Source organism: Ambystoma mexicanum, chromosome 7p, assembly GCF_040938575.1.
Source record: "Ambystoma mexicanum isolate Mex_15411 chromosome 7p, UKY_AmexF1_1, whole genome shotgun sequence".
Taxonomy (NCBI): domain Eukaryota; kingdom Metazoa; phylum Chordata; class Amphibia; order Caudata; family Ambystomatidae; genus Ambystoma; species Ambystoma mexicanum.
Window position 1 is genome coordinate 913,926,727 of NC_090939.1, and position 72,089 is coordinate 913,998,815.

Consider the following 72,089-nt stretch of genomic DNA (forward strand, 5'->3'; position numbering starts at 1 on the left):
ATCTTGATTTTTGTGCTACATACAATTGACCTTAAATCAGTAAAGGGTCCAGATGGTTTGCCGAAAGTTTGTCGACATTTGTTTGAGGCATTGTTTTGGTTTTCTGCTGCATTTAGGTATGCAGCAAACATTGGGACCTAAGTGGTGGGCTAATAGATGAGCCTGATGGGTAGAGAGATAGATTTGATTGCTTTTCCCCCTGGTCCAATACTATTGTGAGTACTACTGAGTGAGGGGAGACAGCAAGCTAGCTTTAATTATTTTTAACAATATGTTCATCTGTTTGTTTTTAGAAATTGTTAATGTTCATCCCTTCCTGATGAAGACTTATATACTTTGCCAAGTCAAAACTATTTACCAACTGGGAAGCCTGTGCTTTAAAGAAGATCCACACTTATGGGCACCAATAGTCGATAATTTGTCTGGAATGAACTATTAGTAATTGTATAGGTGAAATGAATTGTATAGGTGAAATGAATTGGAAATGAATTGTATATTCCTCTTCAATATCTTAAAATTATTGAATGTTTTAGGAATTGATTTAGATTGAATGAATGTATGGATGCGTGTTATATAGGATGCTTTTTTAACATAACTGATTAAAATGTTTAATGATTTTTTACATATTCAAATCAAAATAAAATGAAATAATGATTTGATTTTTCTAGCTTTCTGCCTTCCTTCTTCAGAATAGTCTCCTTCTCCTGGCACCACCTTATGTTTCATTGTATGTTCTCACCTCAAGGTGCCAGTGATTGTTGAGGTTCCCACCTTGGGTTTTGTATATTCGGTGTATATAACAAGCCACATCCAAATGCCAAACATAAGACAAATGTGAAATGCACCATATACATTAGGGAGACATGTCCAAGTAATTGTGTACAACACTTGAGGACCACATCAATATGGTCCCTGCACAGCAGATGCCAGGGGTGGAGGCCAGGGTAAGACATGCACAAGCATCGTACCCAAAATGCATAGACACACACATGGGCTCATGAGTACTGTTAATGTGTGCAAAGGGATAACATGACAATTAGCCCATCCACAATGTACACACCAATACAAATGAGGGTGTGTGGCACTCACAGAGTCACTAACACACCCCCTGCAGGCCGCCCTGGAATGTTTGGGATCCCCCTCCAGTGCAACCACCCCACCAAGCTCCCAACAGGGCAGACCAAGGCGCCACTCCAAACAGCTTTCAGATCCACCTGCGCATGCCAAGGCCTGTGACACAAAGAAGCACAGAAAATTACAATGATGCACAGCATTCTTGACAATTTGTTTTTGGGGGTCTATGGGGAACAGGAGGGGTGTGTGTGGGAACGGGGTGTGTGGGGAGGTGAAGGGGGTGTGTGGGGAGTGTGTCTGTGGGGAGGGAGAGGGATGTGTGTTGGGAGGGGTGTGTGTGTGTGGAGGTGGAGTGTGGGTAGGGGGAGTGTGGGGAGGTGGATGTGGAGAAGGTGAGGGATTGTGTGGGGAGGGAGGTACAGGGTGTTGGATGTAGATGGTACTTTTGAAACAATACATCGTGTTAAACACTTGCATCAATGAGTGGACTTTCCTTATTAATGTGGCAGGATTTATTGAGTGTACGCATCACATGTAGTGAGGGGCATGGGAAGTGTATTATGGAGGGGGAGTCATAAGAAGTTTTCAATGAGTTCTAGACAGGCAATATGCCCATCCCTGGCATCCGTGTGCACGTGCCTGTGCCTGGCTAGTGCTGCCTGCCCATCTACATCATCTTCTCCTTATGGTGGTGGCATGTCCAAATCCGGGGGCAGAGGTATGTTGCCGCTTACGCAGATGTTATGCAACATTGCACCGACCAGAACTATATGCCCTACCTTCTCTGGCATGTACACATGTGCTTCCACTGACCGGTGTAGGCATCGGAAATGTGCCTTCAATAGCCTGAAGTTCCGCTCAATGGTTGTCCTGGATCGCATATGTGTACGATTGTACGTCACCTCCTCCTGTGTCTGGGAATCTCTAAGAGGGGTCATCAGCCACGGAAGCAGCGGATATCCAGAATCAGATGCAAGGAGGGAGGACGCAAAGTGAGCCATATCATGCATGTTGCAGGACAGTGTATTTCACATAGCCTGTCTGTGGTCTACATCATGCATCTGGTACTGTGGCTGGCCATGCCTCATGCACCCTGCTGCACCCTGGAACAGCGACTGTGTGACATACAGTCTGTGCTGGGTTCTGGTCTCTGGAATCGATTGCTGGGGGTAGGACATGACGACATTAATTTGCCGTAGTGGGAATCACCAGTATGCATACGTGCCCCCATAGTCTGGTGTGGACATCGCTGTGCCCCTACCACAGCTGTGACTGCACACAATGCATGACACTGGCAATGCAGACTGGACATTATTTGACATGCATACATGCAATGCGATGGCTCATATGCACAAGAGGCCCGTAAGACCAATAACCGGTTTGGACACACTAAAGTTGGCAATGGCACAGCATGGACGTGATGCCTCTCTTCTTTCCAATTCCACTGACTTTCCACCCCTAAACTGCTCACAATGCAGAACAACCTGAGTGCAAATTGTCTACACCAGTGGAAACAGTGCGCTATATGAGGATCATTTACGTTCACATTGACAATGACATTTGGCATATGTGATTGATGGTGCATGACAGTGGTGTTGCCTGCGACTGCAGATTCCACACAGTCAGTGTGGGCTTGCATGCACCATGACTCACCAGGACATGTGATTCATGGGCATAGCTGGGACAGTGTACTGGTACACTTGAATAAGTGGAGTGGCTGTGTTGCATTCTGGTTCCTCTACTGCATTGCATGTTTATGTCCTAATAGGTTAGGAATGGATTGATCATTGAATGATACTACTCCAGTCTCATGTTACTCATGTGAGTTGTGGGCAGGCAATTGGGCATGCACTTGTTGGTCCTGCATTCCTGCATGTGAGGGTGGCTGTGGGACATGCATTTGTGCCATGACCCCCCCCCTAGCCTGTGGCCCATGCAGCAATGTGTGTGTAGTTGAAAATGTACTCAGCTAACATCCAGGTCCTTTGTCCGCCATAACACACCATGTACGCCTGCAGGGTGCTGTTCCACTGGTCCATGGAGTTGTGGGTTGCTCCTGGGAAGCGTGCACAGAAGTTCATGATGGTAAAGTCAGCATCACAGGTCACCTGTCCACTGAGTGAATGGTACCCCTCCTCTGAGGCGTGGGAGGCCACCAGCTCTACATGTGTGCAGTCCAATGCTGCCAACACCTTGGCCATGCCTGTAATTGCATGGAAGCAGGCCTTGTTAGTGTTTCCCTGTGACTGGGTGGTTGGGAGGGACATGTGCTGGCCCACATGGTGTAGGGGGCCTCCAATACCTTCATCAGCACTCTGAAGAAAACAGGTTATGATACGTAATGCAGCTGGCTCACAGAGTGCTGGAACGTGCCTGTGGCAAGAAAGTGCAGGACCGACAACAGGGGTGATATGGCTGCACATATGCCAATCCTGCTCCCAATGTCACCCTGGATGAGGTCCACTAGTTCAAGTATTTTCACCATGTTTAGGCGGTACAAGGTGTGTATCTGGCCGCCTGTCAGGGCCCAGGGTGTAGCCCTTTTGCGGGGAATCACAGCATGCCTCTGCCTCACCACTTTCATCACAATCATCCTCATCCACTTCCTTCTCCTCTTCCTCCTCCTTCCACTCCTTCAATCCCTGTCCTCCTGTTTCCAATGATGCAGCTCCAGCTCAATCAGCTGCACCCCAGCATGCAGTGCCTCCATGTCCATGGCTACAACAATGAGTGGCAGCATGTGTTTGGTAGTGTTCTTGGGGTGGGTGTGGCCCGTTTGTGCATTCCTGTGTGGATTGTGTGTACCTGGATGGATTGGGTCCACCTGGGCCCTTTTTCCGGCTGCTCCACAGTGCCGGTGTTATGGAATTTTTCTGCCTGTTTTACCAGCAAGTCCATACTCGTAATGTGACTGTGTATCTTTGATGCCGGTGTTACCGGCAAGTACCCAGGGAGGTAGCGCTGCAACTGCTGCCTGTGCTACCGGCACCAGTGTTACTATCAATAAAACACAGGATATTCCGGTCCAGTAATAGTGCTGGTATGCAGTGTTACCGGCACTTTATTACCGGACCGGCACACTTGTAATGACCCTCAATGACTTATTCATGACAGGGCCTGGTGTCTATTAAGCTTCTGGGATTTCAGAGAACCACCATGTTGGATCCAGCCCAGGAAGTAAATCCTCTCTTTGATCCCCCTGATAAGGGTAGCCTCTAAGGAACTGTTACACTCCCTGGGAGGTCCCCTGGGACCCAATGCTTCATAAACTTTTCTTGCCATTGCAATGCAACCTCACACCATCAGTACTGATCGCTGGCCACCTTTTGAAACAGGAAAGAGGTGGAGTTAGTCTAGCCTAGGAAAGAGCTTTTGAACACAAAGGTGCCTCACCATCTTGGATTTTGCTATGGCTCCCAACATTCCTGGCTCTTCCTCACCTCCTGCAGACAAGGAACTACAAAAGATACTTGTGAAAGCAGCCAGGATTGGACCCTTAATAACCGGCTTTCTGTGGACAAATCCACAGTAGACATTTACCTGTATAAAGAGGCCAGACTCTGTCCTTTGTTGATACGACTTTGGGCACTGCTTGAAGAAGGATTCATTGGAAAATGTATTAGGAGTACAGTCTAGTCCAAAGTCCTCTCTCAGAGAGGTGACGATCATGAGATCGAAGGAAGAGGAAAGTTATTTTCCCTAACCATCCCATGGGTCTATTTGGGATGAACAACTGGCTGGACAAGGCCTTCTGCAACAGAGAAACTTGTGCCCAGGACCCTGATCAATGAAGGTGACAGAATCATGTCAGTTCTCTCTACAGACCATACTTGTTGGGAAGGGGAGTCGTTCACATTGCTACAGTACCACAACACCATATTGAGACAGTCAAGTCCACTCTCCACTCCAGCAAAGGGCTATACAGTCTTTATAATGAAAATGTTTTATCGAATGAATATATAATGTAAGATATATAATGAAAAACAACGAAAATGTGTGTGGGGGTGGGATAAAGGGTTACATCTTGAGGGGAAATGGTTGGGGTGGGTTTTTAGGGGTGGGAAACAGGGGCTTGAAGATTTTTTTTTTTTTTTTTAGATCTGTTATGTTTTGTTGTTATATAATTTTCGTTATATGAGCATTTGTTATAAAATGATTTGTTATTAAGACATGTAGCCCAGCAAAGGCAAGCCTCCACTTCTCAGCATCTTAGGGTGCTGAGTATTCCGGCACCATCGACCCAACATCACCTGCTGTCCCTGCCATCTTTGACCCATGAGCTGTCAGAGCTGCCGAGCAGCACTGTATTGTTGGGACCCATCACCGTCGATCCCCGACTCAAAGCTCAAACCTGCAGATTCCTGGATCAATGATAAAAGCCTAGCTTGACAGTGTTCAGATCTGAACGACAGGAACTAAAGCTATTTTTAGTGGCCCTGTCCCACCCAAAGGATCATAGTGCCTTTAAGCCCTTTCTCTACATTATTCAGACACATGAATAACTGTGACATTTTGCTGCTAAGATTTTTGACTGAGCACTCCTATCTACAAACTCATAATGTCCCTTTGTTTCAAAGCCTGCTTTCTCAATGTTTCCCTTACATGGGTGGGGCAACATTGTTTTTTTAGTTGTGTGCATTTATGGTCAGTGTATTAAATTAACCTAGTTGTATAGAGCCCTGGTGGGCATTCTTTTCCTTTGATACCACAGAACTATTTTTGTTTGGATTACATCTATCAGCTTCCACCCATGCTGAAGAGTATAGCCTGCCCTTGGCGTGCACTGCCCTAAAAAGCCTAGGAGGTATTGCTGTCAAGCTAAACTTTGCTTTTGAGATTGGGATTATTTCTGGTTAAGTAAAAATAGGGGGTTGAGTAGGCCCTTAGCTATTATTCATTAGCATAGTTCATTATATTGGCTTATGTGCCATGAAAGCATCGATCAAACAAATAAAATATTACAAATACGTCCATTAAAAAGTGAAATGTATTAACATCATATTTAAATCTGAAATTCTGATGACAGCAATTTGTTCATAAAATCAATATACTAAAATGCCTCTAAATGTAAAAAAAGGAGGAGAATATCAGTTAAACTTAAGTATCAAACTCATCTAAGTCGATCATTATGTTTAAAATTACAAACTACTTATGTCTCTTCTATACCGCTAACGTACAATATTATGAAATCTATAATGTATGAATGAATCCTTTTCACAATAGACCCCACTTCCCCCAGTCCTAAGATCGAATACAAATGTATTCTTTTCAAATAAGATTATTAACATGAAGCGATCACAAGTACATACATGTTGTTAAGTTTCATCATAATCTACTTTGCAATTTTTAAAATCTCTCTCTCCTGTGCCACGCATGTATATAAAATCACACACTTGCAATTGTCTCATCTGGGAAAATATTACTCTTACATAATTCCTTTGCACTAATCAGGTTACTGGTTCCATGATTTTTCAATCAGATCTTTACATTCCTTTTGTCTAATATGTGAATAGACATGCCACACGAATAAAAAGTGTTGTAGGGAGTCAGAGCTGGTTATACAGAAAGGACATTTGTCTCTAATTCCATTCATCCACCATGATGCAATACTGGCAATTGGCAGTATCCCTGGTCTCAGCTTCAAGAATAAAAATTGAGTGTATGGTTTTTCAATAACTGGTGAATAACTTTCCATCCTATATTCCTGTTTGATGACCAAATAGGCCACCCCTGTTGATAGTTTTAAACTATTATCTCTCTTCTTATTCAAAACACACTCTTGGTATGCCACAATTACCTGTTTTTACTTTCCACCATGATATTGGAAGAGTTAAACCATACATTTTCCATATTTAAACAACTTACCTGATTTAACCCTCTCCAAGTTTAGCAAAGACATCCAAGGTAGCAGCTTTAGGTAGAACGGAGAGTGGAAGGCTATGGAGCGCCACTCCCTAGCCTTCCACTCTCCGTTCGCCTAACATGAATTTGTCTCTCTGCTCCCTGATGCCTGTGGGCTACTGACGTCTTAAAAACAAATAAATAAAAATAAAAATAAATAAATAAATTGTTGAACTTGCATAAGCTGGGGTTAGACCAAATGTCGCACCCAATAAAATAATGATTTTAAAGCACTGTGGTCTTCTATGGTGAACCAGCCTGGTTGTAAATGGGGCAATGCATTGGGAGTGCTAAGCTGAAATAACAATAGTTGTTTCAAGGCTATATTTTTGGTGGTGACTAGTCTATTCATTTTACAGTGACCTCAGATCTCAGCCACATACAGTTGTCCAGCTACTGCCTGAGCTCTGTATATTTTTTATTTAATTTATTTATAGTATCATACAGTGGCAAAAGACAACTTTTAATACTAAATGATCAAACATTCCTAAAATGTAATAAAAATAAAACACAAATACATCACAGAAGATAAAATATAACAGCAAATTCATCAAACATTAAAATCACCAAACCCAATGCCCAAAACGAATAATTATCAAAACATCAATAACTCACGCAAGTAATTGAAGTATAATCGCAATTTTCCTCCACACAATGGTAAAAATAGATTATGAAAGCCTCATGGTTTCCGCTCAGGAACAGGGACCACAATTCAACATCAAAGTGATAACCCATGAGCCCAGCAGTTAACATTGCATGCACCGGTAGCGTCCCCGCGGAATCACAGGAGAACAAAAGATGATTAGCGGTCTTCAATTTCAGTTCCCCACACAGCCGACAGAGCCTGTTAACTATTTTGCTGATATTTGGAGTGATTTGACGGACATGCATGTCCCACAAGGGTTGTTGGATTTGAATGTCCTTGCCCACTCAAGGGACACTGTGGTGAATGAATGAGAGCATGAAGCGAAGGTATTTGAGTTTAAAAGAGAGCTAGATCAGTTACAGAAAGATGAGATGGATGAAAATGGACGGCAGGCTTCATATGTGCAGTAGCGTTTTTTCCCTCCATTGAAACCAATGAGTGAAGAAATGCGCATTTGCACAAGAGACGCTCTTAAATGCGATTTCAGATGTTTCAATTTCTCCCATTGTAGTGCATGACACGTTTAGTCAGTATGCTCCGGCAATGCAAAGGATTTTTTACAGGTGATGGTTGAGTATTTACAAGATGAATTTATGAAGAAAAAGGTATGTTGTCCTGCAGATTTGATGGTTATTTATAAGAGAGCATTTTCACCTGATACTGCATTGACTACTTTGTCACTCAATTTGGCTTTACTGCTTAATACACAGATTTGCCTTCTTTACAATTGCAGACGAGGGAGGTTCCTCTGACATTTGTTCCAAAAGTAGAGATCCCTGCTGAAGCCGTAGCAAGAACACCTGCCACTACTGTTGAAGCGCATTATATGTCACAGATTGCCCATGTCCAGTTTTCTAGACAGGAAGTGAATACCATTAAACAATCAATTCCAGATATTAAGAAGAATCCAACAGGATTTTATAAAGAAATAGAATCTGTTTTGCATTTGTCAATTTTCACGATGGGTGATATAGATTTGTCATTTCCTGTGATCCTTCCTGCTGATTTGTGGAAGCAGATTAGAACTGTAGACGATCAGGCAGGGATGGGTGATACATGGGATGCCTTAGTACAAGCAGATAGGGAAAGGAAAGCCGGCGAGAAACCGCCACAGGTGATACTGATGTTGACAGATAGAATAGTGACTAAGTTAAAAACTCTGGTTCCTGAAAAAAGGAATGATATGGGATAAGCTTACAGCTTGCATGCAAGGTAAGTGGGAAGGTGCAACTGAGTATTTTAACAGATTTGAGCACGTATTTTGGGATTTTAGTGGTCAGGATTTAAGTACAGAGCCAGGAAAGGGGTTGCTTGTTGATAAGTTTGTGCGTGGATTGTTGCCTGAAATCCAATCACAGATTATGACTACTGAGAGTGCATGGCAAGCGAAATCACAATCTGAAGTGTTACACATGGCCCAGTATTATGAAAACAGGGTTAATACGGAGAAGGAGAAGGTGGAAAAGAAGAAGGGAGACCTGAAAACTAGAGTGTTATTGCAGCAAATAGCTAGAGGAGCCAGAGGTGGGAATACACAGTTCAGAAGCCAATTTACACCACGGGGGGGGCACAACCGGGTCCCGTACACATAAACCAGTGTGCATATTGTAGATAGGAGGGTCATTGTCGAGCACAATGCCCGATCCTTCAGCAGAGATCAAATAGCACGTATGGCACCATGGGTAGACGATCCAGAAGCCATCCTGGGATAGGGGGTCCCGGTACACAGAACCAACAGACACCATTACAAGACAATCAGCAACAGAATGTTAATAGTGGGAATATTTTTGATAATCCTTCGAATGTCTATTTTTCTGAAGATTTTACATCTGACGATATACTGTTCCGTTAGGACAGCCCAAAGAAGGGTTTGGAACCTATTCCTGTCAATCAGAAAGGGCCCTACATTGAAAGGAAGGTGAGGAATAGGGAACATCTCTTTTTGATAGATTCAAGGGCACAGTAGTGTTCTATTGATCATCCACGGGTTCCAGATATTCCACTGTCAGGGCAGAGCAACATTTCTGTAGGGTTCTCTGGTATGCCAGTGGTTAGTCCGGTCTCTCGGCTGGTATCAATTTCACTGGGACCATTCATTGATTCTTGTCCATTTCTATTGACAACAAATTGTGGTGAAAATTTGTTGGGATTGAATTTATTGAAGAAATTCAATGCAGTAATTTACTGTTCTCCAGATGGAGGGTACTTAACAATTTCGGCCCAACAATCTTCCGTTCCAAAATGTTTGTCCATGCCTTTACCAACTGAATTAAATAAGGTTGCCACATGTTTATGGGCAGTCATTGACAATGACGTTGGGATTTTACAGGTTGAGCCAGTTAAAATTGTTCCGAAACCAGGTGTTAGATTGCTGCATATTCCGCAGTATAGGATTTCGGTCGAAGGTGGACATGGCTTGAAGAATATTGTTTCTGATTTCATACATTGAAGTGTGATTGAAGAAATTGCGGGGAGCATGTGTAATATCCCAATTTTACTAGTCTACAAGAAAGGGGATAATGTAATTCCTTTCTGTTTTATTATTGATTTGCGCGCAATTAATAAGGTGGTTGCTCCACAGTTTCCGATTGTGCCCGATGTCACCACAATTCTGACTATGATTCCAGCCACGGCTACGCATTTTAGTGTTGTCGATTTGAAAAATGCTTTCTTTAGTAATCCTGTGCATGTTGACAGCAGATATTATTTTGCATTCACCCTAGGGGTACTCTCGCTCACATTCACTTGTGTGCCGCAAGGGTACACTGAGAATCCAAGTATCTACAGTAGAGCGTTGAAATAATAGTTTGATATGCTTGAGTTACCTTCCATGTGCACTTTGTTGCAATATGTAGATGACCTACTACTAGCTTCTGATTCTGAAGATGCTTGCAAAGAGGGCACTGTGTTACTGCTCATTCATTTAGCAGAACATGGCGATACGGCTTCATTGAAGAAATGTCAGTATTGTCGACAGAAGGTCGTCTATTTGGGCTATCTGTCGAAGGAGGGAAGAAGGCTGACACCTGAACAGATACAAAGCATCTCTGATATGTATGTTCCAAATACACAGAAGGAGATAAGAGCTTTGATTGGCATGGCTTCATATTGTAGAAAGTGGATCCCAATTTTTTCATTATTGATCAAACCTATGTTGGCACTGACAAAGAAGGACATTTCTTTGCCTTTACTGTGGAACATGGATTGCCAGAAACCTTTTGATTTGCTTAAAGCTGTGTTGTGTTCAGCACCAGTCTTGGGTGGGCACACCAAATTACGAAAAGGGCTGTGTATGAACGCGATGGATGTGCTTTGGCTGTTTTGACAAAGGAACAAGGGGCAAGAAAAGGCCGTGTGGCTATTTTTCCTCCATGTTAGACACTGTTCTGTATGCTTTGCCAAGATGCTTGAGAGCTGTAGCTGTTGCTGCTGCATATGTGAAACAAAGTGAGGGTATTGTTTTAGGTCACTCTTTAACCGTGATGATACCCCACTCCGTAGACGTTCTATTAAACAGAATGCAGACTCAGCATCTCACATCAGCTCAATTAACAAGGTACAGGCTGATTCTATTTGCCTGCATATGCAAATCAAGAGATGTTGTTTATTGAATCCGGCTGAACTATTGCCTTCTCCACAAGAGACAGACTGCAGTGACAAGATGTCACATGATTGCCTCTTTATTACAGAACAGGAAACCAAGGGCAGAATCGATTTAACTGTTACACCTTTAAAGAATCCACAAGGGGAGCTATTTTGTGATGGCTCCTGTTTTATACTACTGTATGGTACATCCACCGCTGCTTATGCAATCACCACATTAAACACTGTTGTGGAGAGCAAACAAATTCCGCATAATTCTGCGCGAGCTGCAGAGATTATTGCAGTAACTAGAGCTTGTGACATTTCTGAAGGGCTTAGTGTAAACATATATACAGATAGCCAGTATGCATTTGGTGTGGTTCATAATTTTGGCTGACTATGGGCTGAGAGAGGATACTTGACATCACATGGAACAAAAATTCAACATGGCATTCTAATAGTCTGGTTTCTGTCAGCACTTGCGCTTCCTACACAACTAGCAATAATGAAGTGCGCCGCACACCAGAAAGTGACGGACGATATAGGAAAAGGAAATGCTTTTACTGACAGAACAGCCAAACAGATTGCTACTGATCTGCACGTGAAAATGTATGTGCTCGATTCAGCAAGATGGGTTATTGATACTTGTATGATGGAGGAAGGGATTAGCAGTATAAAAGAAATTCAGGCTGAAGCTTCCCCAGTAGAAATCAAACAATGGGTTGAGGGTCTAGTGGGTCTAGATGATGAGGGTTGTTGGGTGGATAATGAGTAACAAAAATGGATGCTACCCAATGCCTATGTCACTGCTATGGTCACCATGGCTCATGGCCCAACACACAAATGTGCAAAAAAGATTAGTCAACAATTAGATCCCGTCTGGTATAACCCTAATATCCAGAAAACCTCTGAATGTTTGTTCCAGAGTTGCATGATTTGATTGCAACATAACATTGGGAAGGGAACATCGACGCTGAAGGGCAGTTTTGTTCCCCCCTCCATGCCTTTCGAAGTGATTCATTTTGATTTCATTGAGATGGAACATTGCCAAAATTATAAATATGTCTTGGTTTTGATCTGTGCCTTTAGCAAATGGGTTGAGGCTATCCCGCTAAAAGACGCCACAGCAATGTCAACAGCAAAGACCATGTTTAAGGAATATTTTCCTTGGTTTGGCTTGCTGAGAGTAATTTGGTCCAACAATTGCCCACATTTTATCGCTGCTGTCATCCTGCAAGTATGTGCAGGATTACATATCGATAAACATTTCCACTCAACCAGACTTGATCAGAGTGCCGGCCTGGTGGAACACCACAATGGTATTTTAAAGAATAAAATTGCTAAATTGTGTGCACACAGCAATCTGAAATGGCCTGACGCTTTGCAAATAGCCTTACTATCGATGCGGACAACCGCACAGTCAAAGTAATGGCTCTCTCCCTATGAGATTGTCATGGGGAGACCAGCCAATGTTTGGAATGCACTTAGACCAAAGAAATTGAGGGATATCGAATATCCGTTTTTGTCTGATTATTGCGAGCAGTTGACTCAAAACTTGCATTCGATTCACCAACAGGTCCGAGCAGCCCTCCCTGTAAAATACGAGGGTCCAGGTCATCAACTTGGTGAGTGGGCCCTGTTGAAAAATTTCGAGAAGGGCACCTGTCTTGCACCTCGTTGGAATGGGCCCCACCAGATCCTTTTGGCCATGCAAACTGCAGTACGAGTGACCGGCAAAAGACACTGGATCCACGTGACAAAAGTGAAGAGGATTGCTTTACCTCTGCCCTATGAAAAAGGGGAGGAGAAGGAAATTGATGATCTTGACGCTCACAATAAGCCTGCTTTGATCGACAACAAGTGTGCCACGAAAATCCTGCCTGAGCCTGTGGGGCCTCGGGGGATTGCTGCTTCTTCTTCATTTTCTTCTTAACCATCCATCAATCTTGTTTCTTCATCTTCTTCAGGAAACAACAACACTCTGTACACTGATCCTTCTGCACCTGGAGTTTCAAGGTACAATCTGCGACCACAGAACAGGATTTAGATTTAGGGCCTGACATTACGTTAATGTAATAGAATAGGAAAGTGCAGCTAGGATTCTGCTTCCACAAGAAAGCCACAAGAAACCAATGTTGAGCCATCCCTTGTCATTTCTCTGCTGCGTACGATAAGAGCCAGGGACCGGCAAAGTTACCTTCAACCAAGATAGGCCACGTGGTCAAGTGCCATCTACGGATGAACTAAAAAAGCCTAACAGTGAGGCTTCTTAACGGACATTGAGAAACTATGCCTGTGTTTGGGGCCACTCGTACTAATGAGGATACTGACCGTTTTTCTGATGATGGGCCTATCTATTAAGGGCCATGGTCCCCTAGGACCAAATGGATACTGATCACAATAACAGCTTGTTTTGCAATCACGTTGATACTGGTTTTATGGCACTTAGAAATTGTGCATCCACTTGATACTCTATTGCAAACTGCAAGTGTCTCTGCGGTGTCTCCACCATATGTACATTCGCATACTGTTCGTCCTTGAGACCTTAGACATAGAGGGGGTTATCATAACAACACCCTCTTGATGATTATGAACGCCACATATGCCATCCTAAAAAAAAGAATCTGCTGGGTCTGCTAACATCTGCCACAACATGGGAAAAAGGGATTGGGCTGGTAAATACATCCACTCCCTTTTACTACTGCTTGTTATGCTTCACTCAGGGCATTATTCTTTGGCAGATGGAATTATAGTGTCACTGGAAATTTTGATGGTCCTAATTTCAATGAGTTTGAAAAATGGTTTTTAGCACCTCTAGGATGTTCTTTGTTTGCAAATAGGAGGAAGCTAAACATTGATTCTACTAGGATTTCTGATAGACTCTCCAGACCGTTCCAATCTATGATTAACTTTAAAATGGCTCCCGTAGGTAATAGGGATGCCATGCTTCCTTCCTATGCTATTAACCATAGTACGCACTCTGTTCCATTTTGTATACAAAGAGAGGGTTCCCAGCCAATGGGTACATTTGAGGGATGTATGAATACTGCTGTACTAACCAGTGAGGATAGACCTCTGTACGTAGGAGATCCTGTTTATTTTGTTTGCGGTAACGAAGCATATCCTTGGTTGCCAAGAGACTGGAAGGCTACTTGTTATTTAGGGAAACTATTACCAGGTGTATATGTCGCCACCACTGACTAAGTTTCTAGAACTTGTCCCAGGTGGGATGAGGATGGTGAAACTCCCTCACAGATTCTGGCAATTGGCGAGAGTTTTAGAGAAAACCATCAATGAAACTACTGACATCCTATATTACATGACACTAGAGCAAAAGGGTATTAGATCAGTGGCTCTTCAAAATAGGATAGTGCTAGACATCATTCTAGCTGAGCGGGTGGCATGTTCAAAATGGTGGGATCCGCGTGTTGCGTTTTTGCACCCGATTCCTCCCCCACCATATTTAAGGCAATAAATAAATTGCACACCTTGAGCACTGAAGTAAACGTTCCAGAGAGAAACTGGGATATTGGCAGATGGTTCTGGGACTTGTTACGAACTTGGGGCTGGAAAATATTTTCAGTTCTGATGGTGATCCTTGGCATTGTACTGTTTTGCTGTTGTTGCATACAGTGTCTTCCTGTCATTTGATCCATGATAGGGGGAAGTTGTGCACAAGCGGTTGGTAAAGTAGAACCTAAGACACATATGACGGGAAAAATTACTAATGCCTTGGTAATGCAGGATATCACCATAAAGGAATTAATGGCGATCAATGTTTATGAAGATAGCGATTCAGGATTTTCTTATGATGATACATGGTTTTTGGATGATGCAAATGTTTGAGTAATGCTCTTGGCTTAGGCCAAAAGGAGGGTTTGTGAAACTATATTTTACATAATACCGCCTGATGGTAAATGTTGTCCTGAGCACATTTGCATCACACTCTAATATCACATTGAATGAACCTGAAACAGGCTGACTATGCCGCCATCTTGAGTTATCCGCCATTTTGATCAACTTCTGCTTTCTGTCGCATGTTCAGAATTTCATTATGTCAACTTAGATAAGAATGTTGAAGCTGCTAAGGTGGATTGTTTATCCTACACTGAAGAACCTTGGAGCTAAACAAAAGCTGCACTAATCAGTAATTTAGACACCTTCTGTCCCAACAGTGCCTTCCCCATTCAAACAGCAAAGTTGAATGATGAATGGCTGAATGTGCACTTTTGCAGAATTCCTTGTTTTCTCTTCTTGAAACTAACTGACGTTAAGCTCAATAACAAATGGTAGATACAAATAAGCAAGTAAAATGAGGAATGTTACCTTTGTGTCTTATATTTGGAAAACGTTAATTGTTTGATGAAAAACAGCGAACTATGCAAAGATGTTTAAGCATGAATTTGTTATGTAGTTAGGTCACAAACCCTCGGTTATGTATTACACGAAGAGGGGCTGGACGATGTGTCCAAGATTGTGAAGAATTTGTATAAATATGCCTGCTTTTCGAATGTTCAGCACTCTGTCATCTCACAGTATCTGCTTGCACACATTGCGGGGTGTTGAGAGCCAAGACGCTGTTCATTAATAAAAGTACAATTGTAACTTTGACCTCGTGACTGGTGTATTTCTATTATGTGAGAGTAAGCCTTGACATTCTTTAATCTTTCAGTCTTAATTGGTTATGATTACTAGTTTCTGAAGCTGGTAATTTATGGCAATAAGGACAGTTTGGTATATTGCCATCAGTTTGGCTACTTGATAACTTTACAAGCTAAACGTATAACCGGCTAAACGTATAACCGGCTGCAGGTTCAGGGCTGTCATTCACCCAGGCATTCCAAATGCCAGCTACTAACTTTTTCTCATAATTTAATTTTAATGTGATAGGAACATCCATCCACATAAACTATAGGCATTCCTTAACAGGTGTTCTAATTATATACTTTATGAGGAGAAGCTAGACAAGGCTCCCATATTATTGGTGGTTTTTAACTCTTCATCTACCACACAATTGTCTTGAACATAATTATATAGACCAGCTAATCCTTCTGCCTTGGGACTCTTCTTGTTTTGACCCTATCTGATATCTACAGGGTGACCCTGCATTGAAAGCATACAGGAAGTAATCCTTGAGTTAGAAACATTCCTGTTCCGATCCGGTCACTCAAATATTGTACAGGCTGGTGGGAAGTCTCAAATATGATCTGTTCCAAATAGATCGACAGAGTTAGTTTTATCAAAACCCATACCATTGCCAGGATTGTTTTGCATGACTTCCATGAGTGATAGAGATTTGCTAATGTAAGAGATCAATGTATTAACTGAGTTATGCTTCTAATACAAAACCATGCATAGGAAAATCCTGTTTTCAGGGAAAATTCCTTCATTTTGAGGGGATAAGCCAAGCATGAACCATTCCCACTTGATACCCCCCCTTTTAAAAGATGGACCACGGGTTGGGTGATTTTCACATAATCCTCAATGAATTAACAACTATAGTAAGCCAATCCTCAGAAGCTTCTTAATTCCAATAGATGTGTGGGGTTCCTCGATTTCAGTAGAGTTTCAACCTTCGTTCACTGAGGATTAAGACACTAGGCTGTGATTTCATGCCCAAGAAAGTTTACTTTTTAGTTTTGCGCCAATGAGCTTTCTGAGATCATTACTTTGCACCTGTATTTCTTAGCTGAGCTAACACATGGCAGATTCCCTCCAGGTGTTAATCAACAGTTTGACTTTTGATTAATAGATCATCCACTTAAGCCAAATTCCCTCCTTCGACCGCATCAGGCATGGCCTTATGCAAAAATCTATTGATCTAATTTCTGCTATTAATGTACCCAAATGGAGTTCTGGTCCATGCGTACTGCTGCCCTCCAAAATTAAAGGCAAGTCTATACTGGTATTCCTAGACCTGGATTATTAAAGTGCTGTGGATTGGTTGAATAATCCCACGTGATTCCAAGTTCTTGATAATCTCTGTGAGTGATTCCATGGATGCTAGAGGAAAAAAGGCATTCTTCTAGAAAAACTGTTGCCATTTTGTGGACTGTGGGTAGGGTTGTATAATGAAGAGATATGTTTCCGCAATCGTATAAATCTACAGAGAACACTTTCTGAAGATCCATAAATATTGTTCTCAACTTCTTTTTCTATTCTTCTATCTCACAGGCATCAGCCATAGTCATCTGTTCTTCTTCCATCTTGCCGAAGGCTGGAAATATTTCTGGGACAGCTATTTCTGAAATATCTTCTAGTTGGGCAGATAGATCTTTATTTATGGCGTCTTCCTGGGAAGAGGAATCCTTAGTGTTGAGATGATTATTTGTGACATTGAAAACTATCTCATCTTTTAGCATCTCCCAGGTAACATCCCCCTTTCCATAGGGGCAAAAGAGAAAAGCCTAAAATTCCACACTGGTCGGGTATGAATTCTGGCCTGTTAACATCAATTTTGCAATAATAATCTTCATGTATGGGAACAATTACAGTTTTTGGTAAATCTATGGAAAATATTTAGAATCACTAGCTATTCCAATGGTGGCATCTGGGAATGAAAAGACACTTTGGGGGTTATTACTATCCATCAAAAATCTTATTGTGTCATCCTGAAGATCCACTAATGAGGTTGGACACAGAGACAGGCTTTGTTGCTTAAGAGTATTATATAAGTTAATAAAAGATCCTTCATTAAGCAGGTTCTGTCTTTTTCTAGATTTTACTGGTAACGTGTATTGTCACATATTTTCAGGAATAGTAATTTCTTCTTTGATTTGAACTTCAGCCACATATGCAGCAATTGTGCTGATGGAAATATCTTTTTCTAGGTCGTTGAAGTCCAACGGGTTTCCACATATTCGAGACCAGACTTTTTTTATTAATCAGATCTAAATTGATTGTGAATCCATCTAGTATGGCATTGCCAGTATAAAGATCAGACATGACATCTCTCACAGGCCAACATTATTGTTTAGTTTTTTTTTATTTCCACTTTGGTTTAGAGCCTGCAACTCCTGGTAACCATATGTTTTGAATCTATCGCATCAAATCCAGACTAAGATTAAATATGGGAATCTTCTGATCCTTTTGTAGTTTCCTGAGCAATATTGCACTAATGAAGCTTCTTCTGTTTCGTTGCCTTCAATGTGTTTCATAGGGAAGTATATGCGTTTCCCTTTTCTTTGTAGTGGAGCTAGTCTACTAATTCAGTTTTCTGAGTTATCCTACAGTTGACTGAGGTCTGTATTGGAGGTCTGTAAAGGATAGCATTTCAGGGTATTTCCCTCTAGAATGGAGAACCACTCATTATTTGGAAGTAGATTCATTCTCAAGGGTTCAGTATAACTCCATCTTGTTCTTTCAAAGAGATATGATGGTGATGTCTGGGACCTTAATCTCTACCCAAACAGGATGCATTTCAATCAAATGACATGTGTCATTCAAACTCTTATAGTTGGCACTTCTTTTTAGTTTTATCAAGCAGCAACTCTGAGTCCATAGGACTTGGTTCATGTAAACCTTTATTAGCAAAAGTCTCTGAATCAAATCGGTTCCTAGTAAAATGGGTGCATTCCCGGGAGCCATAACTTTCATCCGATGGGTGAGTCTATGTAGGAATTTTGATTTCGTAATCTAATCTACTGGGATATGGTTCTCACTGAAACTGTGAAGTTCTGAAAGGAGGGGTTTGATAAAAATGTGGTGACTTCCCCTCTTTCTTGTTTGATAGTCTCAAGTTCTTCTCTAGATATAAAGGTTGCTTATAAGCCGGTATCCATGAGAGCCGGTAAGTCACAGTGTCCCAGGATTCCGACAGTCATAAAAAACCTTTAATTTTTCATCTTCAAACTATAGACAAAGTATGAGTTAGCAGATAATTCAGATTCCATTTGATGAATATTCTGGGTTTCATATGCCTGGCTTGAACATTCCCCTCAGTGGCATTCTCTTCAGGGTCAAGTTTATGTGGGTTAGATAAAGATTCTGAAGGAATAACAAAATCATGTTGATATTGCCTAAGGAATGGCGACTTCCCTGTCCCCCTTTCATTGAATTACAGGTCACTGTTATTCTTTTGGGGTTTCTGTTAAAATGATTGTGTTTATTTCTTTCATCGTAGGTCTAGGGCTTCATTGTTAATCTTTTTCTAATCATTCAGGTTCTTTGCAAGACTTATTTTCTCTTGGATTCTCTGTTCTTTTGGATGAGGTACTACATCTGGTAAAGAAGCAATGCTCCGGTTTATCTCCTCAGAAGTCTCTTATTTTTCAAATGTAATGGTTAAATTTGTCTCCTAACTGAACTTCACTTTATTGTTTTTCTTAGGTTTTATTTAAAGAATTAAGGAGGGTTTACTGACAGCCTCTGCAAATGTTTCAGCAAACTCAGAGGTATATATTCAGAAGGTAAAATAAGCTTCTTCTAAAGCTTGGCATATCTTTCCTGTCACCTCCCCCTTTCCTCTTCTCGTGTATTTTGAACTTGAACACATTCCGCTTGTCATTGGCCAACCTGACCTAGAACTAGAAGGGTAACTGTCTCTACTAGGGGAGTAGGTTTGATAATTCTGGGAACTTGTGTTGTATTTATTGTTGGATCTCCACTGACCCGAGTGCTCTTATATTAGAACATAGGGGGAGGTGGAGGTTAACTTTCTTGGTAATTACTCCTAGAAGGCGGTGATTGGCTTCTCTCCCTGGTAATAAATCTGATTTGAATTTCCTTGTGAATATGTCTCAGTATTTCCTTCCATGGGAGGAAAGTGCATATAGCCTAGGCTTGGCGTTGTGTGAGTCCAAAGTCACATGGTCATCTTTAGGTTCTTGCCTCAACTTAGCATTATGATCACTTTCAGTTATGATTTGTGGTTTGCTTCATATTAGCTGTTCGCTAGATTCATTCAAACTAGTCTGGATAGTATCAAAAGCCCTAGTTTTGGAAGCCCAACTTTTGTTCATATTTTGTCATTCCTTCTGTAGCAAATCTCTTTGTTACTGGTAAACCTGTATTTCCTCAGCTGACTCTTGACTGATAGTGTTTCAGCTGTTTAATTATTTCTTCATTTGTTCAATCTCTTATAGATACATTTGCTTCTATTCTATGCACTCATTCTTGCACCGCAAAGTTAGCCTGATCATGTTGCGTTTGCACATTTGTCCGTTGCAAGGTAAGCTGGTGTACTTGCTGTGCAGCAGTCTCTTTTTCCTTAGCTGAGCTATTTTCCTCTTAATTCATTTAATATCATTGTGCAGCTAATCAAATTCTGTCTGTGGGTTAATCTGGTTTGTCATAAGCTTATTATCCTCATCCTGACTCTGTCTCAACGATTTTTTTATATTCACACTATATTCTATTAATCTTTCAGTACAATTTGCTTGCTCAGTTATTCTTAGTTATTCTGGCCCCTAATTCTTCATGTGCTAGTACCCACTGCTTATGAATGGCATAAAGACCTGTGAGCTTGGCCTCTAAGCACTGTTTGGTTTCTTGCACTAATGCTAATTCTGCCGAGGCCTGTTGTGTATTATGTGTCAAACACTGTAACTAATGTGAGCTTTCCACAAATCTAGTTTCCACCATTAGAAGGTAATAAAAGGTGGTTAGCATATAGTGTCGCAAGGTTCTGTTTTTCAACAGCTTTTGTGGAGGTCATAGACAAATTTTGGAGGACCTCATCAAACGGCCATCTTGCGTCCAAATACCTGGGTCCTTGCCTTCAGTCATCTATCACATATCTGACCTCCATGATTCAGAATACTGCAATTGGCCATGCAAGAAATATATGTGTATTGCGTGGTCAACAGCTATATCCAAATCTGCATGGCTACATATCTCACTATGAGTCCACAAATGCATCCACTTTCATTCTTATCATTTCCATATAAATATAGTATACTCTGAAATACACTTTATCTACTGATATTACTGCTTAGTATTGATCTCTTTTCTGAACATCACTATAGTCTCACTAAAATATCCTCTACAATGCAAATATGGTTAAACTTTTTATTTTCTCCAGCATCATGACAAGTATGGCACAGGAGAAAATTACATCAATAGATAAACTATAGATATACACCAACTTCCCTGTGCAGGTGTAAGATAGTGGATATATTAAACATGTAGGGGCAGCTTGACATATAGGCAATGAACGGCTAACACAGGACTATGTGTTAAGCCATTTACATGAAAAAGTAACTAGTTTGCATAGGCTCATGTAAAATTGCATTCAAAAATACTGTAATCGGGAATTTATATGTTCTATTCTGAACCCACACATATCCTATGTTTGCTGAAAGTGTGGGTGCAGTTATCTAAATGTGTGTGGGTATGGCTTTCCTTGCACATGAATGGATTCCTTTCTATCCCAAAACATCAAAACATGCATGGTTCCAAAAGGGCTCTGCATGTAAGGCTTTCAACCGCTTCATATTTCAGGGCTGGAGATGTACTATTTTCCAGTAACAAATGTTTAGTTAAACTCCCCTACACTACATATCACCCTGCCTACACATTGGCAAATGTTGAAATGCAGAGGATTTGCACTTTGTTCAGTTTGAGGAATAGAATTAATTCTTTCTGCATTCATTTTGGTGTGCAATCATCCAGTCTACACTGTGGGCTCCGTTGGCTACATCAAAGCATGATATCATCCCAGACAATAGTACTAGCTTGGCACTATGACCCACTGTCCATTGTGCTCCCCTTCCATCACTTCCTCACTGAATATTCCATCTTCAAGAATTATCTCCTTCTGTCTCTTCCTATGTGTATGCCATTCTTATAGGCCATCACTCTGCCAATACTCTTTGCAAAGAGTTGGGGATTCCCAGCTTCTTGACCAAAAAGGAAGGACCTGCTGCTCCTTTTAAAGAAACCTCTCGTTTAATGTTTTATGTTCGAACGTCTGACTCATCAGTGCAACCATGATAAAACCTCATATTTTTAGATTCTACACATCGAGGGGGATATTTTGCGATCCTGTATTGTTGAATTCTGATATTTTTTCACAATTTTATGTGGGTTAGTCCTGTTGTAATATCCTGTTGTAATATCATGCAAAATCCACGCTTTTATACCTTTTATTGGACTAACAAAATATTGTGCTCATATGGTGGTTCCATAAGAATTTGAAGTTCCAGAGACCTCATAATCATATGGTAGTTACAAGACAAATGGGAATCAAAATAAAACCCACACAGAGCTGGACATCACCTAACATGGGGAAAAAGCAAGGGATTCCACCACTTTAAACTCGATTGGCTGCAGGCACAAATTATACCAGGAATTCAGACCTGCAAGGCCCCTTTATCCGAAGGGCAATACTTTGGAAACAATAAACAGGCATATGCTCAAACACTGAGAGGGAGTTTTCCCTTGCTGAGAAGTTACATTTCAAGCAAACGTTTTGCAGTTTGTAATGTGTCCAAACGTTAAAACGCATAGTAGTGGAAGCCAGCATAAAAAAAGTAATGCTATTGTAGACAGAGGTTGTAGGACAAATGATGGAATCTAAATGGTTGACAAGACAAATGGTCGACACCAAAAGGTCTACAGGTCAAATGATCGAATTTTTTTTTTGTTTGTTTGTTCACATTTTTTTTTTTTTTTGGGGGGAGGGTTTCCCCCCAACCCCCTTCTTTTTGCTTAAACGAAAACTTAAAAAAAATATATAACTAATAAAAAAATTGGATCATTTGACCTGTCGACCAAATTGTGTCGACCTTTTGACTGTCGACCCTTTGTCTGTCGACCATTTGACTAGACACCGTAAACAGATTCCAAAATGTTAGTTTCAAACACACACAGGTTGAGAAGGAAAAGAATATGCTTTTTCACACCTTCCCTGCGCTGCAAGGTTTTTCACATGTAGAGTGGTATGCATTTTCCAATGCTAGAAGCAGACTCAAGTATTCCCAATTACAATGTGAATAAGCATCTTCCTGGCAGTCACAGCTGAAGTATTGCTTGCAGTGATTGTAATGCCCCACCAGACTTAGAAAAGCACTGTGCACCAGTGTGTGGTATCAGAGGTGGCTGGCTGTTTATGAAGCCTTAATGCTATGGTACGGTGGTAGATAGGTTGACCTGAGGTGCTTAGGACACTTGAATGCATATGGTCTAACTAATACAAAAAGGTTCCCTAAGCTTCCAAGCTGTTATGTCCAAATGTATCATAGTTGTGCCTCATATTTAACAGTATCTTAATTAATCGCTTACAAAGTGGCAAATACAATAATACTTTACTACTGTTCCAATGGTAAGGTTTCCACTGTTAGCTGGGCATGCCTCTTCTTTAACAATGATTACCAATCACTTATGCTCAGACATCCAAAATTGCCACACATGGTGCCTGTGTCATTGCCCATTCAGGGATCTAAACATTGTATCTAAAAGTTGTATGTGGGAGGTAGCAGTGGCAGGTCAAATTCGGTTGCTGTCAATGTGGTTGCCTTGAAGTTCCCAGGCACAAAGTAGGCCATAGCGTGACATACATCCTGTGTCTATGTTCAGACCAGCATTTTTCAGGTTGAGAATCTTTAAGTACTTGAGCCCCCATGTTCTTCGTTGTATGCTAATCAAGAGCTCACCTTTCTGCACCATCACCTAGAGGTCATGCAGCATGTGCACATTGTGTGTGAAGTGTTGGCCAACAGGTGTTTCTGTTTCACGGTTGAAGATGATTTATCTATGCAGGTTCATTCTTTGACGTAGTTCCTTGCAAGTCTGACCAACATACATTCCTTCTGGACATTTCTTACATTGGATCAGGTATACCACATCGTATGATTTGCAATTGTATGTTTCTTGTGTAGGGTAACTCCACAACCACCAGAAACAGAAAAAACAATGCACTAGGGAAAAAGGCTCGGTGCACCCTTTTTCAAAAAGAACAAGAGCTTTACTTTGTATATAAAAAGGAAACAGTGACAGGGTATTATAAGTCCACTGCCCGCAGAGCTCTCCCTCAGTATCAAAGTGAGGTTTGTCTTATAAACATACACATTGGGCCTCATTCCGAGTTTTGCGGTAAGTATGGGTTTTTACCGGCATGGCGGAAAGACCGTGTCCGGTCTGGTACGACTCCGCAATTTACAAGCCATTCCGATTTCGCGGGCACGAGCTTTCCGCCATGCCGGTAAATCCCCTAGCGGCATACCGCTAAAGGGCCCGTAAAACCCCTTAGCGGCATGAAGCGAGACGGTCATTACAACACCGCCACCGAAGCTTCGCTGTCCGTTATTAGCGGTGACTGTAATTTACGGTATCCGTAAATTACGGTCACCGCTAATTAACGGATACGGAAATTACGTCATCGCACAGGAACGGGAAGGAGCGCGGTGGCCATCTTTAAAAACACAATCCACTGCCATCCTCTTAATACAGTACCCAGAGGTATATTTCGACCCTCAAAAAAGCCATCAGTGACCAGTATCATGCCGAAAGCACTGAAGAAAGGTGCCGCCCGCATCAGGAAGGAGCGTTTCACGCAGGACGAGCTCCAGGTCCTGGTGGAAAACCTGCACGCAAATACTGAGACAGTATTCAGCAGTGACATGCGTAGGCCGACCATTGCCAGGAAGAAGGAGATCTGGGACTTGGTGGCACAGAGGGTGAGCGCCGTAGGGAACACCCCCCGTACGACGAGGGACTGCAGGAAACGGTGGGATGACCTCCGTCTCAGGGTGCGGGCCATCCTATCCGCCAACCGAACACAGGCCCTGGAGACAGGAAGAGGCCCAGCTTCTCCCATCAAGATGATGCCCTGGGAGCAAACGTGTGCGGACATGATGGGCACTGAAGCCATAGAGGGGGTCGGCGAGATGGAGTGCGGTGCCCCGTCATCCGCAGATGGAGGTGAGTGTCATGAGTGAAGATAGTAAATGCATTCCCAATGGAAGGCACCGCCAAGGGCTGGGCAAGCAGTCACATCACGTATGGGAACCCCCCCCCCCCATCAAATCATGCCGTCACAAGTAAGACCCAGGCTGATGCCAGGTGCAAGGCTCCAACCCATATTGGCCAGAGCACACAACGAGGCAGTCAATGTGAGTCAGCACAGTACTCCACCAACATGAGTGACCCAGACACCGGCATGCATTTACCGTCCAAGCCCAGATCACTGTCCCACTCCCAACCCAAATGTCAACAAAACGCTGCAATCCCATTGTCATACCATAGGCTTGAAGAAATGCTGACCCCCAAATCATAGCTCATGCCATCTCTCTCTTCCCCCCCCCACAGGCAGCGGCCATGAAAGTGAGGGCCAGGAAGCCACACAGCCCTGTACCTCCAGGGGCACAGCCAGGGGACAGCGTAAACCTGCAGGAAGGAAGAAGGCACAGGTAACACCACCTGCACCAGCAACCCCCATGGAGGCTGCACAACCCACACCCACACCCCTACCCAGGCCTGCACTGCCGACGGAGACATGCCCTATGGTGCACTCAGAGGAGTCCAGTTTGGCAGGGGAGAATGCTGCCATGTGCCTCCCCGAGGAACCAGATAGCCCAACATCTGTTCCCGTATCCGACGTGGAGGAGCCCCATGACATTGTGCACAGCCCAGACACCCCATCCTACAGTCAAGTTGCACACAGCGACTCCGGGGATGAGTGACACCCCAGGCCTCACAGGCCAAGGAGCACCACCTGCCAGTCCTGGATCCACCTCCCCTGCAGAAAGCCCCGAAAGGGCTGCAGGCTCAACACCACGGCTGCCTAACACATCTGCCACACCGGCCATGGATGAATTGCACTCCCAGCGCCTCACGGGCCTGATTGAGGACTTTATCCGGGACAACCGTGAATCCAGGTCGAAGAAGCACAATGACCTGCAGGCCCTGGGCGAAGTCATCACTGCCAATACAAACCGGCTCTGTGAGGTGCTGTGCCGGATCGCTGATGCCCTGGAGGCAGCACCCCCCAGACCACAGCCCCAGTGGGAGTGCCCACCCTCACAGTGCTCCTCCACGCATTCCAGCCCTGTCCGTCGGTCAATGCGCACACTCCGCCGCCAGAACATGGATACCCCTGGCTCTGGAAGCACACAATGACCATACTGCCACACACAAGTGGCCTATGTTGCACTGATGGGACTATTGTGGGGTTGTTGTGGGGGGAGGGTGAGGGGGGTGAGGGTGTGTGTGGGAGTTGGGGGGGAGGGGGAGGGGGGTGAGGGTGTGTGTGGGACTTGGGGGGGAGGGTGTGAGGGTGTGTGTGGGAGTTGGGTGGGAGGGGGAGGGGGGTGAGGGTGGTGGTTTTGTTGTACACGTTCCTACATAAATGTTGAATACACTGGTTGTTCATTCATTTTGCTTGTGTCTTTTGATGTCGCACATTGCATGGTGTACATGTATCCCCACACCCAGTGCCCAATGTCCTCTCACCCTCACACCCTCAGCTGACTTGTGAGTCAGAAATATTGTCCAATCAATGATTGACGCACTGAACGTCCCTCCTGTGCATCGGCACAGTGCTGCTGTCCTGCCATTCCTTCCTCCTCCCCCTCATCATCATCTGGTGATAGCAGTTCCACGTCAGGGGGCAGTGGCACGTTCCGACGGATGCACATGTTGTGTAGCATTACACATGCCATGGTGATCTTGGACACCTTCTCGTGGCTGTAGATGAGTGCCACACCAGACCGGCTGAGGCAACAAAATCGTGCCTTCAACAGGCCGAAGGTCTGCTCTATCACCACCCGTGTACGGGTATGGGATCTATTGTAGTCCTCCTCGTGCCTGTTCTGTGGGTTGCGGACCGGAGTCATGAGCCACGGCTTTAGAGGGTAGCCAGCATCACCTGCATGGAAGTGGAAAGGAGGTAATTGTGTGTGCATTCATGGTGGAGAATTGTACTAGTCTTACATGGCCGCAGATGATTACTGGGATGAGTGTGCATCCCCCCCCCCTTTCCCACCCAGGTGGAGTATGCATCCCCCCCTTTCCCACCCAGGTGGAGTATGTATCCCCCCTCCCCTTTCCCACCCAGGTGGAGTATGCATCCCCCCATTATGCAGGCGACCTACTCACAGCCCCAATGCACTGCCATGGGCCATTCAGGTTACTCACCAAGCAGCCAGGCACGTCGTCCGGCATGTCGCTCCATGTAGCGTGGTACTGTTGAGTTCCGCAGGACCAAGGAGTCATGAGTTGATCCGGGGTATCGGGCATTGCAATGTGTGATGGCTTTACTGGCATTACACACCATCTGGACGTTGATGGAGTGGTATTGCTTGCGGTTGCGATACGGCACCTCCATGGCATGCGGGACCACTAATTCCACGTGGGTGCAGTCGATGGCACCTATGCAATTTGGCATGCCTGCCAGTGCATGGAAGGCAGCTTTGGTGTCATATATCTCCTGGGGAGTATGGGGTAGGGATATGTATTCCCTTGTGTGGGTGAGGAGGGCATCCAGCACTTGTTTGAGTATCCGTGAAAATATGGGCAGTGAAATGCCATGCATGTGCCCCACTGTATGCTGGTAGCTGCCTGTGGCAAGGAAGTGGAGCACAGACATTACCTTCAGTAGAGGGGGGATGGCAGTGCAGATTTCTATGCGGCTCACTGTATCATCATGTATCATGTCCACTATGCTGGTAATGGTGTCCCAGTCAAGCCGGTACAGGGTGTGGATCTGCTCTGGTGTGAGGTTGAAGGGGGTGGCTCTGATGCGGGGGATTGGAGGCTGCCGGCGTGGTAATGGTGGCTGCACCGGTAGGGCATGCTGGGCCTGTCTCACCCTCCTTCTCCTCCTGCGTATCCTCTGTGGTGGGGGTTGTGGTTGTTGTAGTTGCTGTTGTTGTAGTTGCTGCCTTGCAAGCAGGGCCTCCAGCTCCAGGAATGCTGCTACAATTGGTATCATCTTGGTGTGGGAGGGGGTGTGGTGTGTGGGTTTGCTCCTTTTGTGCTGTGCCAGACTTCATTGCCTCCACCTGTGCTGATTGAGTGCACCTGTTCCTCTTGGAAACACTGCTCAGGGTCCTTAACACCTTCTCAGCGATGCCGGTATTTACTCCATGGCGGTAAGGTACTTTGCGGTCTTGTGGAGGCCGTTCTTTCCATGTCCGCTTTACTTGGGGTCAGCTCCGGTTTACGCCATGCCACTAATTATGGCATGGCGTGTCGGGCGCGCGCCACTAAACCACTATTTACGGCATCGTACTTTACGATGCCATAAATAACGGTCTGGTGGGTCAGAATGGGCCGTAACGGGAAACGATGCCGGTAGTCCTTTACCGGCATCATTTTTCCCTTACCACCCAACTGGAATTACCTCCATTGTCATTCATGACAGAGTAGATTAACAGTATTCATCCCCCTTCTGCATTGGCTGCTGCCTATTTACATGCTATTAGTCACACATGGACCCTTCTCCAATTGGTCGCATCGTCTTCTCCTCCATCTTCTCCACACGTGGGCAACAGCCTCTTCACCCCAAAGAACTGCAAGGTAATTGGTTAAAGTTAAAAAGTCACCACCCTTGTCTTTGCTCCTAACCACATTATGTACACTTGTCGTCAATATGACCTTGGCAGATAACTTCGAGGTCACTCAGGTCCTTACTAACAGAGCAACTCTCTTCTCATCACAGTCACGTAGACGCCCCCATCATTCCTCCATGCTGCAATCTTATGACTTTGGCATCATCCTTTGCTTTTCCTGGTACAAATCAAGGACCTTGTTACTCTCAACTCCCCCTCAACCCCTCCCAAGAGGTAGACCTGGTGTCCCACTAATCCATCCTATTCATGAAAGATTTAAGAGTATTCTGCCTGCTCATCTGGTAGTTCAAATAAAATGGCCACTATCCTGAGGGGTGCTAGTGTCCTAAATATTAGTTTGTGTTTTGGCAGCTCAAGACCTCTGCCCCCACTCCCACAATTGTGGCCTTCATACTGGGCTGCAGCCCTTCTCCCATTTGGCTGCTCACCTTCCTACCTAATTGGTGAAAGGACTGACTAGATACATTTATATGTGGGTGTATGTGTCTGTTCCCTACTATGCCTGGAAATTAGAAAGTGGAGCTGAAATAAGAAATGGGACCTTGTTGTTCTGTGTCTCCAACACAGCCTGCGAGGATTCGAGCCTACTCTTAAATACAGTGCTAATTCATGTCATAGACATCATGCACATGCAATGTAGTCTACGTGACACTGTCACAAAGCAATGGTTAGTTTTCCCCAATATAGCGTTCCAAAATACATGTATGTCTCGCCATCTGCTTCCACCCATAAGGCTCCCGCCTTCCCCTATACCACCCTCTATTCAGTCTCCACATGTTAATATATTTTCTGCAATCTAAATCGTTTGGGAGGGGGCGCAATCTGGACATGCATCCCAACACTTGTATCTGTAATGTTTGATTCTGTGGAGTTTTTACAGCTGATTCGGTGCAGATGTTTTGGCAGATATTTAATCTCCTAACATTGCATGGGGATGTTTCCTGTCGTCTCTGTTCTGGTAGAAATGTTCTTATGGTGATGGACCATGCAAGATGTTTTGATTGTTTGTATGCAATTAAAGGGTTTTCTTTAAAGATGTCACTCAGCTTCTCGTCTCTGTTAAACACTGATTGTACGTCCTTAACAATTCAATTCAGTTGTGTTAGTGCTGAGTGATATGTAACGACCACAGGTGTTCTTTCCATGGATTCACTACCTCTGTATTGAAGCAGGTAATTTCTGGGTATTCTCAATGCCTGATCAAATACCCTGTCAGTTGATCTAACTGGGTGTCACTTTTGCAAGAAGGAGATACGGAGTCTGGCAAGTTGGTTGTCGCTTGTCTTCCTGTTGGAGCATATACGTTGGTATTGGGAGGCCTGGTTGTAGATGATAGATCATTTTGTGTGGCTTGGATGAAAACATGCGCTGTGAAGGTGTTTGTTCCTGTCTGTTGGTTTCCTGTATACCGCTGTTTCTAGGACGCCGTTGCTTCCAACAGAAATGGTGGTGTCCTGGACCTCCTAGAAAGGCTGGGAGGAAAGCTCAGGGACAACGCATAGCAACACAGGTTTGAAACCCAGGCTTGCGCTTAGAAACTGGACGCCGGTATTAAGCAAGTTATAAAAGAACAATTATTCATTAATTATAATTAATTAAAGCCTGTGTACTACATATATTGAAGGAAATAAACTATGTACATTTTCTGTGAGTTGAACAATGGCTGAACGTAAATATGCCACTATCCATTAGTTCTATGAAGTCTGGCTTTTGAAATAAATTACTTCCACAATCATTTTGACAAACTCTGCAATTTGGTCCCTTCATAATGTGACAGCAAGCAAGAGGCAAAATCCCTAACAAGTAGTAATAAAATAATAATAATAAGTGCTAAAGTTGGTACAATTAATTTCTCTTTCTCTTGCCAGGATGACCTTTAACATTTCATTCATTTTGGCCTAATCTTTATTTGTTGTACAATATGTTACACATTGGTCACATCACACCAGTCAAGAAAACCTATCAGAAACCAAGCAAATATGCCTTCACATCATTTAAGAACTTCCCAGCGGAGGGTCTCACAGCCTCGCCAAATGCCAATTCACATGGACTGATCTACCTCTGGGTAGAATTCTCCAAAAATTCAGCACCACCCTCAAAACCAACATCAAAATCCTGCAGTGCACCCGAGCCCGCCCTACTCAAGAGATTGTGTGCTGCACACAGACTACTGATCACCACTGCCAAGGCCAAGTACTCCCGAAACGCCACAGCCAAGGCCAACAATGAAAGCAGAGCCCTCTTCAAAGCCATCAAGCACTGCATCAACCCTCTGCCCGACCCACCCATACCACACTCCATTGAACAATCCACCACCAGCGACTCTTTCTTCAGCAACAAGCTCAGCATGATCCACCAACACATACACCAACACTACAACTGACAGCACACTACAAATCCCATCTCACAAAACCACAACTTCCTGGACAACTTTCAAGACACTCACTGTGGAAGACCTCACTACCACCCTAGCATCCTTCAAGGTAATATTAAATGCTTCCCTGCCACTCTACCCAAGATCCTTCCTATTGAAGCACTTCTCACTTACCTGACAATCAACAGCTCCTTAACACAAAGCACCATTCCCTTGTCACTCAAGACTGGAGAAATCCTCCCACTTCCCAAGAAACCAACTGTGAATCCCGATGACCTCAGCAACTATTGATGCGTAACTCTACTCCACTTCCTAGGTAAGATCCTTGAGAAAGCAGTAGCCAAGCAATTCCCACAACACGTCAAAGCCAACAACCTCCTTCAGTCCTATCAATCTAGTTTCAGACCCAGATGCAGCACAGAAATGTCTACCATCAAGGTGATCGATGATGCCCTTTTACTTCTCAATGATGGCCATCCTTGCCTCCTAGTACTCCTTGACTTCTCAGCAGCATTTGACACAGTAGACCACTAAACACTCACCAACAATCTACATCGCTGCATGAGGATCAGCAAGAATGTTCTCAGCTGGTTAAAATCATACCTTGCTAATCACCACCAGTTTGTACAAATGGGTTCCGCCAGATCGCAAACTCATCATCTGTGGAGCCCTTTAAGGATCCATCTTCTGCCCTGTGATCCTTAATCTTTACATGGAAGCACTTGGAACCCGCCTCGCTCCACACAACATTCACATCCACTAATATGCAGATGACATGCAGATGTACCTCAGGATATCCTCCACTGTAGATATCCACTGGCTCAAGACCTGGCTCTCATTGATACAGTTGTGGATGTCTAGAGATTCCCTGAGGCGTCTCCCCTCCATGACTGAATTCCTACTCATAACCGATAACATCGAACACCCTGACATCCAGAGCTGGCTCTCTGTTATGCAGCTCAAGGGCTTCATACCTCAGTTGGCCACCAGCACCAATCACTTGGGTTCAACATCGACAGACAACTCTGCTTCAAACAGCACATAGCAAGGAAGAAACAAACTGCTTGATACCAACTTTCTCTCAAAATCAAGCCTGTCATCCTAGAAAACAATTTCAGGTCTGCTGTTCAAGCCTGCGGCCCTCCCTTGCCTGACAATCATCAACAGTTCCCTAACTCAAGGGAATTTCCCTTCGATCCTCAAGACTGGACCAATCCTCCGGCTTTTCTAGAAGACAACACTGAAACCTGACACCCTCAGCAACAACCTCACCATCACCCATCTTCGACAACCTCAGCAACAACCTTGCCATCACCCATCTTCCCTTAGTAGGTAAGATCCTTGAGAAAGAAGTATCCACGCAACTCCATCACAACATCGAAGTTCACAACCTCCTTCAGTCAGACCAATCTGGCTTCAGACCCGGGTGCAGCACAGAAACGCCTACCATTAAGGTGATGGATGATGCCCTTTTTATCTTCGATGATGGCCACCGTTTGCTCCTGGTTCTCCTTGACCTCTCAGCAGCATTTTACACAGTAAACTACTAAACACCAACAATTTACATCACTGCATGTCGATCAGCAAGCTTTTCCTCAGCTGGTTCAAATCGTATCTTCTAATCACCACCTATTTGTACAAATGAATTCCTCGAGACCACCAGATTCACTCATCACCTGTGGAGTTCCGTAAGTATCCATCTTCTCTCCTGTGATCTTAAATCTTCACAAGGAACAAGGTGGAACCCTAATTGCTCCACAAAACATCCATATTCACCGACATGCAGAAGAAACACAGCTCAACCTCAAGAAATACTCCATCGAACAATCCACAAGCTCAAAGCCTGCCTTGCACTGATTCAGCCATGGATGTCCAGTGCTTACTTGAAGCTATACCCCCCCATGACCGAATTCCTTCTCCTGACCAACAATACCAAACACCCTGACATCCAGAGCTGGGTCTCTTCTTAGCAGCTCGAGGGCCACCCGAAGTGGCCATCTGTGCCAAGTCCCTCAGGTACGACATTGACAAAGACCTCTCCTTCAAACAGCACAACTTTCTCTTCTGTAGAAATCAAGCCCATCATCCCGGAAAACAACTTCAGATCTGCTATCCAAGCCCAGGTCAACTTCCACCTGGATCATGGCAATGGCTATTTGGAAGGCCTTCCAGTGACTACCCTATAATCCATGAGATGTGACCTTCATGCTGCAGTCCGGCTCATCAACAGACTCCGCAAATCCGACAACATCGCACAGACCCTAATCAAACTGCACTGGCTCCGGCTGCAAGCCTGTATCATCTTCAAATCCTACAGCATCATCTACAAGGCTGTCACTCTGAAGTGCCCAGGTTACCTCACTGAGAAACACAGAATCTCCAGAGGCCTACAATCCACCAGAAGTAAGAGCATGTGCAGACTTCAAGTACGCCCATGCAGGAAAGAAAAAAACAGTAGACAGGCCTTCTCTGTCTATGCCCCAAGATTCTAGAACTTCCTCCCCATCAACATCAGACTTGCCCCCTCACTTCTAGAGTTCATGAAGGATCTTAAGACCCTACTCTTCATGGAATGGTTCCTCCCTTATAAATAGGTCCACACAACCTCTACTCTCCACCCTACCTGAGGCTGGGTGATCTGTTCCCCACTGTTTCTTTTACTAGTTGCTTGTAGATCCCCTGCTGAAAAATGGCCCACCTTCCCCTCCCCCTTTTGTTAGCTCCCTGCTGTCTTGTTTCTCAGCTCCCTTCACCAGGTTCTTCCCCCTACGATTGTAAGGTGCTCCAAATCTTCCTGACACTCAAAGCTGCGCCCAATTAATATAATAATAATGATAATAATTTCCTGCCAATGCCCCCGGATCTCCTAAGGCTCACCAGGCTCAGGCCTGGGCCCACATGATGGCCAAACGTCTTGCCTCTCTGGTCTATACTTGCCACCATCTGGCCCCACTGCCTCAGAACCCCTCTACAAGTTTACACAAATAGATACATAAATAATAAATAGAGAGAAAAGGAGACTGCTGCATGAGTCCAGACCCGCTTAGCCTTCCTGTGAAGGCCCTGTACCAATGCTGTTGGCCACTTGCCTGCAGCACATAAAGAAAGTAGAAACTACTCCTCCTATCCCAGGGCCTGTGTGACTGTCATTCTTCAAAGTGAGCTCCTCACATCCTGCACTGTTCTTTCCTGGAGGGAACTTTGCCCAGGTCAGTGGCACCCCTAAGTTAGTGGAGAGACACTATGCTGCCTGGCTGCCTTCTGATGAAGAGGTGAGGGAAAACGTGCTTCACATGGATTAAATGATAGCAGGAGCAGACCGTGTCCAGGGAAAATAATAACAAGCATTGCCAATGTCACATAGTGCTTATAAATCAAGTGGCTGAACGCAAACCTGGTTTAGACATTATTAATTAAAGCAGTACAACTACAATTAAGTCATTAACTCTCAGAAGACTGCTTTGAAAAACACTTTCACGCTCTTCGAGTGCAAAGTTTGAAGGTAAGGCTTGATTAAAGCAAGCTCAAAGAGTTCCCATAGGTGTTTTGAGTGGGCTGGGGCAGGAACTGGGTGGGAATAGCCACTTGGATTAACATGGATATGAAGAGTCAATGGGTGGGCAAATAACCAAACAACACCCTCCTGGTGGCCATCAACTCATGGTCCACTAGGTCAAAGGCCGAAGACAATTCTAAAACGCATGGGATGGTGGTCCCTTGTCCATGATCTAGAGCAGGCTGGACTTCAGATCCAGCATGGCGGTTTCTGTTCCATAGTCTTACCTGAACCAGAATGACATTTGTTAAGGATCCCCTGGGCATTCAGATGAGCTGCAATTTCTGTGTAAACTACCCGGTTCAAGATTGTCAGCATAAAAGCCGTATTCATAATAGGTTGGTAATGGCATGGCATTTTAGGACTCAGGCTTGGTGTCTTTAACAAAGGCATAATCCATGCATTCTGGAGGGTGGTTGGTACCGAGTGTTGTTTAAATGAGGCATTGACAAACTTATAAAGTGGTCCATTCACTATAGGGGTGTATGCCTTTATTGCAATCGCAGGGCAGATGTCTCCTCTGCAACCTGTGGGTTTAAGTTTAGCAATAAGCAGTGCCCGTTCATCATCTGTGCTAGGACTGAAATTGAATTGCTCTTTTTTCACCTTATGCATGTGGTTGGTCCCACTAGGATGATCTCCAGTAAAACTACTGGTATCCTGGCTCCTTCAAATCTTCTCTTTAATTTGACTGAGCTTGCCCATCATAGCCTCCTTAATAGAAGAACACCAGATGAAATCTTTATTGACAATCTTTGATTTCCTGGAGCCCGAGACATCTAGCTCTTTCAGAATCTTAAAGAATTTCTTAGTTTCAAATTGTGATTTTGTAATCCTTACATCAAAAAATAAATGTTTGGTACAATAACAGCTTCTTTAAATGTGTTTGCTGCCGTTGTATAGCATTCCCATTCCTGGGCATCCTGAGAGGTTTGCCAGGCATAAAAACATTAATTTTGGGAGTTTTTGCAGCTCCATTGAGAACCGAGAGTTCCCCTTTTTCTCCACCATTTGCTTAGTTTTAAGACGAGCTGATGTATTAGTGACATCCTTTAAAATTTGCTGGTAAGCAGCGGTAACATGCTCCATAATGGTAAGCTTAGACGTCTTCTCTGCTAACGGCAGAAGCCATGGTGTCATTGCTTTCGGGGTACAATTTTTAAAATTCCTCATGGTCACCAATACTTTTTTCGCCTCCCTCCTTCTCTCGATCCTGTCACACAGTATAGTAAAATGAACAAAAAGTGGCCCGACCAAGGACATGGGGCCACTACCATATCCATGGATGCCACCTGTGTGGCGACCCAGTCCAAGGTGTTCCCCTTCGTGTGAGTCGATAGTCTAATAAGCTGCTCAAAGCCCAGATTTTCCAGGTAGCTTTTCACAATTCCTGCCTGAGAGTCATACTTATTTCCCAAACAGAGATTAAAGTCCCCCATAAAGAGGGGCATCATGTTAATTTTTAAAATAGGCAGGAGAGTATGACAAATTTGTGTAGCATCGTGCTGGACGGTCTATGAACTAGGACCACATCATATGTAGTTTCTGTGTTGGTCCTGATTTTAAGCTGTATGATATCACATCCTTCAATAGGTGATGATGTAACTTCCCGCACATCCAAGTCAGTTTTAAAAATAAAAGCGACTCCACCTCCCTTGCCCTCCTCTCTATCCAGGCATAATACATCATAGCCGGCAGGAATGGCTAAGCCATGAGTAGGCCCTTTCACATCATGGAGCTAGTTTCAGTAAGCGTTCAAACATCTATCCCCTGGCTTTAAATATACGTAGATACGTCCAGGGCATGTTTTAAGAGTGATCTTGTATTATGTAGAAGTATTTTAATGCAACTTTTTTGACTAGGCTTCCACTTCAAATCTTTACCCACTGGAGTATTCAACTTTAAGTCAGTTTGTTCCATGTGCTGCAGCGTACTCACAGATCTAGAGTCCACCAGCATGACTGGATACTTCTTGGCATCCAACAGAAGCTTGCCCCCGCAATGCTCATGTTGATGGCTCAACTCCAGTACTGGGGCAGCATGGGCTGAGGTGTCGGTATTACCATGCCATCCCGGGATACACATTCCCGGCTGCACCACAGGATGATTTATCGTGATTGGGCTCTCTATACGGTCGTCCTGGACCAAGGAGGCTGTCTCCTCCTTAAGATACCATTGTAAAATAGCAGCGGAGCGTGCTCAATACGATAAGTGGGTACCCCGCAAACTATTCATCCTACCCAAGTTCTCCCACGCTGCATTAATCAAATTATGCACTGAGTTTAATCAGCATATTACCAGCCAACAGAGTGAGCAGCCACCGGCCACCGGCCGTCACGGGCCGGCACAGACCAGCTAAACGATTATGCACTGGCGCTAATGCACCTGGGAAGCAAATGAATTGTGTTTCTGGAAAACAGAAACAATGTGAGTTGTAGTCCGGGCACTCTAAGAATAACGGCCTGTGCAAGCGGGTGAATGTATAGACCTATTGAGGTCGTAAATAAGGTAGCATGTCATTTTAAAGAATAATCACAATTCTGAAAGACTTAAATGTACATTTTGATTAAAAACGTTGACACAAGGCTTAGTTCTGTTCCCAGCAGCAGTATCCATATCTACATCTCATTGGTGAGCATCCCGGGTTTCATAGTGCAACGGAGACAGCTTGTTGCGCAAACCGCAGCACAAACACAGTACAGATTTGTCTCCCACTTATGGCTCATTGGCTCCATGAGCAGGAAACAAGTAGTAGTCTAGCATGCCAATATGGACGCACCCTAAGAAACAGAAAGATCTTGCACCATCTTACTATCCTTCCTCTCTCACGCAAGCTGGAGGGGAAACATAATTCTGATTCCAGCCTGTAGAGACGCAGGGAGGGCCTACGTGAGAGACCCTCCATTGCTGGGGAAGGCTTGCATTCTATCCCTTTCCCCAAGGGAGAGGACTAGAAGAACATGACACTACAACAGAGCAGCTGCTGAGACACGAAACTGGAGTAAAGAGATGTTCAGAACGGTGAATGCATGTAGGTAATTGGATTTTTGGAAGCTGATTAACATAGAAGAACATCCCCTTCTAGGTCTTCTCATTACTGAAGCCATTAAGTTAAGCAATATCCTATCCTTGCGTCAATAGCAGGGATTGTGGAAGAGGCTAACACTTGGAGCCGCAGTCTAAACTCTAAACTTCGGTATATTATCCCTGCCATATTGAAAGGGGGTGTTGAAGGAGGGAACGTTTACACTTGATAGAATGCAAAATTGGGTAAACCTGTCCACAAAATCTAGCAGTGGCAATTATTTTACACAACAGACACCCTTGAAGGAATGGCTAAATATTTCAAGGAGTTTCCCAATACCTTCTTACGGACAGAATGGCGCTCATTCCGAGGTTGGTGCTAGTCATGGCACTGTTAGCGCCATGACTAGCACCAATACCGGTACCGCCACCGACTTGGTGGTATGGGGACTTACCGGTCTATTCCGACCTTTGCAGGACCGGTAAGTCCTCATTTGAAAAGCCATTCCCTATTCCCATTTGAGCCCCCATAGGGCTCAATGGGAAGGGGGAAGGCGTCAATAACGGTACCGCAAATTGCGGTACCGTTATTGACCCCGGTATCCCTTTGCGGGTCCCGTCCATAACGCCTGGTAAACCCAGGCATTAAGGGAGGGACCTGCAAAGGGACCTCAGAATAGGGTGCAAAGGGATTTGGGGGTGCCCGGTATCCCTTTGTGCCCAGGTCGTAATGACCCCCAATGTGTTTGAGTAAAGTTAATCTAGTTAACAAACTAGAGTTTTTAGGAGCGAGTCGTGGTCTACCTAAGAGTGAACGTCCCTGCAGAGCTTGCAAGAGGAGCGTACTTGAGTCTGCAACACATTTCTTATGTTAGTGTACACACTTTGCTCGATCAAGGACTAATTACCTCAGGGTGGTAGGAATCAATGTGTCTGATACAGAGGGAGATGATATTCGGGGGGATTATGTTAGGGGTAATCATATCCAACTTATTTACCACTTTACTCGGCTCTGGATACTTATAAAAAAGGTTTGGATGAATAGACATAGTTGGTGTTCTAGATGTAGACTCTGTGGTAATATGGGGAATACAGAGGCACATTGCACAGTGTTGCTGGATTGCCATGAATGAATATACATGAGATGTTGTGATTCAAAAATTGACGATGAATTGGATCTTATAATTGTAAATTAGTGAAAATGAGTGAAACTAGGGTAATGCTGTTCAATTTTAAACATTGTTTTGGATTCATTGTTATATGCAGGATCATGTAGTGGTTTATTTATAACAAAGTAATTTTAGGGATGTATTATTATAAATAAAACAGATTATATAACGTACTTGGATTTCCGCATGTGCGTTTGTTGGCTTGTGTGTGTGAGAGAGAAAGAGTGAAAGAGAGGGTGTTAGAGAGAGCATGAAAGAGGGAGAGAGAGAGAGAGTTAGAGATTGCAGTTTACATGGAGATGTGAATAGAACATGTGTGTGTATATGTATGTATGCTTGAGAGTGCAGGACTGCTCTGCTGGCGAGGAAGTCACGCAGAGCCATGTGGGGAGCAGAACTATGTTCTAATAAAGATAAGGGGGCTGGGCCAACAAATTGCTGAAATTGCTCCAGGAAAAATAGTGAGGGAGAAGAACTCCTTTATAATGCCAACTAAGAAAGAAAATACAAATGACTTTTCAACAACAGGAATATAATTGCAAGCTATAAAATGCTTACAATGGTTGAAACATGACTGATTAGATCCCTGCAGAGACGAATAAGAAGAGAATATATAATTTTCAAATAAAGAAAGAATGCTAGATTTAAGTTGCTCTGTAAAACCACATTCCGACCGCAGGTACGTGGAAGCATGTAACTCTTTTTTATTATTCGATGTAATGACAACAATGATCCATTTTGTGTTGATTTGTGCATGCCCTTTCTAAAATGAAAATGGCGCCTCATAATTGGTTACTTACTTACAGAAAAGCAACGTGTATTTTTCAAAGTTATGAAATGAGAGTTGAAGGCCAGGCACCCTATTATGTGTGCCTAATACGTTCAGGCGTAGGATCATAGAGTGTTCGTACAATGGAAAGTTTGACGCATGGCTTGAAGCAAATAGACGTATAGAAGAAACACTAAACGCAATTCAAAAGACGAAGAAAGACCAGACAAGCTCAGGAAAAATCCATATGCTTTCCCCACTGCATGAATGAGTCCACTCGGAGGATAGTGTGAAGATTTAATTTTGACAAGAAATGAGTGGGGGCAATGCAGAAGCGAGCCAATGCAGATTTGGGGAGAAATGCACGAGCGTGCCAGCAGACAAGTTGCTGAGAAGGTGGAATATAGTGGGACCAGGGAATAACAGGACGCATCCACCGCTGGTGTTATTATATGATATTTAAATAAGTTAACATTCACGGAAATGGCCATATGCAGGTGTCTCAGACTGATTAATACAATTCAGCTGGACCTACAATGGGTACCATCATTCTTTAAGCAGACGGGTGGAGTCAGCAAAATGTGGACCTTTGTGCAGCAAGGAGAAGTGGCATCCATTGATAACCAAAAGTTTTTTTTTATTTTGATTATTAAAATGTTTTATTGGTTACAAGTTAAACATGTAAAAACAATTATCAACTTAAAATCAACCTTTAATATTATTTCCATGCACATCTCTCATACAGTCACTTTAATGACTTCAATTAGCTCCAAGGCTCCAAAAAAGAAAAATCAATATTCCAAAAGTTAGTTAACTCCCACCCTCCATCTTTACATTTCCCTCATGTTCAGGCAACACAGCATCTAACATTTTCATGGTGGCAATAACCAACCTGGCCTGATCCCCTATTAGCGCCCATTTCCACCATTCCAGCATGGTAAGGGTGGCCTCCATTGATTTAAATTCCTCCAGAAAAAAAAGATTGTATCTCTGACAATGCCTCACAATTCATTACCAGACCGCATTTTCAACCCTTGGCATTTTTCTTCTGAATTGAGCTTCTCTTGTGTTTAAGATATTTAAATGACATCTGAGGAGTAAATCCCTATACTTCGGGGAGGGGAACTTTAAGAGAAATGTAGGCAGCTCGTTCACCCACCCACTCTAGACATACAGAGATTCTCTGGATTTCACGCCTCCACATTGCTCAATGGTGGAGAACCAGTCCTGTGACAGCAGTTTCTTTTTTGTTTTCATTGGATTAGACAATAGTGTTTTTATCTGAACATCTTTTTCCTGTAGGAAAGCTTCTACTTTCACCTTCCACTGCTCCAATGGACCTTCTACCGCTCTATTATCCCAAGCCAGGATCTTAAGTGGCTTTTTCACACTCACCAGGGTACATTTCCTATAGAGTGAAGCAGTTTTCCAAGCCACCATCGACCCCAAAGACTGTAGCCGCAGTTCAAACCTGATCGCACATTCCGACAGACTATTAGGCAATTACAACACCTTGCGTGAAAAGTGGCTTTTCAATTTCTCCCAGCACTCACATAACCAAAACAATGTACCAGATGATGCTAGGGCAGGGTGATGTCTACCGAAGGTAACGCCAGGATGGAGTGGGAAAGAGAGGTTTTTTTGTTGGATGTGAGAAATATTATTTACATTTTTGTTGGATTTATTGATGTGTAAAGACAGTCAATCTTCAAAAGAACAGCACAAAAAAAAAACAGTAAGGTGGTTAACTACTGACACTGATGACACCCATGCTGGTAAAGAGAGGCGCCCTGATCTCCCACCAGTCCTTCCCGTGGTGGCGTATTGCTATTGAATGGGGAGTTGGATGACATGATAGAAGCCTTAGGCATGCCACAAGACATCAGGATGTGATCTGTCATGAATCATTCAATCTGTACAAGCTGTGCCCTACTAAATAAGAAAGGATGTGTGACAACCAAACTGGACAAAAGTCACCCCTGTCATCAATCATATCAACGGCTACGCCACCAAGTTCCTAAAAGCAGCCAGACCCTTCCTTTCTAAAAACAACTGCCTAACCATTGCCTGTGCTATCATTGATTCCAGGGTCGACTACTGCAATGTCCTATTCACAGGCATTTCCTTTGGAAACATCCAAAAACTTCAAATCATCCAAAATAACACCCTTAGAGCAGCCCTTAATATCCCAAGAAGAGAAGACATCTCAAGAGCAAAAAGAGAAGCACATTGGCTCCGCATCCAAGAGCATATCACCTTCAAAACTCTATCCATTGCCCCCAAGTGCCTCTCTAATACAGTCCCCATACCACTCCCAAAGAATTACCGAAGCTCACACCTCAAGACCCACCAGAACCCCTACCCTGATTGACTAATAGTGCTCAAAGTACAGAAATGCAAAGCTGGTGGCTCAAGCTTCCCTTACCTTGCAGCCAAACTCTGGAATATCCCCCCTCCTTGAGGCCAGAAAAATCCTATTGGGTCTTCTGCAAAGCACTCAAATCTCACCTCTTACTTGCCAGACAATTAATCCTTCCATACTACTTTACTGTATGATAAGGTGTACGATAATGCCACTTGGTTAATATGTACCTGTTTTGGGGGCACTGTTGCTCAGGTCGCTGAATGCAGCTTCGTGCGTGAGCTCTGGTGGAGATCCAGGGTCTTGGGCATAATACTCGCTAAATAATGCCCGGTTTTGGCCCAAAATATATATGCAGGCGTAAGAAGGAACAGTGAACGCCAAGCATCTACAAACGAAATCCTTGCTAAGGACGTGGCAGTCACCCAATCACACAGGGCAGAACAAAGAAAGCGAGAACCCGCCTGATCACTAACACTGGGAACGTGTAGAACGGGAAATCATTGGACTAAAATCCCAAAGCAACCAGACCGCAGTAAACTCACCGGCCCCTCTACCGAAGGCGGACCTACGACTTGGCGATCAATATGAGTTGGTAAGCGGGAGTGGTGGGGAGAACAGCCCATATTTGCGGGTGGAACCAAAACATAAGGGAGCCAACATAATCGGACCGCTGCATAGGCGGTGACGTGGACATATGGCACCCCGCCAAGACTGACTGAGCGCAGGGTGAATGGGGATGGCAAGAAGCACATTCTCCACAGCACACTGGTGAGAGAAGAGCACTGATCTCTATGCGTAACGGCCATACTCTTAGTCTCCCCCTACTCCATGAGGCATCACTGCTGGTCATCGTACTGATCCCCCCCTTCAAGGCACAGCACAAAACCTCTGGCAAAGGTGGCAGCGCACGTCCCAATCGAGCAGCAAACTAATGAACTGGAGGGGGTACAGACAGAGCTTGCATGCAGGATAATATCCCTCATCATACTCGCGCCACAGGAGGTGGTGCATTAGTTACATTTTAAGAGTAGATCACACGTGGCAACATAACCACAATCTGAAGCGACTCAGGAAGCAAACTGTGCAGCCAACAGAGTAAAACGAGTTTATACTATGCAGATTAGTCCGCAAAACACTTGAAGTGGTTGCAAGGTCTACCAGCGAACATGGCCGCGAGGCAAGCAGGAACAAACTGAATCCTCCTGGCCCAGGCACCATTTGTACAGTCCACCATGCTACACCTGACATGGACAGGCACTTATTACTGAATGAGGTAGCTGGGAGCAAGCTGGCACAACATAAGACAGCAGGCATCCCTCCATTGGGTAGAGCACGGCATGCAACCACGTGGACAACACAGGATTTTACACCAATCTTCTAACCACTCCAGGAATATCTATTCCCTCAGCTAACAACAGTACTTCCTAGGAGGGCATAGCAGGCACACTGAGGCCGGAGAACACACACAGAAACCGCAGGGTACTGCTAAGTTCCGCATCATAGCCACAATGCCCGCATCACTTTTGAGTTACTTTGGCCTGACAAAGCACCAATCAATAATTTTGCAACGCTGCTAATGCATCACAGCTAGCAGAACGGCTGGGGAACAGCGAAAAGGAACGACAGGTTACCTGCAGCCAAAGAATAGATGCCCAATGTACAAGGGCACCTACTAAGTACAGGACCAAGTCTGACCACGTGTGCCCCGGGCACAGACCATGCAGCTGAAACACTAATAACACAACAAGGATGATGCTGCGATCTTGAAAATCAGCTGATGTACACGGAACACATCATCAGCATACTGAAGAATGCCTAAAGGAGCCCACTTCCAAAAAAGTGTGATTATGGTCAAATTTACAAAATCGACCCCCAGGGGGACTACAATTGGAGAAAAAAGCATGACCGGCCCAGAGGAACCCCACACACCGACGGCATCAGCGGTCATGGATCTACAAGGCGTTTTTAACTCTATGCAACAAAGCTTTGCAGCCATCAATGACAAACACAATGGCATCACCACCAACGTCGCTACAATCCGCATTCAACTAGAGAAAGCCACGAAGCGGATAACAGAGCAGAGACAAGAATTAGCATGACTGAAGACACCCTCAAAGCATTTCAGACCACTGTCACCAACATGGCCAAGGATCTGGGCATGGTCAAACTAAAATGTGAAGATTTGGAAACAAGGTTGCGCCGCAATACCATACAAATTGTGAGCGTGCCCGAGGACGCACTGAAAGGACCGATGGAACTGGCAGTAGAAGAGCTGCTAAGAGAACTGCTGGGAGACCCAGGCTGGTTGACAATGTTTGTGGTCGAGCGTGCGCACAGATCATTGGCCCCACGCCCCAAGCCAGCTGCCTATCCTAGACCAATTATAGCAAGGTTTATGAACTACAGGGACAGGGACCTGGTATTAAGAGCTGCAAGAGACAAACAGGAATTAAAGAAGGGATCCAGCGTAATACGTATATTCCCCGACTACACTATGGCAGTACAGCAGGAACGAAGAATATTTACGGGAGCTAAAATGTTGCTGAGGGAACGGAAGGTTCCCTACGCCATGCTCTACCCGGCTAGATTGCAGATGCAATACAACAAGATGTACTTTTTTACATTCCCGGAGGAGACAACTACTTTTGTCAAAACAAACATACAGCTACCTGATAAACAGGCACCAAGATGTGACGAAGGGAATGAGTGACATCCCACATACTTGATTACAGACAGGACTGCATTGATGTTCCAGGGGGCTGTCCCCCACTCAGCAAAGAAAATGACAAACACTGGACAATGCTGCCTACAAATGGATAATTCCTAAAGGACAACTAGAACAAAGTATATTGGTAGAATTCATTATGTACACTGGTAACATAATATGCGGTCAGCAGCTGGTGTTTGTAAGTTGTTGACATGTTGCCCGAACCCTGGTCACCACTGAGGTGGCCACCCCCCAATGCGAGTGATTAGATTAGTGAAATGGGTTAGGGAGGAGGGAAGTGGGGGGAGTACTGGGGTAAGCATAGTTGAAGTTCAGGGAACTATGAGGGAGGGGGTGGAGGACAGGGTAATTTTGGGGAGTTAATGTGAAAACACTGCACAGACAGCAAGCTGTAGGTTACTGTAATGATGACAAGGAAATGTGGTGTGTGGAAGGGAAACATGTGCGCCCGATAAATGATGGCTGATGGAAAGGTAGCCGAAATAAAATTACTGAGCTGGGACGTCAGAGGGCTGGACATGCCTGTAAAGATGAGGAAAATAACGGCATACATGAACAGACAAGGGGCACAGATCCTATACCTACAGGAAACACATTTATTGGAGTAGCAATCCCGCAAATTCACGCCGGGGTGGGGAGGAACACCGTTATTACACATCATACTCCACAAGAGCCCGGGGAGTCATGATATTAATACATTGAACACTATCATTCACCCACTACAGTGCGGAGAGTGACCCAGGTGCCAGATATATGGTTGTACACGGCAGACTTGGCAGCGCAGAAATACTACTACTGGAAGGTACCCCACGGAATGCCCCATGGCGATTCAAAGTGACTGCCTTGGCAGACCCATTATTTAAAACCAGCATGGCTAAACATATAACTGAATTCTTTGAGAATAATGATGGGTCATTGTCCAGGCAAGCAATGTTGTGGCAGGCATTCAAGGTATATATCAGGGGTATAGCTATGTCCACGGAGCTGCGAGTACTCTGGGATATTCAGAACGAACTGAAGAGGAAGGAGGTCACAATAGCCATCCTACAGACACGATGCACGACCAATCCTACAGCACAGAGAGCAACAGATATTAAAACCCATTTAGATGAATTCCTGGAGGCGGCGGACAGGGAACTATGCTACTTTGATAGGCCAGTTGCTGTAAGGAGATACAGGGAACAAGAAAGGCTGGGGAAACTTTTGGCACATATGGTACGGGGCGAGAGAGGGAGCACCAATATCCCATGTATAACTAGGAAAGACGGGACATGGTCAATAAGCAAGACAAGATTAGCACGGTATTCTACAACTTCGATGCTAAACTATACTCCCCCAAAGCAAAGCCACGAACGAGGAGATTGATAATTACCCACAAAAGATACCCACCACTTTTGTCTGGGGGCAGCTTGTGATGCCTTAGATACCCCACTGACAATACATGAGATAAAAGAAGCCTTGAAGGTCCTAACAGGTGGGAAAGCTCCAGGCTCAGATGGGCTAGATGCAGAGTTCTATAAAGAGTTCATAGAGATACTCGCCCCCTGTCTCCACTCAATCTGGACCTAGGCTTTAGAGACTGGTGTGCTACCAAATACCACTCGCGAAGCGGTCATAACACTACTCATCAAGTTAGGGAAACCGCCTGAAGATTGTGGCTCGTACCGCCCGGTTTCACTCAAAAATACTGGCGCGAAAATATTCACGAAAATACTGCCCACCCAACCGAACCCCTTAATGCCCCACATGGTAACTGAAGACCAGGCTGGGTTTGTACTTGGTTTATCCACGTCATCTAACATTAGACGGTGTTACAACATAATAGCAAAGATTCTGGGTGAAGCCAAAGGAGCAGCAGTTGCCCTAGATATGCAAAAAAGCATTCAACGCTGTATATTGGCCCTTTCTATTCAGAGTATTGCACCATCATGTATTCGGTCCAAACTTCCTCAAATGGGTCTGCATACTTTATACTCAATCATACGCTACTGTATGTGTGAATGGGATGTTGTCATAGGTCCTAGAGCTTGCGAGAGGTATGAGACAGGGCTGCCCTCTGTCCCCATTGTTATTTGCTCTAGTAATAGATCCATTGGCAGACAGACTGAGGGTAAGACACAGTCTGGCCGGGATAACAATAGCGGGCAGAACAGAGTTGATAACACTTTATGTGGACAATATTATGTTATACGTAAGGGACCCCGAGAGTTGTTTACAGAAGGTGTTATGCGCTGTTCACACCTTCAGTGATTTCTCCGCTCTCCGGCTTAACACAGCCAAATCTGAGATATTCCCGTTGACAGCGGCAACCGAAAAACCTGCAAAGCTGCACGGACTTCAGTGGGTGCCTAATAAGGTAAAATACCTAGGGGTGGAAATAGCACACACAGCATAACAGGCACATGCCCTCAACTACGAGGAATTAATAGAAGCACTTTGCGCTAAATTAAATTGTTGGAACCAACTCCCGATCTCACTGATGGACCGACTGGTGCTGATCAAAATGATTATACTTCCTAAATTGTTTTACTTGTTCAGCACAGTACCAGTGTGGCCAGGGAGAACCAACCTCACAAAGATACAGGGGGCCAGCTCCACGTTTGTATGGTAAGTGAAAAGCGCGGGCTAGTTGGAAACGCCTCACCATGCAATATGAAAAAGGGGGACTGTTGGCCCCTGACTTTGAATTGTACTACTTATCAGCCCAGGGCTACTTTGCTATGTTCTGGGCCGATGGAGCCCTGGCAGCAGCACATGTGACATTAGAGACACGTGGAGAGAACCCTGCGGGCCTCCTACGCAAACTAGCAGAAGGGAAAGTTAGAAGCGATAATCAAATAGACGCTCCCCTGGTCACCCGCAGAGCGAGGACAAGGTTAATAGGCTAACCCAGCAACACAGTGATGTATGACCCAAATATGCCTATATGGGACGCACCCTACCTAACCCCAACGCAAGACGTAGATCTGGCAGTGCACTTGCAGGACAATGGTGTATACCAGTTCAGGAATTTATTCCACAAAAGTAATGTTCTGAGTAGGGAAGATATGAAAGCACCCATAGGGGATACCAATTACAGAAGCTACAATACCTAAGACTGTGTTCGCCAATAGCAGCAGTGTGCAACCGATTCCCAGAAGAACCCCCTGCGCATCCAACCTTGGGATATGTACTCACACATAGCGGGACAAGGAAGTCAGCCTTAACACTGTATAAAATCACAGTATCCACCAGGGAAGTCAAAGCACCTGATATTAAAAAGGAATGTTAAGAGAACCTGGGAGAGCACATTACAGACATCCACTGGGCACAAATATGCAGGCTATCGACACAGATATCCTGTAACTTGAGATATCGCCTAATCCACTACAAAATAATAAACAGACTACACTCCACCCCAGCCCGTCTCAAAAGCACGTATACTACAGTAACAAGGAAATGCCCAAGATGTGACAATGAAGAGGCAGGAATATTGCATAGCTATGGTCATGCAGAAAGCTAGGTGAATATTGGGCAGATGTGTGCTCAGCACTGGAAGAAATGATGGATCAACCAATAGACTGGACTCCAGGGATATGTGTGTTAGGCTTTAGGAACAAAATAAACCCAATTAAGCGAAAACTGTTAAATATTGGCCTACTCCTAGCTAAGCGGGCGTTACTGCTGCACTGGAAAAGTAAAGACCCTCCTGTGAAAGAGGAATGGATAAGAACTATGAATTGGGCTAATGATAATAAAGAGATGTACTCCAGCCTGCTACAGCTGACTAGTAGACCGAAGGACATCTGGGGCAGTTTCAGGCAATACCTATTCGATAAGAGTGCGAGTGAGAATCACCAAGATGAAACATTATGACCTATGAATGATAAATGAGAACTGCACAGCCCTCTGTACAACTGTATCATTAAGTAATGTGACTATATGCAACATAATGTGTAATATCTCTGCAAGTTAAAATAAAAAGTAAAATATATATATATATATATATATTACATGGCCACGGTAGTGGCCATGTAGTTATGGTTAAGTTGCTGTTTCCATAGGAACAGCACTTTTTGGGTGGCTTATAACTTCGCTCTCCCTGGACGGATCCTCACCAAACTTTGCAAAACAAGTAGTTGGGTCACTCTGAAATTTTTTGCAATGTTTGGTGAGGATTCGTCCAGGGGGGGCAAAGTTATAGGGGTGGTCCCAAAACTTTTTTTTGTCCCATAGACTTAATGGGAAAAAAATTAGCTCACGCCTACAGCCCAAACCGCTGGACGGATTTACACCAAATTAGCGGCAGGAGCGGCGGCTTGGTCCCAAAAGCGTGCTTTGCTTTATTTGGTGTAAATCCGTCCAGTAGTTTTTTAAAAAATGACAAAAATGTAAGTGAAAAAAATTAGTGATATCTGTGTTCGCTTCGCGGACACACTTCCCTGTTCGCTCCGCGGACAGGACAGTGATTGGGCCAGCAGCTTGCGTGATGTCCGCGGACATCTGACGTGCTCTCTCATTGGATGCGTGGAAGCGTGCAGTGCGTCTGGCTTCAGAGACGCCCGCCATCTTTGTTCCTCGCATGAGAGGCTTTGTATCCCGCCTGCACAGTAAGTCCCCCACCCCCGCTCATGCCCGTGTCTGTCTCCTGTTCCTCCCACCTCTTGCCCCGTGTGTCTTTCTCCCTTACGCCCAACCCCCGCTCATGCCCCGCTCGTCTCTCCCAACCGCCCCTTCCCCCGCTCATGTCCGTGTTGCCTCTCCCCACCCGCCGCCCGCTCATGTCCGTGTTGTCTCTCCCCACCCGCCGCCCGCTCATGTCCGTGTTGTCTCTCCCCAACCGCCGCCCACTCATGTCCGTGTTGTCTCTCCCCACCCGCCGCCCACCCCCGCTCATGTCCGTATGTCTCTCCCCACCCGCCGCCCACCCCCGCTCATGTCCGTATGTCTCTCACCACCCGCCGCCCACCCCCCGCTCATGTCCGTGTGTGTCTCCCTCTCCCGCCCCCCCCGCTCATGCCCCGTGTGTCTCTCCCCCTCCCGCCCATCCCCCGCTCATGCCCCGTGTGTCTCTCCCCCTCCCGGCCCACCCCCTGTGTGTCTCTCCCCCTCCTGCCCACCCCCCGCTCATGCCCCGTGTGTCTCTCCCCCTTCCGCCCACCCCCCGCTCATGCCTCGTGTGTCTCTCCCCCTCCCGCCCACCCCCCGCTCATGCCTTGTGTGTCTGTCTCCCCCCCCCCACCCCCGCTCTTGCCCTGTGTGTCTTTCCCCCTCCCGCCCACCCCCGCTCTCTCCCCACCCCCGCTCATGTCCATATGTCTCTCCCCACCCGCCGCCCACCCCCGCTCATGTCCGTATGTCTCTCACCACCAGCCGCCCACCCCTCGCTCATGTCCGTGTGTCTCTCCCCCTCCCGTCCACCCCCCGCTCATGCCCCGTGTGTCTCTCCCCCTCCCGCCCACCCCCGCTCATGCCCCGTGTGTCTCTCCCCCTCCCGGCCAACCCCCGCTCATGCCTCCTGTGTCTCTCCCCCTCCCGCCCAACCCCCGCTCATGCCTCCTGTGTCTCTCCCCCTCCCGCCCACCCCCCGCTCATGCCTTGTGTGTCTGTCTCCCTCCCCCCCACCCCCGCTCTTGCCCCATGTGTCTTTCCCCCTCCCGCCCACCCCTGCTCTTGCCCCGTGTGTCTTTCCCCCTCCCGCCCACCCCCGCTCTTGCCCCGTGTGTCTTTCCCCCTCCCGCCCACCCCCGCTCTTGCCCCGTGTGTCTTTCCCCCTCCCGCGCACCCCCGCTCTTGCCCCGTGTGTCTTTCCCCCTCCCGCCCACCCCCGCTCTTTCCCCGTGTGTCTTCCCCGCTCTTGACCCGTGTGTCTTTCCCGCTCTTGCCCCGTGTGTCTTTCCCGCTCTTGCCCCGTGTGTCTTTCCCGCTCTTGCCCCGTGTGTCTTTCCCGCTCTTGCCCCATGTGTCTTTCCCGCTCTTGCCCCGTGTGTCTTTCCCACTCCCACCCGCCCCCGTTCTTGCCCCGTGTGTCTTTCCCCCTCCCGCCCACCCCCGCTCTTGCCCCGTGTGTCTTCCCCCTCCTGCCCACCCCCGCTCTTGCCCCGTGTGTCTTCCCCCACCCGCCCACCCCCGCTCTTGCCCTGTGTGTCTTCACCCTCCTGCCAACCCCCGCTCTTGCCCCGTGTGTCTTTCCCCCTCCCGCCCACCCCCGCTCTTACCCCATGTGTCTTTCCCCCTCCCGCCCACCCCCGCTCTTGCCCCGTGTGTCTTCCCCCTCCCGCCCACCCCCGCTCTTGCCCCGTGTGTCTTTCTCCCTCCCGCCCACCCCCGCTCTTGCCCCGTGTGTCTTTCCCCCTCCCGCCCACCCCCGCTCTTGCCCCGTGTGTCTTTACCCCTCCCCCCACCCCCGCTCTTGCCCCATGTGTCTTTCCCCCTCCCGCCCACCCCCGCTCTTGCCCCGTGTGTCTTTCCCCCTCCCGCCCACCCCCGCTCTTGCCCCGTGTGTCTTTCCCCTCCCGCCCACCCCCGCTCTTGCCCCGTGTGTCTTTCCCCTCCCGCCCACCCCCGCTCTTGCCCCGTGTGTCTTGCCCCTCCCGCCCACCCCCGCTCTTGCCCCGTGTGTCTTTCCCCCTCCCGCCCACCCCCGCTCTTGCCCCGTGTGTCTTTACCCCTCCCCCCACCCCCGCTCTTGCCCCGTGTGTCTTTCCCCCTCCCGCCCACCCCCGCTCTTGCCCCGTGTGTCTTTCCCCCTCCCGCCCACCCCCGCTCTTGCCCCATGTGTCTTTCCCCTCCTGCCCGCCCCCGCTCTTGCCCCGTGTGTCTTTCCCCTCCTGCCCACCCCCGCTCTTGCCCCGTGTGTCTTGCCCCTCCCGCCCACCCCCGCTCTTGCCCCTCCCGCCCACCCCCGCTCTTGCCCCGTGCGTCTTCCCCCTCCCGCCCACCCCCGCTCTTGCCCCGTGTGTCTTTCCCCCCCCTCCCGCCCACCCCCGCTCTAGCCCCGTGTGTCTTTCCCCTCCCGCCCACCCCCGCTCTTGCCCCGTGTGTCTTTCCCCTCCCGCCCACCCCCGCTCTTGCCCCGTGTGTCTTTCCCCTCCTGCCCACCCCCGCTCTTGCCCCGTGTGTCTTGCCCCTCCCGCCCACCCCCGCTCTTGCCCCTCCCGCCCACCCCCGCTCTTGCCCCGTGCGTCTTCCCCCTCCCGCCCACCCCCGCTTTTGCCCCGTGCGTCTTCCCCCTCCCGCCTACCCCCGCGCGTCTTCCCCCTCCCGCCCACCCCCGCTCTTGCCCCGTGCGTCTTCCCCCTCCCGCCCACCCCCGCTCTTGCCCCGTGTGTCTTTCCCCCTCCCGCCCACCCCCGCTCTTGCCCCATGTGTCTTTCCCCTCCTGCCCGCCCCCGCTCTTGCCCCGTGTGTCTTTCCCCTCCTGCCCACCCCCGCTCTTGCCCCGTGTGTCTTGCCCCTCCCGCCCACCCCCGCTCTTGCCCCTCCCGCCCACCCCCGCTCTTGCCCCGTGCGTCTTCCCCCTCCCGCCCAGCCCCGCTCTTGCCCCGTGTGTCTTTCCCCCCCCTCCCGCCCACCCCCGCTCTAGCCCCGTGTGTCTTTCCCCTCCCGCCCACCCCCGCTCTTGCCCCGTGTGTCTTTCCCCTCCCGCCCACCCCCGCTCTTGCCCCGTGTGTCTTTCCCCTCCTGCCCACCCCCGCTCTTGCCCCGTGTGTCTTGCCCCTCCCGCCCACCCCCGCTCTTGCCCCTCCCGCCCACCCCCGCTCTTGCCCCGTGCGTCTTCCCCCTCCCGCCCACCCCCGCTTTTGCCCCGTGCGTCTTCCCCCTCCCGCCTACCCCCGCGCGTCTTCCCCCTCCCGCCCACCCCCGCTCTTGCCCCGTGCGTCTTCCCCCTCCCGCCCACCCCCGCTCTTGCCCCGTGTGTCTTTCCCCCTCCCGCCCACCCCCGCTCTTGCCCCGTGTGTCTTTCCCCCTCCCGCCCACCCCCGCTCTTGCCCCGTGTGTCTTTCCACCCCCGGCCCACCCCCGCTCTTGCCCCGTGTGTCTTTCCCCCTCCTGCCCACCCCCGCTCTTGCCCTGTGTCTGTCTCCTATTCTCCCCACCCCCCGCCCATGCCCCGTGTCTGTCTCTTTTGTTCCCCCCACCCCCTGCTCATGCCCCGTGTCTGTCTCCTGTACCCCCCCGCTCATGCTCGTGTCTGTCACCTGTACCCCCCACCCCCCCGCTCATGCCCCGTGTCTGTCTCCTGTTGCCCCCCCTGCTCATGCCCCGTGTCTGCCTCCTGTACCCCCCCACCCCACCGCTCATGCCCCATGTCTGTCTCCTGTTGCCCCTCCTGCTCATGCCCCGTGTCTCTCTCCTGTTCCCCCCACCGGCTCATGTCCCTTGTCTCTCTCCTGTTGCCCCCACCCCCCGCTCATGCCCCGTGTCTGTCTCCTGTACACCCCACCCCCGCGCTCATGCCCCATGTCTCTCTTCTGTTGCCCCCCACCCCCCGCTCATGCCCCTTGTCTGTCTCCTGTACCCCCTCCCACCCCCCGCTCATGCCCCGTTTCTCTCTTCTGTTGCTCCCCACTACCCCGCTCATGCCCCTTGTCTGTCTTCTGTACCCCCCCACCCCCCACTCATGCCCCGTGTCTGTCTCCTGTTCCCCCCACCCCCCGCTCATGCCCCATGTCTGTATCCTCTTGCTCCCACCCATGCCCCGTGTCTGTCTCCTGTACCCCCCACTCCACGCTCATGCATGTGTCTGTCTCCTGTTGCCCCCACCCCCTCGCTCATGCCCCGTGTCTGTCTCCTGTTCTCCCCACCCCCCGCTCATGCCCCGTGTCTGTCTCCTGTTCCCCCCACCCCCTGCTCATGCCCCATGTCTGTCTCCTCTTGCTCCCACCCATGCCCCGTGTCTGTCTCCTGTACCCCCCACTCCGCGCTCATGCCCGTGTCTGTCTCCTGTTGCCCCCCATATCCCCGCTCATGCCCCGTGTCTGTCTCCTGTTGCCCCCTCCCCCTCGCTCATGCCCCTTGTCTGTCTCCTGTTCTCCCCACCCCCGCTCTTGGCCCCGTGTGTCTTGCCCCCTCCCGCCCACCCCCGCTCTTGGCCCCCTCCCGCCCACCCCCGCTCTTGGCCCTGTGTGTCTTGCCCCCTCCCGCCCACCCCCGCTCTTGGCCCCGTGTCTATCTCCTGTTGCCCCCCACCCTCCCGCTCATGCCCCGTGTCTGTCTCCTGTTCCCCCCACACGCTCATGCCCCGTGTCTCTCTCTTGTTGCCCCCCCTGCTCATGCCCCGTGTCTTTTTCCTGTTCCCCCCACCCCCCGCTCATGCCCCGTGTCTGTTCTCCCCACCCGCCGCTCATGCCCCGTGTCTGTCTCCTGTTCCCCCACCCCTCGCTCATGCCCTGTGTCTGTCTCCTGTTGCCCCCCACCCCCCGCTCATGCCCTGTGTCTGTCTCCTGTTGCCCCTCACCCCCAGCTTATGCCCCGTGTCTCTCCTGTTGCCCCCACCCCCCGCTCATGCCCAGTGTCTGTCTCCTGCTGCCCCCCACCCCCCGCTCATGCCCCGTGTCTGTCTCCTGTTGCCCCCCACCCCCCGCTCATGCCCCGTGTCTGTCTCCTGTTGCCCCTCACCCCCCGCTCATGCCCCGTGTCTCTCCTGTTGCCCCCACTCCCCGCTCATGCCCTGTGTCTGTCTCCTGCTGCCCCCCACCCCCCGCTCATGCCCCGTGTTTGTCTCCTGTTGCCCCTCACCCCCCGCTCATGTCCCGTGTCTGTCTCCTGTTGCCCCCCGCTCATGCCCCGTGTCTGTCTCCTGTTGCCCTTCACCCCCGCTCCTGCCCCGTGTCTGTCTCTGTTGTTCCCCCCACCCCCCGCTCATGCCCCGTGTCTGTCTCCTGTTCCCCCCACCACCCGCTCATGCCCCGTGTCTCTCTCCTGTTCCCCCCACCCCCCGCTCATGCCCCGTGTCTCTCTCCTGTTGCCCCCCACCCCCCGCTCATGCCACGTGTCTGTCTCCTGTACCCCCTACTGCCCGCTCATGCCCCGTGTCTGTCTCCTGTTGCCCCCCCCCGCTCATGCCCCGTGTCTGTCTCCGGTTCCCCCCACCAGCTCATGTCCCGTGTCTCTCTCCTGTTGCCCCCCACCCCCCGCTCATGCTCCGTGTCTGTCTCCTGTTCCCCCCCACCCCCCGCTCATGCCCCGTGTCTGTCTCCTGTTGCCCTTACCCCCCGCTCATGCCCCGTGTCGGTCTCCTGTTGCCCCCCACGCCCCGCTCCTGCCCTGTGTCTCTCTCCTGTTGCCCCCCAACCCCTGCTCATGCCCCGTGTCTGTCTCCTGTTGCCCCCACCCTCCCGCTCATGCCCCGTGTCTGTCTCCTGTTCCCCCCACACGCTCATGCCCCGTGTCTCTCTCTTGTTGCCCCCCTGCTCATGCCCCGTGTCTTTTTCCTGTTCCTCCCACCCCCCGCTCATGCCCCGTGTCTGTTCTCCCCACCCCCCGCTCATGCCCCGTGTCTGTCTCCTGTTCCCCCACCCCTCGCTCATGCCCTGTGTCTGTCTCCTGTTGCCCCCCACCCCCTGCTCATGCCCTGTGTCTGTCTCCTGTTGCCCCTCACCCCCAGCTCATGCCCCGTGTCTCTCCTGTTGCCCCCACCCCCGCTCATGCCCAGTGTCTGTCTCCTGCTGCCCCCCACCCCCCGCTCATGCCCCGTGTCTGTCTCCTGTTGCCCCCCGCTCATGCCCCGTGTCTGTCTCCTGTTGCCCCTCACCCCCCGCTCATGCCCCGTGTCTCTCCTGTTGCCCCCACCCCCCGCTCATGCCCTGTGCCTGTCTCCTGCTGCCCCCCACCCCCCGCTCATGCCCCGTGTCTGTCTCCTGTTGCACCTCACCCCCCGCTCATGTCCCGTGTCTGTCTCCTGTTGCCCCCCACCCCCCGCTCATGCCCCGTGTCTGTCTCCTGTTGCCCTTCACCCCCCGCTCCTGCCCCGTGTCTGTCTCTGTTGTTCCCCCCACCCCCCGCTCATGCCCCGTGTCTGTCTCCTGTTCCCCCCACCACCCGCTCATGCCCCGTGTCTCTCTCCTGTTCCCCCCACCCCCCGCTCATGCCCCGTGTCTCTCTCCTGTTGCCCCCCACCCCCATGCTCATGCCACGTGTCTGTCTCCTGTACCCCCTACTGCCCGCTCATGCCCCGTGTCTGTCTCCTGTTGCCCCCCCCGCTCATGCCCCGTGTCTGTCTCCGGTTCCCCCCACCAGCTCATGTCCCGTGTCTCTCTCCTGTTGCCCCCCACCCCCCGGTCATGCTCCGTGTCTGTCTCCTGTTCCCCCCCACCCCCCGCTCATGCCCCGTGTCTGTCTCCTGTTGCCCTTACCCCCCGCTCATGCCCCGTGTCTGTCTCCTGTTGCCCCCCACCCCCCGCTCCTGCCCTGTGTCTCTCTCCTGTTGCCCCCCAACCCCTGCTCATGCCCCGTGTCTGTCTCTTTTGTTCCTCCCACCCCCCGCTCATGCCCCGTGTCTGTCTCCTGTACCCCCCCACGCCCCGCTCATGCTCGTGTCTGTCTCCTGTACCCCCCTGCCCCCCGCTCATGCCCCATGTCTGTCTCCTGTTGCCCCCCCTGCTCATGCCCCGTGTCTGTCTCCTGTTCCCCCCACCCGCTCATGTCCCGTGTCTCTCTCCTGTTGCCCCCCACCCCCCGCTTCATGCCCCGTGTCTGTCTCCTGTACCCCCCCACCCCCCACTCATGCCCCGTGTCTCTCTCCTGTTGCCCCCCACTACCCCGCTCATGCCCCGTGTCTGTCTTCTGTACCCCCCACCCCCCGCGCATGGCCCGTGTCTGTCTCCTGTTCCCCCCACCCCCCGCTCATGCCCCGTGTCTGTCTCCTCTTGCTCCCACCCATGCCCCGTGTCTGTCTCCTGTTGCCCCCCACCCCCTGCTCATGCCCCGTGTCTGTCTCCTGTTGCCCCCCACCCCCTGCTCATGCCCCGTGTCTGTCTCCTGTTGCCCCCACCCCCCGCTCATGCCCCGTGTCTCCCTCGTGTTCCCCCCACCCCCGCTCATGCCCCGTGTTTCCCTTGTGTTACCCCCCGCCCCCGCTCATGCTCTGTGTCTCCCTCGTGTTCCCCCCCACCCCCTGCTCATGCCCCGTGTCTGTCTCCTGTACCCCCCCACCCCCCACTCATGCCCCGTGTCTCTCTCCTGTTGCCCCCCACTACCCCGCTCATGCCCCATGTCTGTCTTCTGTACTCCCCCACCCCCCGCTCATGCCCCATGTCTGTCTCCTGTTCCCCCCACCCCCCGCTCATGCCCAGTGTCTGTCTCCTCTTGCTCCCACCCATGCCCCGTGTCTGTCTCCTGTTGCCCCCCACCCCCTGCTCATGCCCCGTGTCTGTCTCCTGTTGCCCCCCACCCCCTGCTCATGCCCCGTGTCTGTCTCCTGTTGCCCCCCACCCCCCGCTCATGCCCCGTGTCTCCTTCGTGTTCCCCCCACCCCCGCTCATGCCCCGTGTTTCCCTCGTGTTACCCCCGCCCCACCGCTCATGCTCCGTGTCTCCCTCGTGTTCCCCCCACCCCCTGCTCATGCCCCTTGTCTCTCTCCTTTCCTCCCCACCCCCGCTCATGTCCCGTATGCCCTGTACCCCCCGCTCATGCCCTGTGTCTCCCTCGTGTTCCTCCCCACCCCCTGCTCATACACCGTGTCTCCCTCATGTTCCTCCCCACCCGCTGCTCATGCCCCGTGTCTCTCTCGTGTTCCCCCCACCACCGCTCATGCCCTGTGTTTCCTTCCTTTTCCCCCCACCCCCTGCTCATGCCCCGTTTGTACCATGTTCCCTCTCACCACCCGCTCATGCCCATGTGTCTCCCCTGTGCACCCCCAACCCTGCTCATGCGCCGTTGTGTTCTTTATACACCCCGCCTTCCCTTTCCATGGTGGCCATCTTGGTAAAAGATTTTCCTTCCTACACCGAGACGCCGCAGGCGTCCCGGCGTAGGAAGGAAAATCTTTTTGTTTTTTTTACCACCCGGCATTCCCACTTTGAGGACATAAGATGTTAGTGGTCTTCATCTATTGAAAAGGATGTTATGGTCACGTTGTACTAATAAAAACCTTTAAAATTTAGTAAAAAAAAAATGTTACAGGGACGTTATGGTTAAGTTGCACTAATAAAAACCTATGAAAGTCAATGAAAAAACTTTGTTAAAGGGACGTTATGGTTAAGTTGCGCTACTAAAAACCTATGAAATTCAGGGAAAAAACTTTGTTAAAGGGACGTTATGGTAAAGTTGCGCTACTAAAAACCTATGATATTCAGTGAAAAAACTTTGTCAAAGGAACGTTATGGTTCCAAGTAAAACCGAAAAACCCTTGAAATTTGCCAGTTATGGTAAGCTAAGCAACCATAACTCGCGCCACCACCGTGCACTGCTAAGACTAACACCCAGGACATCAAAGATGACATCACAAATGTCATTGATGACATCACTGATGACATCACATGTCTGGCTCACTCTTTTTTCTTTTGCTGACATATCTAGGCCACACGGTTTTATACAGTAATAGTCAGAAACTAAACATTTTATTTTATTTGTAGATGTATCCTTCAAGTAGGTTCTTACAGTAATTCTGTTAGAGTCCAGTCACATCATATGAAACATATACATACGGGAAGACACAAGCTTGAAAGACAGCAATCCTTTTTGTGCATAAAGATAATCAATAGACTTATGAGAACTTTCTGATAGTTCTGTTATTTTTTTTTATGGCTGTACTTTCCCTGTGGGTCCAATCACATCAAGTGATACATATACATAGGGTGAATAGCAGCTTTGAAACAGAGCAATCATTTATTTGCATGAAAATAATCAGTTAAGTTATGAATTGTTTCTGCTACTACTTGTGCTTTTTTCCTAACTTCACTTTCCCTGTATATACCCATATTGGTATGTGTTCTTGTGTCTTTGTGTTTTGTCTATAGTAATGTTTTATTAGCTACGTATTACATATTTCACAATACACAAAAATCTATTAAGAAAACAATTATCATTTCATTATTCAACATATTAACATTACGAATATTATACCTTCATCTTGTACACTGCACACCATGTTATGTTTCTGTATCAGTAGATTAGTATACTAGATAGAACTCCATAATAGAATGCTATTTATATCAATGCATTGTTCAATGCACTAATTAGGGTATGATATTTATTGCAATGTTCCTTGACACTTCTTTCGCAACATTATAATAAGAATCCCTTGTACACATATTTCATGAAAAGTACATACACATGTGATGTCATCAGTGATGTCATCAATGACATTTGTGATGTCATCTTTGATGTCCTGGGTGTTAGTCTTAGCAGTGCACGGTGGTGGCGCGAGTTATGGTTGCTTAGCTTACCAAAACTGGCGAATTTCAAGGGTTTTTCGGTTTTACTTGGAACCATAACGTTCCTTTGACAAAGTTTTTTCACTGAATTTCATAGGTTTTTAGTAGCGCAACTTTACCATAACGTCCCTTTAACAAAGTTTTTTCCCTGAATTTCATAGGTTTTTAGTAGTGCAACTTAACCATAACGTCCCTTTAACAAAGTTTTTTCATTGAATATATATATATAAATATATATTTATATATATATATATTGCAAAAAAAGGGGAAAAAAAGAGTCCTTCTTTTCCCCAAGGGGGACGGCACTCCAAACAGTGAAATACTCGCCAGAGTAGAGCTTCGTCCTTGATTAAAAGACAATGAGTTTTTCTTTTTGAAATCCAGTTTTATTGCGGCATCAGCCAAATAGAAAAAAGACACGGTACAACGCGTTTCACAGCCTGCTTGCTGCTTGTTCACGTACAAGTGAGTGCTCAAAGACATTGTGTATATATTCCCACTGATTCCCAACTCTATGGTTCAACAAACTGTGGTGGTCCCTTTTCAGTTTTTGTTACTGCCCGTACTTAGTACCTTGCAGTTAGTAAACATGGTTCCCTTTTTGTAACGGCTATTGCCAATACTTTTTTATATACTAAACTGCTAATATACCATAGCCAGGACAGATGAAAACATGATGTGACTCCTAAATGCCTCTGCTAAATTAGCAGTAGTTTTATTGCAATCGAATGGCATATCGTCCTTAGTGGGCAAGACAATTATCTAAACTATTTGCAATAAAGGGCAATAAAGGGCATATATATATCTGTGTTAACCTTGGTATTATTGCATGATGAAAACATGATTGTATGACGAAACATGATTATTAGCATTGTACCTGTAACAGCACACCAATGCCTATGGGTTGTGTGCGTGCTATTTAATAAATCAATGAATAAGTAAACAAAAGACACTGAGAGCTTGCAATAGACAAGACAACAGGAATCGCGCTCATCCGGCACACTAAGAGCTTCAACAACCCTATGAATGGGAGCTGTTTCAGTGTTACAGAAAGTATAAAAAGTGGGTGGACCCTATTTACTGGCCAACGTCACAATAGCAAGAGCACTCATACTCGCAAAAATTGACTATTGCAGCATCCTCCTTCTAGGTACATCCAAAACTAACATAAATAAACTCCAACTCATGCAAAATAAAGCCCTCCGAGAGGCTCTAGGCATAAAAAAATCTGAGCACATTTCTAACATTAGGAGAGATAACCACAGGCTCCCCATTCAAGCCAGGATAATATTCAAAACCTTAAGTATCACACATAAATGCATTGCAAACAAACCTCCCAAATACCTCATCAACACAGTCATGAAGAAATCCCAAACTAGACCACTCAGATCCAATAACAATTCCAATCTAGAAGTGCCCCGTTATAAAAGGGAAAAAGCGGGGGGCAGCAGCTTCAAAGTCCTTGCTCCCAAACATTGGAATTCCTTACGCACCAACATCAAAAATGAAAACGCCCACCGACAATTTAAAAAGCTACTGAAAATATGGCTATTCAATCAATACTAATCGTAGTTAAATCCATAGTTGAGCTCAAACAAAATTAGCTGTTGTATATACGCTGAACGTAATGCTAACTCTGCTTTTGTATTCCTGTCTGCTTTTATTGCAAGCTTGTATTGTATTTACCCACTATCTGTAACTACGCCATGATACCTCAGGGTCTGGGCATATAACAAATGTAATAAATAAATAAAGAATGATAGCACCACCTCCACTCCTGAAAAACCAGACCAAAAACCCCAGAGTTATTTTTGACTTAACACTTTCCATTGCACTATTTTTCCTTGCTTTTTTTCCTCCCCTGCCACTGTCTTGATCTTCTTCACTCTTAAATCCCACGGCGTCCGTCACAAGAAGCAAAAGGGCAGATGAATAAAAGACGTTATCTGTTGGTCCTGCTGGATTGCTGAAAGGGCCTAACACCCTGCTCAACCCAGTCCAGGCTTGCCACCAGCATGTGAATTACAGCTCACTCACCCCTTCCCATCCCCACCCTTAACCTCTCACATAGTCTGCACCCTGATCCTATTCACTTCCAACTCAGTGAACTTGATGTACATCCAACTCATCACAGCCCACCTTCAAAACACAAATGCAAACTGTTGCTCATCAATGCACACTATGCAGTATTAAATGTAGCAGAAATTGATAACCACATTACTACAAAGTAGACACAATTTATTTATTTATTTATCCGTTCGTAACGCGCCAGTAGCCCACGGGCATCGGGGTGAACATGTGCACAAGATAACAAAGAGAGAACAGGACAAGTGAGAAAAGGGGCCTAGTATTCGAGGATCAGCTACTTGTTGTGAAATGGAGCAAGAATTCATCCAGTCTGAGATTGGAGAAGAGGGAGTTCCACAACTGGACCGCACAGCCTGCAAAATAATATGTCCAGGCCTTTCGTGCATTTGAAGAACGGGCAGGAAACCATGGCCAGGTGGGATGAGCGCCTTCCGGGCAAGTAGCAGGTGATGGCAGATTTGAGATAGAAAGGGACATTAACCGTAAAGACAGTGACCGACCATGGTGCATGTTTTAAATGTAATGCAATCCTGTATGGACAGTCATTGAAGGTCTTTCCCATGTTTTGAAATGTGCTCCTTCCAGGGGACATTTTTTATGATTCGTATGGCATTGTCCTGGATTCACTGGCATCTTTATAAACTGGCATTATTAGCCCCAAGAAGTAACGCATTGCAATTGTACAGTCTTGGCATGACAGTTGCATGGGCAATAGTAGTGGAATTCTCCTCAGTCAGAAAGAGTTGAAGATAATAATTACAGTTTCTGCTAATCGTGTTGGAAAGTTTGTCCGAATTGAGGGAAGCTTCAAGGGTGACACCCAGAGTTTTCACCTTGTGCTGGACTTGGATTCTGATGTTATTTATAGTAAAACTGTCGTGGTCAGCACTGAGTTTACATCTGGCCTGGGGAGAGCCAATGATGAGGAGCTCAGTCTTCCCTCCATTAATACACATCCAGTTTTCAGACATCCATAATTCAATCTGGTTGTATAGCGAGAGAAGTTTAGAGGAGTCTAGAGAGAAGTCCCCACTAAGTTCCATGACCAATTGCGTTTCATCCATGTAGTTGGTAAAAAAGATGCCTAGGCTCTCTAAGAGGGAGCAAAGGGGCTGAATGAATATATTGAACATCACTGGCGACAGACTGGCACCTTGCAGCACATTGCAGATAATTGTTGCTTGTGGCGAGAAAGTGTCACCCCGGTGGATTCTGGAAACACGATGGGTCAGGAAAGATTGAAACCATTCAGTTGCTTCACTGAATTTACCACTTTGTCATCGTTCTCTGCCCTATCCACACAGATCATGGATGTCCTTATCCCCAGAAAGCACAGCATCTAACACAAGGACCAAAAAGAGAGTCCTGGCAGAGAGATTGCTATTATCTACACTACCTCATAGACATGCAACCTGCCGGAGCACACCAGAACCAACATCTATAGATCTCACACACACTTCTAACGCACACATTTTCAGACAACCATATTTCACCTGATATACAGACCATCTCATATCAACAAGGATTTTCTCATTGAAACACAGACCTGACCACAGCAGAATCTGTCAAATTTACAACTACATCTTGCTCTAAGACCATAACTTGATCAGGTGCCAAGCTACCAAGAATACAAGGACAGCTCTACTCAAACTGCCGACACCCATGGACATCAAGCAATCAATTACAAAACCAATCAAAACAAAGGCAGCAGACTAAACCTGATATTCATCGATACTCATCCGCTCTATGTCTTGCCCAACCTTTTGACCAGACAGATCATGCAGTCACATCTATCCTGCTCCACCACACATTTCTCCCTCACTCAGGCCAACAAAGACACTCAGCCATTCCTTCAAAAACGTCCTCATAGACAAAAGGGGAATGCTAACTCATTACCTTCGACTCCACATCTTACTACCTCAGAGTATGTCAACATGCAGCTCAGCGCACTCACCCTAAATTAGACCACCAACACCCACGCACAACTGAAACTTTGACTCAATAAGCATGAGCCCTTCACACCTTGGTACACACACAAAATCATCAACAGGCGATCACCTTTCAACTGCATGAAAGGATTGCTCTGCAAAATCTTCTACAGGACTACCAATCACGTTTCCCACCACAGAGATGGTCATCGGTTTATAGTCATAATGTCGAAAAAAAAATGTCGACAGACAAAAATGTCGAAAAAAAAATGTTGAAAATAATAATGTCGACATCCTATACTTATAATGTAAAAAATCATTTTTTCGAAAAAAAAATGTCGACATTGTTTTTTAGACATTAGGACTATAAACCCTTAAAACTATCAACACCTCACCCAACACCCTCCTGCAACCCCCCCACAACCCCCACCACCACCCTCCCACCCCTCATATGCAACACATTCTATTTATATATTTATTTATTTATTTATTCAATAAATAAATAACCAAAAAAAGGATCATTTACTATGGGGGGGTCCCCCCCAACCCCCCTCACCCAACACCCCCCTGCCACCCCCCCCACACCCCCCCAAACACCCTTTCACCCCTCATACTCAACACATACCAATTATATATTTATTTATTTATTTATTTAGTCAATAATTAAATAAATAAAAATAGTATCATTTACTATGGGGGGTCCCCCCCCAACCCCCCCTCACCCAACACCCCCCTGCCACCCCCCCACACCCCCCCAACCACCCCTCATACTCAACACATCTTATATATATATATATTTATTTATTTATACAATAAATTCAAAATTTCGAAAAAATATCGAAAAATGTCGACATTATTGTTTGTCGACATTATTTTTTTCGACATTTATTTTTCGAAATTTTGACTGTCGACATTTTGACTGTCGACATTATGACTGCACACCATGGTCATCATTCAAGTTATTGATGATACTCTGACTGTCCAGATAAAATGGGATTTTTGCTTGTTAATACTGTGTGGCACTCTGCTGCCTTCAATTCCGTTGACTATGAGGATCTCCACAACATCCATGCCACACATGTGGGATTTGACTGAACAGTCTTGCAGTGGTTTGCATGCCAGCAAGCAACCTGAAGAGTTCCACAAGACTTCATCCTGTCTCTGTCATCTTCAAGCTATACACAGCATCTGTAAGGAAATCGTCACTAACAGCAACATCAAGATACAATAATAAGCAGATGACAGCACGCTACATCTAAAGGGTGAATTACATAGTCAACATCCATTAAGGCAAGCACTGTCTGACCCTCATCCAAGTGTGGATGTCAAACGACCACCTGAAACTAAACATAGAAAACAATGTATTAATTATCTTAGGAAACCCCACCAACCATGCCAAATTACTCAATATGCTAACTGACATGAAGCACAATGGATTCATGCCTCATTTCTCAAACAGTTTAAAATCTCGTGGCTTTGCCATTGAATGTGTCCTCTCATTCAAAACACACAATGCCAAGAATACCCAAGCAGCATGATACCAGCCTGCATTCCTCTGCAAAATCAAGACTTTCACCCATGCCCTAAGTTTCAGAACAGGTTCCCAAACAATGGTCATATCCCACCTGGACGGTGCCAATCCCCTTCTCATAGTAGGGCAAAGTGGCACTGTGGCTCCTCTGAAAGCTGTCTAGCACGCTGCAGCATACCTCATTGCAAGACAAAGAAAATGTAATCAAAATCACACATATTCTCAAGGAGCTGCAATTGCTGCCCTTTTAATTTAAGCACACATCATATTCAAGACAACCTATATCACCTTTAAAGCAGAACACATCCAAACACAACTCTATCTGGCCAAGAAGATAATCATTGCGTAGTCAGGCACACTACCAAAATTCATGACCTTGCCATACTGGAAACACATAACTGCAAGAAGGAAATAACAGAAAATGGAGATAATTGGTACACTGATTGAAACAGAGAGTCTCTACAGCTTTATGGCACGAGTACATAAGAGAAAGCTCTCTGATGGATATTTGGAGCTGCTGGAAAGGGACACCCTTGTGCATTTAGGTAATTTGGATATCAATCTCTCCGAAATACTGGAACTGCATAATTTCACTCTTACGTTAAAAAGAAAAAAACATCTAGGCCGACATACTGGCTAATATCGAGCCCTTATGCAGGAAAACGATGTATCAGATGTATGGCAGGCAGGGATTCACTCAGGGACGACAACACACTTATTTGGTGAAAATGCTCCCTATTGAGTTGCGCAGAATCATAGTGAATTTGTGATTTAATATACTCACTATGCAAGAACATACAGGGAGATGAAATAAATTGACCCGTCCTCAGGGTCTATACGAGGGAATCCATTTTGGAGTGCAATATTCAGTACTGAGTCTATTGTTATGACGTGTGCGGCTTACTACATTTGGAAGGCAGCCCTGCAGAAAATTCCAAGTTTAACCTTGTAGAAAGGAAGAAACTTATAATTCTAATTTTAGTTTTCAATGTATGTTGTGATATTATTAACTTTGATGTGATTGATTTTATTTTGTATTATGTGGTTTTTATTATTTGTATAAATATGATTAAATATTAGCTAAAGTTTTGCATTAAAGCAAATGCTAATAAAAATATGAAAAATAAATAAATCAAAAGAAAACAGGCCTTTCCTTCTACACACCCTGTCTCTGGAACAAGTTGCCAATGCAGACAAGCCTGCCTCCCGCAACCGACACTTCGCCTCCCGCAACCGACACTTCGGGAGGGACCTGAAGAACCTACTCTTCAAAAAACATCTGTTCAAACACTGATCACTCAACTCAACCCTAATACTCCCTTCTGGAGCACCTCACTAGTAACGCTAACTATCCCAGCTCCTCTGCTCCCCCTGCACCATACTTGCTACCCCATTGGTGTGTCCCCTAAGTACATCACTCTGTTGCTTTCAAGCAAGGTACTGCGGCTTGTAAATCTCATGAAAACATACATTCAAGTAACCTCCTTGAAAACTGAGAAGTCAGACTAACAGAGAAATAAGAACACACCACCTTGGCCTTGTTGCCCCTCCACAGCCGTCTGATGGAACAGAGGGCTCACTTCAAGGTACTATGCCCCATCCACAAGACCTTAAGTGACACTGGCCCCAAATATAGACCTAACGTTTTCAAACCTTACATCTCGACATGGACCCTGTGGTCATTGTTGAAGCAAGAAATGCAAGGGTGGGAGAAGACTTGACATCATCAGCAATACGCTATGGAATGACCTACCTAAGGAGCTACCCACACAACAAAAGTATCTAAAATATACGAAGTATAAAACTGTACTGCTCTTCAGAGCATGACACAGCTTTGTTGATACTAATCACTAAATGTGTGAACGGATCAGAGGAGAAAAAAAGGAGACCCTCAGACTCATCACAGGTCTGGTAATAATACATTAGTAAGTCTGCCAAATTACCACCAAACTCGTTTACCTTTACTGTTGCTTGATCTTTTGTATTTACCACTGGATTACAATTAGTGGAAGGGCAGTGTAAATACCCGTTTTTTTTAGAGTCTATAGGACTCCATGGGCATTTTGGCAGAATAACCACGAGTGGTCATTCTGAATGGAAACTTCACCGATTGTTTACCTTAATGTGCAGGATTTACCTCCAGCATGATGCTGGCGATAAATCCTCAACTTTAAATGCAAACTCATAGTTTGGCATGGTGGTAAATGTGGCAGTAATTCTGTTACCATCCAAAAAGTGAAATTATGGCCACATTTGTACCGCTCCAACAAACTTGTAATGAGGCTTTTGCACCATTGAACTTGCAAATTCTGTAAAATATAATGTTATTAATCCCATCAATCTGCTTAGTATGTTTGTGGAATTTTGACTACCTTAAACAACAAAATCATGCAATAGGGAAACACTGATTATGGACAAAAGGAGTTTTACAGTTCTTTCTACGAAGTGCAATTCTTTGAAATCTTATTGATCGTATACTTGAGACATACTTAGTGTTATGAGTTTCTATTTAGGTGAAGGATAAACCAATAAGAAACAAATAGAGAATTGAGGAAATTATGGTATAGTTGTTCAGCATAATACTTAATTGGCGAGGCAATTGTAAAGATAAATTCACACACAGTAGTCATGAATGCCGGTTACAAAATCAAGAACATATTTATGTGGGAATGAAACTAAGGGCCCCGATTCATGGAAATGTGCACAGAAATCATAGAAGGGCCACACATCACTCTGTGATCCTGCCTACAGAATGAAAAATGCACATCCCACGTATTCATGGAATTTACAGCGCAAAGTAACCGGAGGTTTCGGCCGGAACGCCCCAGACATGCCCACAAGCAAAGCATCAACAGCCAGAACAACTACCTTTGCGTGCTCGACCAGATGCAAATACACGCACCCTTCAAACAGTGTGTGGGGTCCCCTGCAAGCAGGCCTGCATCTCGGAGACCCTGCACAGGGTCCCCTGTAACTGTATCCGGTTACACCAACAACATGCGTATAAAAAATTGTAACTCAGTAATTACTCAGGAAATCTGCGTGCAACCCGCCCAAAACCATTCCTGCACCCCGCTCAACTGCATACACGCACCTCTAACTTAGATTGGAACCCCAGTTGTGTACACGCACCACTATATCTGACATGCAACCCCACCTCCGAGCTGGGATTCCTACTTGCAAGTGTACTTACACCTGCTTCGGGTGGCAGAAAGTATGAAGGACTTGCGTGGTTATTTCCTGGCAAGAGGTTGCGTGATCGAATGCATCAGTACGTCTTGTACCGCGCAATTGTGGGCGTGCAAAGGCCATCCCTCATAGCATCCACTTTTTAGCAAGTCCTTCCCCATTTTTGGTGTTCCGCCCCCTTCCCAGCTCTCTGCGCAAGCCACGCCCATGCTCTGCATGTTGTCTCGTGTAAGGCCCTCGATGGCTCACAAAGATGTGCAGAGCCTGCGCAAATTCCACACAGGTGCAGGAAAAGTACAGCATATTTGATTCTATGAATCGATGAACACGAATTTCCAAGCAGTTTGGTGTGCAAGTACCCTATTTTCCACGCAAATAATTCCATGAATCGGGCGCTCATTTTTTAAAGCTATCTTACTGTGTAATAAGTTTTTGAGGTTAATTATTTAACACGCTCAAATACCAAGTGTCGTCCTGGTGATGAAAACCTGAAAAAACTTTATAGGCAGAGTGTTGGCCAATTCATTAATTCATCTTATAACACGCATCATTCTGGAGAATCGTCTCTATGCGAGGGGACGGGATTTGGAAATGTGTTGCTCTGCATTGCCTTGCTTCTTGTTTCTTCAGCTAAATAATGCACATATCTACCTTGTAAAGATATCTTTGCACTGAAAAGAAAAGGAGACACATTTGTGTCTGTCACCTCCCAAGATAGGCACTGTTTAAATAAAAATAACATTGTTTTAAAGAACATTCCTACGTTTCTGTTGGTCATCCATGAGCCAAGGAGGACTATCGAAAATGGCTATACTGAGAAAGATATCCTGTCCACTTTAGTTTTCTTCACTGTGGGGACAACATGGGCACTGAATTCATGTACATTTGCACCTGTGAAAATGCTGTTTTTTGTATTTGTAAGCAATGATTGTGTGTGCACAATTGTGTTAGAACTAGTGCAAATTACTTTATACTACATTTACACTAGCTCTATTGTATTTGGGGGGCTGTTAAATGGCCTATGTGCATCATGACGAGTTTGGTAGTAAAAACAGTGTTTATTTATTTTTAATTTATTGATATGTTATTTATAATGCGGCTAAACACAAGTGTTTTGCAAGGTGCAACCGGGCAACGGAGTGGGAAAAAGGGGAGGCCAAGACAAACAATATTCCTAGGCCTAGGATCATTTAGATCAGGCAAGTCCACAGACAAGAAGTGCAGGGGAGAGGATAAGGGGAGAAGTGCACCTAGTGTCAAACGGGAAATTATATCGTGCCTCCTATTTTTATGAATATATGTATATTGGCCTACGCCAAGCTGCTTTTAAGCTACTAGCGATGAAATCCGTATTGCAAGGTGCCGACCTTAGAATCGATGTAAGCCGCCAGTTTAGGTCAATCCGCCATTTTAGTTTCTCGATGCAAAGTCACCCTGTGAGCTAAAATGGTGGACGGTGTCATTCCGAAAATGTAACATGGCGTCTTGACCTCTATGTATAAACTAATGTGTAACTTGCCTGCAGGCTACATGTTAGGGTCGTGAACTGAGACCTTGTCCTTCGTTGACCTGTGTGTAAAGGATTACTTGTGCCAATGAAGCTAATCCACAAGCATATGTTACGAACAATGTATGCAAATACTGAACTGAGACATTTGTTTAAACTACATTGTATAGATGTTAGAGAAGGTCTAAATAAGAAATCCTAAAGTACACTGTAGCAATTGAGGCTTGTTGGTGAATACATTAAAAGTAAACCCTAAACGTATAAATGTGTGAACTCGGCACAAACCCTAGATCTGTAATGCATTAACGGAATATTAACCCACAGTGGGGGTGGACATCATGTTTTCAAAAATATAAAAGGTGTGACTATTCTAATGTACAGCCCCACTCACTGAGCACATCAAACCACGCTGGAGTTCGCTGTGTTGTACTGAGGGCCGATAGCTATCCGTTACTTTTGTCCTTTGAAACTGTTCAGTATAAAATAAAGATCTTTGTATGTTCCTTTGTAACTCGTGTTCGGTGTATTTCCTTTTGGGGTACTCAGCCTCGATATTTTCTCTTTGTTTTCACAGTTGGCGCCCGAATAGGTACCCTCAAGATTGATGCCGGATTGTCGAAGGTTGACACACGCTATCGGACCGGGATCGGACAGTGTGACAAAATAAGGGGCCCCTTCTGAAAGAGACGCGACACCTCAGCAGCGCTGTACAAACTGTCATGATGCCTACCCCCGGAGCACCAGGCCAGGCCCAGCACCCCCGGAAGCAGGCATCATGCCCTCGGGTAAAAGCCCAGCGGCCCCTTATAGGGGCTCGTTGGACTCAGTCCTGGCAAGGTGTTTTGTGCACTTACCTGATGCAGACCATGCTGCATGCTTCAGGCCTCCCTGAAACATGAAAGGGACTATTTTTTCATAGGGACTATTTTTTCACTCGGGCGTGGCCAGGGAAGGATACATACCTAGTTGGGGAAGGATACATACCTGGGACTTCTTTGCAGGATATTTAAGCCACGCCCAGACAGCAGCTCATGCTTCGCGTTGTTCTGCTTCCTGCAGCTTAACGCTCATCGTGTCTGCTCCTGCTCCTTGACTCCAGCCATGCCCGCCTCGAACCTGGAAGACCTGCAAGGAAGGAAGAGAAGAGAAAGGTGAAAACCAAGGACTATTTCAAACTTCTTACCTGCATCCGGAGTCTTCTCGCCAGCATCCCTGAAGAAAGACTTCCATTTAAAAGCATTGCGTTGCTCTCTGCAGAGCCACGCTTCACTCACCTGTCCTCGAGACATCTCCCGGCTCCATCGCGGCTGTCAGCATCGGACGCCACATCTCTGCACCTAGGGGAGAGAGGAAGAAACAAAAGGAACACAGAAGGAAAGCCTGATTAACAGCCATAATACTTACCGGCTTTTCTTCCACATTTCGGGTCGGCGCCGCCCCGTTGGCAGGTACTGTACCCCGGCCCCTATGGGGAAAGGACAAGAGACATTTCTGGGGAATGATAAGGACATTTAGAGGGATCGCCCTCATCACTACTCACCTCGGCAGTTTAACCCCTCGACGCATCGCCTTCATTCTGCACCTGAAATAAAGGACAGATCACAGGTTAGAAAGACAACATAAAGGGGGCCTCAATTGAACTTTGAACTTTCATACTTACGGCGCATCGCTCAGGAAAGTCAAGTGGATTTTGCCAGCGCCATTCTGAAAACCAGTGAAGTAACTGGACGAACGCACGCCCCTGCACCAGAAGCAGGATGGAGAGTTCATCCTTCCAAACCATAAGGTGAGCTTAAACCGGGGTTTGGAGGAAGTTAGAGAGGAACGAAGGGGGAAAGGGGGGAGCTAGCACACTATTCTGCAGACTGTTAATCCCCTTTCTCATCTGCAGAAGGATATTCCTACGGGCCAGGCAAGCACGATTTGGAGGTCCTGTCCAATCGGTGTTCCGGGTCCTGCGCATCACGCTAGAAGAGGCCACAGCAATCCAGACTAGACCAGCGCCCCCGTGGGAACCAGGTGAGCGTTACACAAACTGATCCCTGGACGGTTAGATTGTGGTCTGAAACGGCATCTTGACGAGGGTCCACTTATCGAGGCGGGCAGATTTGCCGAAATAACCAAACACGAAGTAAGATTAGTTAGGTAAGAATTTTGAAATCCGATCGGACCTCCTTAGGATTGTTCAGGTGAGTTGTAACCTGATTCTTAAGTATCCTGATAATTTGTTTTGGAGTATTGTATCTGCAAATACAATTATTGACCAGGTAACACCAATATTTTGATATGCCTGGGAAATTGTCTACCTGCTTCAGGGTGTGTTAGGCAGAAACCTGTGCAGTTCCCTTGGGGAACACTGCAAAAGATTTAAGACTACAGGTAGAGCAGTAAACCCCTTTGGTAGCAGTCTGTACCACCCAGATTTACCTGGTAGCTGTGGCTGAGCAGTCAGACTTCTCTCAAGAAGAGTTAGGCAGTATGTAAAGTATACACAATATGTACCAAAACACAATAGCACAAGCAAACACTGACCAGAGCTTGGTTTCAAAAGTATATAGTTATTTATTTAAAATACACATAAGTTAAAAACACTCTAGCAAAAATATAGTAAAAGCACTTCAACACAGTTATAATGAAAGTAGATTCAATCCTTTCTCCTATCTAGACAACTCTAAGTAAACACCACTTAATTAAAACAGAGGTGAGTGCTTAACGTTAGATGACACTCTAGTAGTTTCCAAGAAAGGGAGAGAAAAAGCAGAAATGGGTTAGACACACCACTCTAAGGTCC